Below are 69,499 nucleotides of genomic sequence, written 5' to 3'. Positions count from 1 at the left end.
CAGAAACCCACAAGATCTAACATTAAGAAGGAAAAGGACGAAAGTTATATGGGATCACCAATGTCCAAACCATATTGTCCGGGTGCATCACAGCCTGGTATGACATCTGCTCTGCCCAGGTCTGTAAGAAAATACAGAAGGTTATGAGCACAGCCCAGAACATCACGAAAACCAATCTTCCAACCATGGACTCCATTTATATCTATTGTTGCCATGGAAAGGCTGCCACCGTCATCAAAGACCCACCCCACACCGGCAATGATCTTCTATAACCTGTTCCATCAGGCATAAGATACAGAAGCTTGAACACACTGACCAGCAGGTTCAAGAACAGCCTCTTCCTAGCTGCTATTGCCGTTCCTTCATCATCACTGGATCAAAATCTTTTAATTCTTTACTTTCACCACATGGATTGCAGTCTTGCCAACAACACTCACATCCAGTGAATATTCTTGAGAAAACTGCTTGGATATGCATTTGAAATACCATAGTATACAAGACTACACATTAACAGTTGGAAAGCAGGATTAGATTTGATTGCTCTTTTCGGATTAACATCAACAATATTACAAATTGCTTCCTCTTTTATCCATTTCAAACAGCATTAATAAATTAAACAACACTGAAGCAACTCATCTCAAGAAAATAATATCACCTTTACCTGTTCCTCTCAAACCTAGAAATGAAGAAGAAAACAAAACAGATATTTGTGCATTTTGAGTTGCATTGTTCTATAATTATCACTATTTATGCAATTTACCAGATTGTCCGTCTCGTCCCACAATCAGTGGCATCACAAAGTTATTGGAGTAGGTGGGGTGTGATTCCTGCTGAATCATTCATAAAAATAAACCAGAATTACAGTACTATTTATTTTGGTCATCAATGTTTGATTCAATCTTAGACCAGAATTGGAAATGATCACCATGTAAAGAATGCAAGGTAGCAATGAAAACATCATCGATATATCGGGTTTACTTTTCACCTGCAAGGCAGTTAGTGGGAATCAAGATTTCCCAGCAAGGTATATTTGTCTTGTGAGAAAGTGTCTGCAAAGGTGAGATTTTTGTTCTCAAGACGCAGAATCTAACTACATTTGGGCCCAATGACCCATAAAGAGTTTGGAGACAGTAACAGGGCCTTCTAGATGCCAAAGCAGGCTGTTTGAATCACCCACACCCAGAGACAATAAAATCTATCAAATATAAATCTACCAAATAAATTTTACCCTTGCCTGCATATTTTTTAAGCAGATCTGGCACTTTCTCCTTAATCAACCTCTGATCATCTTGTACACTCTGAGGCGATTTTCTAACTTCCCTTGTGCTTTTTGTTACTAGTGCAACAAAACTTCCAGGCTTGTCTAGTTTTCCTATATCTGGCTTTCTCCTAGCCCACCAACACCATGATTTGGTGTGGCCCACTTATTACAATAAAAACATTGGAGCTTTTTAACTTCTTTGTACTGCCCTTTTCTTTTTTACCCTGTGGTAAGTTTATCCTTACGATTTTCATAGAGCCATAGAGACGTACAGCCTAGAAACAGACCTTTCGGTTCAACTTGTCCATGTTGTCCAGATATCCCAACCCAATCTAGTCCCACCTGCCAGCACCCACCCCATATCCCTCCAAACCCTTCCTATTCATATACACATCTAGATGCCTTTTAAATGTTGCAATTGTACCTGCCTCCACCACTTCCTCTGGCAGTTCATTCCATACACATACCACTCTCTGAGGTCCCTTAGGTCTCTCTTATATCTTTCCCCTCTCACTCTAAACCTATACTTTCTAGTTGTGGACTCCCCACCCCAGGGAAAAGACTTTGTACTGCGATCTACCTTTCCCTTTCCACTTGAGGATTTCTCTTTGTCCCAGTTTCTATCCCTGATGGACTGAAACTGATTCTGGAAGCCAAACTGAGTTTTATGGATCAGCTCATAATCTTCAGCCACTTCAGCTGCTAACCCTGCTGTTTAACTCTCTGCTCTTCCACATGAGTTGGCACTACTTCAGGCAGTGAATTTTTTAATTCCTCCAAAATAATTACCTCTCTAAGGGCACCATAGGTTTACTTGATTTTTAAAGCTCTTTTTCATCTATTGAAATTACTCTTATCCTTTCAAACTCAATGTAGGTTTGACCAGAGTCCCTCCTTAGATTCCTGAAACATTGTCTATAGGCTTCTGGTACAAGCTTATATGCACTTAAAATGGCTTTTTTCACCACCTCATACTTACCAGATGCCTCCTCTGATAGTGATGCAAATACATCACGAGCCCTACCTACAAACCCATATTGCCACTGGCCACTGCATTTGTTTAGCCACCTTTTCAAATGAGATGAGAAAGGCTTCCACATCCTTCTCATTAAACTTAGGCAATGTTTGAACATACTTAAACAGATTCTCACCAGGCTTCTGACTATCAGGGGCTTGCTCATCCTCACTCTCTTAGAGTCACAGAGTCATAGAAATGAACAGTACAAAGACAGACCCTTTGATCCCACCCGTCCATGCCAACAAGATATCCCAACTCAACCTAGTCCCATCTGCCAGCACCTGGCTCATATCCTTCCAAACCTTTCCTATTCATATACCCATCCAGATGCCTTTTGAGTCAGTATGAAGGCACAGATTCACTCCCTTCCCAAATTGGAGCATTTCCAAGAGATGGAAATTGCTCAAACTCAATCGGAACCCAGAATGCACTCTGCCCCAGAAGGGCAGCCCATTGGCAGATCCTCCAGACTGAATCCAATGGCGCTACCCCACCTGGAAATCTCAAAGTCGGGATGAACACTCAGATTTGCTCCTTCCCAAATTGGAGCATTCCTACTGATGGAAATCGCTCAAACTCTGTCAAAACCTGGAGGACAATCCACTCCAGAAGGTCAGACCATTAGCAGATCCTCCAGACCAAATCCGGTGGTGCTACCCGGCCTGGAAGTCTCAAAGTTGGTATGAGCACAAGCATTTGCTCCCTTCCCAAATTGGAGAGCTTCCCACGGATGGAAATTGCTCAAACTCAGTCGGAACCCAGAATGCACTCTTCCCCAGAAGGGCAGCCCATTAGCAGATCCTCCGGACTGAAACTGACGGCGCTACTTGGCCTGGAAATCTCAAAGTCGGGATGAATACTCAGATTTGCAAGTCCACCCTCAGCTTTTATCTCCAGACTTTTAAGTTGACTTTCCTTTTTGAGTGTCAGTTTTTGAAGCTCAAAATCACTCTCGTTTTCTTTCTCTGCTCTCCTTTTCTGCTTTTAATCGTAACTGAAACTGTATCATTTCTACTGCCCTTCCCTTATCTCTTGCCTCTAATTCAAGTTGTTTCATTTACAATTGAATTCTTGTCATCTCTATAGATTCTAATGGTTTCTCCGGCAAATTTAAATGATGAGCTACTGCTGTAATTATCTCTCCTTTCCTCACAGAAGTAGGTAGTTATAATTCCAGCTTCTCTGCTAATTCCTCCAGCTTGGTCGTATTCACTTTTTGTGAAACTCCCAAAGACACTGCATCCACTTTCAGAAAATATTTGGTGACTGAAAGAGCCATTACTATCCCAAGCTTTGTCTACCCAACCAAACCAACACCCAAAAGAAAGACACAAACTCCTACCACTCGCTGTTTAAAATCCTGGACGAACCCCCAATCTGTTATGGACTAAGTCAGACCACTCAAAACATTCTGAAGCAGGCAGCCCAGACCATAACTTTTCAATTTGTTTTGGAAAGTGTATAGTGAAAATTACCCGGATTAAGATAGCTAGGTTGACTACTAGATTTTAAAATTTATTCACGAAATTGCACAATGAAACAAAAAGAACCCCTACAGAACTCTGTCTATCCAAACTAAACTTAATTTTGCTGTTCTGAATATGCGCAACAGTCCCAATAAGCAAACCCCCTTTAAAACACAGTGCAAAAAAAGGGTCAGATGTTTACAGGTTGCTGTTAGAAAGGCAGAAGAGAGCGTTTTCATACAGCTCACTTTTGAACTGCCAACCAGTGCTGGGTTGAACTAAACTGCTCAGCTAGAGAGCTGACCACTCCCCTTCCATTCCACAGGTCACTTCTAAAGCAGGACCACTTTGGCCTGAAGTCTCATCTGTTTATATAGAAACAAAAGGCCTCTCAAAATCCTTTTCATCTCTGTACCAAACCAGACTGATCAGAGCCTGGCCTGGCTTATTACCCCTCTGAAAAAAATTAAAGACAGAGTATCCTTGAACCAAGGAACAGCTTTCTGCAAAAGAAAAGGACTAGCTTTCTGACATAAATTACCACCATCCAGCAGACTTCACCTGATGAAGGAGCAGCGCTCTGAAAGCTTATGATTTCAAATAAACCTGTTGGACTATAACCTGGCGTCATGTGACTTCGGACCTTGTGCACCTCAGTCCAACACTGACAGGACCACATCACAGCATAGGAATGTCACCCTTAGAAACATTGGTCATGAATATTGTAATGTTTCCTCACTTTGCACGTGGTGGAATGGGACTATTTGGCGCTGCCATTTTGGCTCTAGACTGTTTTGGTGCTCATTACTTTTGCACTGATCTGTTTTGGTGTCAATTCAGAATATAAAAAAGCTGTAATACAATTTTCTTTCTATTTCAGAAATGGCTGGAAGAGAGACAAACCAAAATTTTCACACGATGGTTATCTGTATGTGTTTGAGAAATGTAGCAAAAGCGACCCATCTTTAAAGTTTTGGAGATGTGAATTAAAGAACGGGTGCAAAAGTCGCATTCACAATAAAAACCATGAAGTAGTAAAAGAAGTGAACGGGCATTCTCATGGTGCTTCAGCAGTAAGTGCAGAAGTTGCTACCATCAAAACAAGTGTAAAACGTAAAGCTGAGGAAACTTTTGAAATGCTGTCATCAGTTGTAAATGTTTGCATTGAAAATAGTTCTCTAGCTGCTCAGGCAGCACTTCCAACTTCAGACGCTATGAAAAAAATCGTAAGAAAAAAGAAAACGAAATCAAATTAATTCTGCTCCTCCAAATCCTGTTAGTTCAAAAGAGTTAGTGGTCTGTGACGAGTAATGGTCAATGTGAAGACTTTTTGATTGGTGATAGTGGTCAAGAATTTTAATTTTTGGTAAAAAGAGTTGGGTAGTTTTTTACATGATTCGGAAGTCTGGTATGCGGATGGGACATTTAAGATGTCTCCTCTGTTATTTTCTTAGGTTTACGTTATTATGGCAAGAAAGCATGGAGGAGTTTTTCCTGTATTATGTGCTTTATTACCTAATAAGCATCGAGTAGCATACGTTAGAATATTCCAGATGATAACTGATTTGCTACCAGTCTTACAGCCAAAAGGCATATATTGTGATTATGAACACGCAGCTTTTTTCTGCAATGGAAGAATGTTTTCCGGGAGTGGAGCTGAAAGGCTGTTTCTTCCATTTAACACATAATATTCATAAGCATATGAAACACCTTGGGCTCCAACATTTATATAATAATGATCCTGACTTCACATTAAAAGCTAAAATGATCGTCACGCTATGGTTTGTACCAGTTTCCCACATGGATGTCTACATCAATGCTTTGTCAGAAGACTTAACTGATGAACTTCAGGCCTGAATAAATTGGTTCGAAGATAATTATGTTGGGAGGCCAATGAGACAAGTCAATGAGCGACATTCGCCACCTTTTCCTACAGAAATGTGGAATCTGTACAGTTGAACCATAACTGGTGTGGACCGAACAAACAATCATGCTGAAGCTGCACATAGAAAAATATATGCAGAACTAAGAATTAACCATGAAATTCATCGATGGTATGAGGAGAATTCAAAAAGGGTGTGATGCGTATTATGAACAGTTAATTGCCGGGAATACTCCAAATCAAAAATGCCTGAAAATACATTAGGGCCAATGAACGCATTTTGAATATCATACAACAGTTTCATTCACAGAAACCACTGGAATATTTACATGGTTTGGCCTACAACTATGAAATGCATTAAATTATTTATAATCATTTTATTTGTTGAATTATTTTAGAAGCATTGTAAGAAATTCGTTTTTATTGCACTGTAAGAAATAAATCTAACTTTTTTATTCATTATTTTTAACGTATTCATTACAATCTTAGCAATTTATTCAAGATATGACAAAGATGCCAAAACAATTCGGCGCCAAAGTAATGAGTGCCAAAACAACTTAGAATCGAAATGATCGGGGCCAAAACGTACCCGACCCATACGTGGTCTTCCTCTCTTTCAAATCTATTATCATCATCCACTTGATGTCTCTGACCTTCCAAAAACCATACCTCCAACTTCCCTTTCTCTCTCCAAAGTCCTTTAATGTGTTGACATTTCTAGTCCAATATGACGCTTGAAGAGTATTATTGATCTTGAAGTATTGACTTTGATTCTGTCTCCACAAATGCTGCCAGCAAAGCACAATAGGGGCGCATGAGAGACCTGAAATAAAAACAGAAACCACGAGAGAAACTCCTCGGTGGAGAAAGAAACATCTTAAAGTTAAAGCACAGAGATGAGGAGACATCTTTCCATTCATGGGATTGTGCAACTTTGGAACTCTGCCTCAGAAGGTGACAGAAGTGCAGTAATTGAATGTTTTTAAGGTGGAGGTGGTTAGATTCACTTTGGGCAAGCCAATCAGAAATTATCAGGGCTATTTGGAAATGTGAAATTTGAAACACTAACAGATCAGCTATGATCTTATTGAATAGTGGAACAGGTTTAAATGTTGAATGACATACTCCTAATTTTTATATTTGCATGTTCGCCTTTCCATACTAATGCCTCTCAAGTCCTTTAGAGAACTCTAGAGTCTTATGTAACATTTACTTTGCCATTGGCAGCCATTTCTTCAGCCATCTAGTTCCCTCTTTCCTCTGTTTTCACCAATCCTCCTCAAAACCTGTCCCTTTCACCAAGTTTTTAATCAGCCATCCTAACATATTGTTCTCATTCTGGTGTCAACTTTAACATGATTACATTCTGAGTAAATTGCTTGGATATTTTCCAGTACTAAAGATGCTGTATGAATGCAAGCTGTTACCAGACTTCTTTGGAGTTACATTCAGTGCAAATGGTATACCTTTAATGAACTATTCAACTAACAGGGAAGTGAGTGAAACTATTAAAAAGAAAAAAATGAATTGGCAACCTATTGATAGCTCAGTCCTTCACATTGTAATTTGTTAAGTCAGATGCTTGCTCATGAGCAATCATCTCTTAATTGATTTGTTTGTAATATTTGAGACCAAGTTATTAAAACACACTAAATCATCATTTGTGTACTCCCTTTGAAATTACAAACCTAATTCCACATTATATTATGAATAATGCCTTTCTGTTTCAAAATAATTGATGTAAATAATATTGTAGCAGATGTTTGATGGGGTAACATATGCGAAAGAAATAGTTGTTCAAGGTGCAAAATCTAAATTTAATAACCTAATTTAAGGTCTGTACGTTATTGAAGAAAAATATGTTTGCATTTCTATAGCATCTCTCACAATCACTGTATGCCTCAAATCATTTTATTGCTAATGGAGTACTTTTTCAAGTGCAATGAGCGCAGCAGCTAATTTCTACTCAGTAAATTTTCACAAACAGCTACATGATCATGATCAAATGATACATTTCCTGTGACGTTGGTAACACTTCTGCACAGGAACACATCCTTTGGCCCACCAAGCCTTCACCGATTCCCATTCCTTATTCTGCTACTTATTGCCCGTGCCTGGTTTCTTTCCCTTTGTTCACCTCCTGTTCATGTCTCAATCAAGATACTCCTTATATATTGCTAATGTGCCTGCTTCCACTGGCAGTGTGTTCCAGGCGCCCACCACACTCTGCATGAAAATCTTTCTCCATACTTCTCCCATAAACATTTGCCCTCTGACCTTGAAGATGTGCCCTCTTGTAGTTGATCTTCTTCAAAATAGTGCCATGGAATCTTTTACATCCACCCAAGCAGACAGATGGGACCTTGGTCTCATATCTCATCTAAAAGATGGCAACCCAACGGGGCAATTCTCCTTCAGTATTGCACTGGAGCAGCAACTTTGATCTTTGTACTCATTCTGGAGAGTACCCTGAATCTTGAAACTGGTGACTTAGAAGTGAGTGTGCTATCAACAGAGCCTCAAAGTAGACCTAAAATTTAATCCCAATATTTGTATGGATGCCAAATGTGAGACTTCAATGAAGCATATAATGTGAGGAATTGTTCTGTTATTCGCTTTGATTGGAAAAACAGAAATGCAGGCTATTTTTAAAATCATGAATGTGTGAGAAATGTTGTAATTTAGTGAGATTTGGATGCTCTTGCAAATGAAACAGAGAAAAGAAAATTGAGTCACAACACGCAATTAGAAGTGCTTTGACGAGTCCAATCCAGAATTAAATTTGGCTTGTTAACTCACACTTTGTTTTTCTTTAATTTGATGATTTTTCACTAGAGTATAAATATACAGATTTAGTTTTAACAGTAAAACAGAAGTTAATTACACAAAATAAATAAAATAGACCAAACCAAGCTATCTAACTGTGACAAAGTTTGAAACGTTTCAAAACACACAGCAAAGCAAATGGCACCTATTATTCAATATCATCACTTTACAATTTATCAAAATCCAAAGGTTTTCCTTCCCGCTTAAATCTATACTTTGCTTCTTCTGAGTACTAGCTTTATACTTGACCACTTGCACAACTGAGAGCAAAGACTTGCCATATCTTTCGATGATCTGCAGAGGACTAACAAAACTCTCCTGGTCTGGAAGTTTTGCTTCTAGTTTTGAAAGAGTACTCTTTCACGGAGATAATTTATTGCCTCACTACTCTGAAAAATCTGCTTTTCTATGAAAGATTATACTTGCATTTAACTTCAGTCAGGTCTCCTTCAAACTGACTAAAAAGCTGAGAATTGATTTTTAAAATAAAACCTGCTGATGCTTTCTGTCTCTCTCATGATAATCCTCCATGGAATAAACTAACTTTCATCAACACTCCAAGAGGATTTTAGTCATTTGCTTTCTGACAGACAGCAAAATCCTGGTTCTGAAAAGACTAACTTTTAATTTTTAAACCTTTCATAAAAATAGACCAACATCCATAGAATTTGAAATCCAAATTCTAAACAAAATGTAAAAAAATCATACTTTTCATTACAGAATTCAAATTATGTGTTATATTTTATTACCCTCTAGAAATTAGTGCTTAAGTGATTTTTTTTAAATCATTTATCACATTCCTGACTTTTGTCTTATGGATGGTGTCTTGGATAGAGTGCATGTATTAACTTGGTAAAAACTTCTTAAAATCTTCAATTTTTCAAACTAATTTAGATTGCAATTTATAGTTGACCTTAAAGTGAAATCTGAAGTTTAAAATTTTCTAGTTGTAAGCTTTGAGCAAGCTCATATCCAAGGGGTGCATGGTCAAAGCTGCCTAATTAAGAGCCAGCTGAAACTAGATCCTCATTGACTGAGTGAGGTCGGTGTTTGATTTAGCAATGTAAATGAGTGTTTCAAGGAGTTCAGTGGAGGAAGGAGAGAGGTGTTTGTTTGATTTTGCCTAAGCGAAGAAGCTGATTTGTGAGTATTTTTAGTCTTCAAAATGAAAATAAGTTCTTCAGTATGCATTCAGGTATTGAGGTTTTTTTTTCTTCTTTAAAAAATATGTTGTTTTTATAAGATGGATACTTGTGTGTTTCTAAAATGAAAGAAAAATACAATAAAGTGTTAAGATTGTGGACTTTTCAAGTGTAATGAATAGGAATACTAGTATTATTGAATTAATAACATAATTAAAATATGATAAATCTGGCAGATTTAATAATGTTTCTGAGCCTTCCTTTGTACTTGCACAAATGGCGATCACTTTTGTGTCAACAGACACAGGCTACCATGGAAGTACTGCTTGTGACTTTCCTTGCGTGCCAATATTTTTCAACATTTTTTGTTAAATGATCTTGTTGGCCAACATTAACACAGCCCAGGGTGTGTTCCCACAGTGCTGCCTTTTGCATTGTGCCTTCTAAAGAGTGTGCAAGGGGCTTTCCATTTTTCTCTCTTCTTTGATTTAGTTCCTTGTCTCTGCATATCATGTGTGGATATCATGACATAATTCTTGATGAAGGGCTTTTGCCCAAAATGTCAATTCTCCTGCTCCTCAGATGCTGCCTGACCTGCTGTGCTTTTCCAGCACCATACTCTCAACTCTGATCTCCAACATCTGCAGTCCTCACTTGCTTATCATGTGACCACATTGTTAACATTTTTATGAAGGTTTCTTCGAGTCCATATTTCAAGCAAAAACACAAGTGACTCAAACTTTCATGAGCTCACTAAAACTTGGCTCTATTTGTTAGCAAATAAAACAAAGAATTCAGATGCTGGAAGTGTGAAATAAGAACAGAAATTGCAGGAGAAACTCAGTAGGTCTGACAGCATCTGTGGAGAGAAAGCAGAGTTAATGTTTCAGATTCAGTGACCCTTCTTCAGAATTATGCCGCTTTGGTTCCTTTACTTTACAATTTAAGATTGATGCTATTTAGTTTGAACACCTTTTTCAAGTTGCACCAACATAGGTCTTCCCTCAATTATGCCATTTTTCCTGGAAGCTGCGAGTCCAGTAAAAGCCCCACAATAAAACTTGACATTTAGCCTCCTCGTGTAATTACAGGCAATCCTGGAGTTACAAGCAGGTTCCATTCCTGAGTACATTCACAGGTCGATTTGTATGCAAGTTGGAACACAGTGGAGTCCAATATAAAATAGTCACTTGTACGTATGAGCAAACATTTGCAAGTTAGATCTTTAGAATTAGTATCAATGCATATCTGTATGGGATCTTGTTCGTAAGTTGGAGATTTGTAAATTGGGAACTGCTATACCTAAAAATTCCAAGCAATCTTCAAAATTTTACCCACTTTGCTTTCAGCCCACAAATCACAGTTCCCTGTAATCTAGAGAACTGCAGGACCTTTCAAAATTACCCAGTTGGAAATTAGTGGTATTGGCCGGGATACTCATTTAACAACCCATCCAATTGCATTTTTCATTGATTCATAAAATGCATCCACACTTTTATTCAGATATATTCCAGAATATTTTCAATAGAGTGAATTATTGCGAAATGTTTGCCATTAAAGGGCATCGCATAAATTGCTTTTGATCACTACTTCTTTCCCACATTCATCTTGGGGAAAAGAACATTCTAATCTTTGATAAGACATTCTCAACATTGCATTCAAACCTTTTTGTTCTTTGATCACAGCTGAAGTCACATAGGAGGGGCAAAAAAGGAAAGTTTGCATTTTAATTGCAACATTCCAGACTTCAGGATGTCTAAAAGCATTTGCAGCTAACCATGGTATTTTTGAATTAATGTAGAAAATAATGATTTCAATGATGAACTAGTCTGAATTATGACTAAAGAATGAATTGGAAATGAATTACATTCTCAGCGTTATGCTGACAACCTCTTCTTTTTAAGCTTGTGACTGGAGCACCTTTGGAAACTGACCCTGGGTGGCCAGGATATACCTCCCCAGAATGTAATGAAGCTATCATTTAAACCCACAGTCTCTGAAGTGACCACAACCTCATCAAGCTAAGAAAACATGTTGGTATTAATTGGAATTAGTAACTTTCCAACTTTATACCAACTCAATCCATTTCTTGTCAGGACTCCAGGGCAAAGTTTAAGTTGCTTCCTAGACACCAAAAAAAAATCTTATTTTAAGTAAACACATATTTTCAATAATCATTGTGTGTCATCATGCAAAAGCTAAGATTTTGATGAATATCTTATGACAATGCAAATCAAAGAACTCATGCCATTAGTGTGCAGCCCTCATCTTTGTATGTCTTCCCCTTCCCAATTCAATTTTACATACCAGTTTAACAAATCTGGAAGCCAAACCCTAATGACCATATCAAATAAAATTGTACAATGACTCCCAGAATCAAAACGTAATGTCCACAATACTAACCATTTTCTGTAGATTGCAGAATCCAACTTAATATCTGCACCAAGTTTCACACAGTGACTTAAAAAGAAGGCACTTATTGCTTTTGGTTAGTTCAATGTAATTTCACCCCATTGTTGTTATCCTTAATTTCACAAGCTTAAGGGTTATTATCATTATTACATTTTGGTACCAAACAACACTTATTTGTTCCCTGTCATAGGTGTCTGAAGGGAAAAGAAGAGTAGGAAAAACAGAGTAACCTTTTTCAGTGGCTCAGTAGGGTACAGAACTGATTAGTTCCTGAGAAATTTCACTCAGTTGAAACACTAAAGGCCAATTTAGTCACAATGCATATGGGAGTGCTCCAAGCTAAGCAGAATCTAAATCTGACAAGCAATACTTTCCAATCAGCCACTACTGTCATTTGTCAGATCAGGCAGTCTGCTGTTGGTTCATCAAATAATTAAGCTGTGTTTGTCACAGGAAATATTTTCAATATTTTGCCCATGCAAAGATTCAATTTTAGCTGAATGGGAAGAGCACTCTTATCAGGTTTATTGGAAGTGCATTGATCTATGGGTCAAACTTCAATGAATCTCTGTGGGGAATATAAGAAACAGGAGAGATCCTTGTAATGTGAGTAGTCAGCATTCAAATCACTCTCAAATGATGGTTTAACATAATCTTTCCAACACTGAGCCAGGGAGGACATATCAAGAAGGGACGTGGAATGTCTCTACATGGACATTTGACACAGAGACCTTCATCCAATGATGAATACTTTGTGAGCCATGTCACACAAATACAGTAGGAGATTGTATGTGCTCTCTGATTATTGGTACCCTGTTACTCCATCCCACCCTCATACTTACATCCACACCCACACTTCTCCACATCATCCAAGAAAAGTAGCATTACATGTAAGAGAATGTTGGTGAATAATTCGACTTGAGAAGAATCAGCTCCATGCCCTTGCACAGTCTATGAGCTTTGGTTGTCTTTGTGAATTGTGGTCTGCAGATGCCATTTTAAAGGTCTTGTGTGAGTCTTTACGCTTCACAGAGATGACTCTGATCAATGTATAATGACCAAGCATGTAGTCAAGATTGCTTCTGACCAAGACATGTATCTTACATTATTCGACACTGTATTCATGTCGTTAGCAGGTTACTATGATTACAGATGACTTCAACTTCTACCTTGTAAGAGCCTGATTAATACAATTTACCTTGAATGTTCTCACATTGCCAATAGCTTGGTCAGAAAAAGGGAAAATAAAGCACATACTTTTCACATTTTGGTTGTGGTCACAGCCATTTTCCATTTTCACCGCTACTTTATAATTTGCTGAGCATTGAAGACTTCATAGGTCACACACACCGAGTCTCAAGCTCAACTAAATGATCAAGGAACTCAGGCCCACCCTACACACCTTCATGTGCATTTCTTACTTGCACTCTTTGTTGATCCCTTCAGCACTGAGCGTTCACATGTCCGGTATACTTCATTGATTTAGGACTGCTTCTCCCAACATTGTTCACTGAATGTTGGCCCTGCTGCTAAGTCATGGCAATCATTGTGATATACTGTCCCTCTGTCAAAGCCAAGGTGGTTGTGCCCATCATTGCAAACTCTGACAATCCATCTCCTCGAATGCACTGTCATCTCTTCTCCCACTCCCCTCTGCATGTTGAGTTGCCCCATTCACTATTATTGACCCATCTGCATCCCAGAATGCTGCCTTCAATCTCCTGAATTGATTTTCACAGCATTCCTACCACAGCAGAGGTCCATGGTAATCCAGCTTCACTTCCATTGAACTGTCCCCTCAGAATGATCATAGCTCATCCCCTGACTAACTTGGGTAGACAGCCCGATTGGTGACTGCGTCTCTGTGCAGCTCCCTGACTGACTCACCATAAATAATCAGATTGGTTGCTCTAAACAGACACGATTTACTATGGCTGATGTTGCAGATGGTAGTGACATGGGCCCGCTGACCCTGACAACCCAAGCATTCTGTTGACCATATCCAAGTCTCTGGACTGGTACTTGATATCCCACTTGGTTTACTGTGCCTGAAACTCCTGACTGAAGATGCCATTTCAAGTCAAAGCGCAGAGCCAAAGTGGAGAACTGTAGCTAATTGGGTTGGAGATACACCATGAGTTGGGAGGAGAGGCTGGTACAAGTCATAGATGGAGGGTGCAGGCAATCACTGTTCATAGAGCAGGCCTTGAGACATTGTGAACCAAGATGGAGGAGCAAGCTATGAGCTGGAGTTGCCAGTATCCACTCTTTCATGAAGCAAGTGGTTGCAAATGGTTGCAATCTTGCTTCTCTCTGTCATGTGGGAGAATAGGAAAACATATAATAATGAAATGATATCAGGTACTAATGTCAGGCAGAAGAATGTGTAAATAAAAATAGCAAGATTTCATCTTGTCATTTTAAACCTGGTTGCAGAGTCGGATTTTATTTCTCTCAAAGTGGGGAATCTCATTTCTTCTGATCTCATCATATTTTCCTAAATGACTTGACACATTGTTCAGATGCTGAGGAGATTCCACTTGACCCTTTTGTTACTTGGAGACACTGAAACAAGGTGGAGGTTCCTGCACTGCAGGTTCAGCGCAGCTTCAAAAACCAACTCACCTTGTCACGATGTGTTTGTGATGAAACTAGAACCATAGGCTGTTCATCTCAAATGAATGATTTATCCACAACTTGAAGTTATAATGACAGCGAGATTGTTAGCATTAATCATTATGACTAAGAAACTCAGGTTTTTTTTCTTACAAAAGCATAATACTGCAGATTCTGGAGATTTGAAATAAAAGACAATACTGGAGAAATTCAGCACGTCTAGCAGCATTTGTTAAATGGAGATACTGAGGAGTGGCAGTAATTGGTTTGATTTTTGTGCTCCTGAATGGAGCTTATTATACAGGCGCTTGAACATGGAAATCTCAGAAATATGGTACAATTGTCCTGATTTTACACTATAACGCTCACTGTAAAAGTTGTTGAAAATGTTACAAGAGTAAATTACTGTGGATGCTGGAAATCTGGGGAAAAGGAATAAGAAATGCTGGAGATACTCAGCAGGTCTGGCAACAACAAAACAATACTCATCCACAGATGCTACCAGATCTTCTGAATAATTCCAGATTATTTTGTTTTTACTCCAACAATTTAGACCCCATTGAGTGAGGTGCATCTAGCATACTAAGTCATGGAGTTAAATGTTATGTGTCCAGAGGAAAACAGGTGGTGGACCCATAAACTAGGGCATCATACCATTGGTGTCTGCTTGCTGCCAGTTCACTCATACACCTACCTTCATTTTATGGTGGCATTAAGACATCAGTTGGTTGCCCTAATTGAGGCACTTAGGTGGACAATTAAGGTACAATTAAAGACTAGATCTCATCACCATTCTGATGTAATAGGTGACAGGGATTCCCATGGTGTAGTATAAATGTCCTTTCCACCGAGCCAGTTCTAGACCCACCCACCGCAGAGATATGTCATACACTGTCCGAGCAGGTTGATTAAAATAACTGTAGGTCATTGGTGAGGCCTGTGTCCAATGTGTACCCAGGAGATAGTGAGGATTACAGATGCTGGAGAGTCAGAGTAGATAGAGTGTGGTACTGGAAAAAGCACAACAGGTCTGGCAGCATCTGAGGAGCAGGAGAGCCGACGTTTTGGGCATAAGCCCTTCATGATGAAGGATCCTGCTTGAAACACTGACTCTCCTGTTCCTCAGATGCTGCCTGACCTGCTGTGCTTTTTCCAGCACCACACTCTATCTACCCCAATGTGCACCCAACAGGTTTAACCCTGTGGAATGCTGCTTAGTGAAAAGCCTCCATCCTGGCCACCTAGAATTAATTGGAGGAACCCCCCTGCCTCAGCTGTGACCCACACATCCACCCTCACCATCCACACCAACCAACATGCCACCACCCTCAATCCCCAACCCTGCTTCACAACAGACTGGGGTCTGATCGCCTGGCAACAAAAAGATCTTGGACTTACCTTAATGTCCAGCTTCATCACTGTATCCTTGATGTACCTGCAACAAACCATGGCCATCAGTCTCATCTAATCTCCCAGATACAAACTGATCAGCAGCTCTGATTGGGAAGTCCTCCTGGAGGTGCAAATGTTTTTTTTTAAAATAATATCAGGCAGGTTGTCCTGAACATTTTAGCTCGCCTAGCAAAGGCTTAACATAGAATCCAGCTCATAGCGATTCTTATAACTTCTCTGGCCCTGAAAAGCTATGAAATGTTCATGTTTTCCTTGATAAAATATTTTGTAGACAACATTTCATATTCTTCTCTCATGTGTAACGTCAGATCTTACACTCTGAGTAAAATCATTAAAAATTGAACAATAATCATTGCTCTTTACCTCCTAGTTTGCTGTCTGTGAGAATTCCTCAGTGTGATTTGCTTCTTAGCCTACTCGTTCCATGAGTTTCCTACAACACGGGTCAGAATGTAACTAACATGGGGAAAAAAGATAAAATTTGTGATATACAACTTCCTGGGTATTTCTGCGCAGATTGCTTTGAAGTCTGCAATGTACAATGTCATTTTAACTCTGAGCACAAAATCTGGGTCATCAATGAATATGTCTACAGTACAAAAACGATTTGCTGATGAATTATTAAAATTCCTAGAAAATCACAACATAATTAAAGAAATGTTAAGTATTTGCCTTTTATTTGTCGAGAAAAAAGCAACTAAATACGGTCAAAATTAAAATCTCCAAGGAAACGAACAGATACATAGTCCAATCCCATACTAACAATAAAAGAAATTTCAGTAAAAAAAGGCCTGAAAATCAATAAATAATGCAATGCTGTGAAAGATTAATTAGTTGTTTCTCTGCATTATTCAACTGAAATGTTAATAGTGTACCAAAGGCAACCCTTTCTGCATTGGAATTTATTCCCAATTTACATACAAATGTATAAATTAGGAGTACAAGTAGGACAACTGCTCCACAATTCAATAAGATCATGTCTGATCTAATGTTTCAAGTTCTCCACTGTGGATAAATGTTGATTCCCTTGCACAACAGTAATCCATCTATCTCCACCTTAAAAATAATGAATGACACCATCTCTCTCACCTTCTAAAGCAACAACTTTTAAAGCTGCACCTGTTTCACCTAAAATCTCTATTCATTTATAATGGATTATCCTTGATTGATTCTTAACCACTGTCTATATTAGCGATGATGTGCAGGTGCTGGTGTTGGACTGGGATGGACAACGTCAGAAGTCACATGACACCAAGTTTATTTGAAATCACAAGCTTTCGGAGAGATGCTCCTTCATCAGGTGAAGGGCAAAGAGGCAGTGATATGAAGGCTTGCAATTTCAAATTATCCTGTTGGACTATAACCTGGTGTCATGTGACTTCTGACTGCTGTGAGCAATATAACAAATTATTTTCTCAGACAGCATGTAACCTTTCAAAAAGTCAAGATGAAAGGGTGAAATTTCAGTACCAACGTGGATACAACAACTGATAATTTCTATCTAATGCCAAAGTTGACCAAGTCAGCCAAACAAGTACGATAACTTTTTGACTCTGTTGCCTTAATGTCACTTACCTTCTATGTTCAGTTTTAATTGCCCCTCTCAGGAATTTATCGAACTCATGAAAAATACACATGCCAATACCTTTCCAGAGGTTTCCCATGTTGTAACAAATGGCCTTCAATATCAAAACTTGTTTTTTGCTTTCATAACTGATTTCTCAACTGAACCTTGTTTCTATCCCAAGCCAGCTAGCTTGTATAGCCTATCCCCTAGTTCCATCATTTCATTATTTTAGAGAATTGAGTACAAGTCTCCTTGAATTTTAAGCTTTGCCAAAATAAAAATCTTAACTCCACCAGCCATGCTGTTAACTAAGGGCCCTTAAATTACTTATCACTTCAGTGGTGCTCCTCTGAACTTTATACAGAGTTTCTATATGCTCTCCCATGTGAAGAGACTAAAATTGGATTCATTGTTCTGGATGGAGCTAGACCAAAGCCTTATAGTCTCTGTTGCAAAACTGATGCAGCCTTCTGATAACCCCATCTCATACATGAGCCATTAAGCCATCCCCATCTCTGTTCCCAGAGTATTTTTTAGTTGTGTTCTATTCCATCTTCAGATCTCATCACACTGAACTCCTCTGGTGAGCAAAAGCTTGCTCACATAGTGTTTTAAGAAAATTGCTTTAAGCGAGGTAGAGATGGTTAGAAAAGAAACCTCTGAACTTCGACATTATACAGCTGAAGGCATAGCTAATAATGATAGGTTGAAGGTAGTAATGGATACCCATGAGACCAGAGTTGGAGGTACGTAGCGTTCTTAAAGGATTGTGGGGCCAGAGGCAGTTACAATGAAGTCAGTAATTGTTTAATTGCAGCACATGATGCAAGAGTTATTAAATAAGGAGCATAGTATTTTTAAAAATATCTTTAAAGATAAAGACGGGTGGAACAATAAATGTATATTTGTGCAACATTAAGGAGAAAACAGAGAGAAAAAAGATCTCAGTTTGCTTCAATCTTGGAAGCTTTCATTTCTTGGTGCACCAGGCTGTGAATTCAAGAGACAAACAGCAACAGATGTGAATTTCAAAATTTTATTTAATCAAAACAAAACTCAATTTATTCATAACTGGCCTCATCATGAATTCAATGCCCAATCTATTCTTTTAGGATTTAATAGCTCTCACCAAGACACAAATACTGTAATTTTGAACAAAATTCTCAGCAACAAATATTAAGATGTTAGTATAATCTTTGGACCCAGACTTTTTTTGACATGTAAATTGTGCAGGAGTTAAATAACAACCTTAACAATCCATTTAATCAGCTGAAAGTGTCATTGGAATGGTATATTGCATTGAATCCCTACTTGATCAGCTAGAAAAAGTTATCTCCAATAGTTGTCTTAAGTTTTAAATTATTAATACATTTGTTCCAATAAAAAGCCATGCTCAAGGCATGATACGTATCGTACAGCTGATTTTATGTCCTTTCAGCTTATCAAATGGTACATACTTTCAATAATGGGCATATTTTGGACTGAGGGTTGACAGGAGTTCCTAAGCCAGAAAGCTGTTTGTGTGTTACCATAAATGATAACATGCATTTTTGCTAAGCAATTTATTTAGGTTTATTCAAGCATTTTTTGTTTAACCAGCGCACATAATCAGCGATAAGAATAGCATTCGAAAGAGTCCAAAGAATAGCAGCTTAATAGAAAAAAATGAAAGAAACCTAGCACCCTTAGTTTCTGAAGTATCTTATGAGCAAAAACCATCACAATCAAAGTAGAAAAGAAACTGCACTGCTGTGAGCTATTATTTTTATCTCAGTGGCCAGGATCTAAATCCAACCAATCTGATCAGGTGGAAGTCTTGTATTTCAACATTTTGTAATGGCCCAAATTGAATTTTAGCAATTTCAAACTGATCCAAGATGCTAGGTGGCACAAAATATCACAAGGCTAGCTGGTGTGCAGCTATATCCTCAGTCAAGGATGAGACCCATTCAGGTTCTCAACTGGAGTGAGGGTAAGTGGCTCAGCACGGATGGTGTCAGGTTGGGGGTGGGGAGAGACTTCACTTGCAGAATCATGTGGGCACCCACCACCTGCAAACCCAGTGGTGTGAGTACTTAAAGTTGCAAATAGTGGGTATATGAATAGGAGGGGTTTGGAGGGGTGTGGGCTGGGTGCTGGCAAGTGGGACTAAATTGGATTGGAATATCTGGTCAAGCATGGACGAGTTGGACCAAGTTGTTTCCATGCTGCACATCTCTATGACTCTAAAAGTCTTTGACGTTTCAAAAATGTCAGTCATGTTGTACTGTTAACGGCTTTTTGAAAGCCTAACCACATCTGGTGCACTATCTTTACCAACCCTCTCTATTAATTAATCAGAGCTTTATAAGGTTGGTCAAAGAAGATTTTCCTTTAAGGAATGATTATTAACTAATATTTCTTTAAGTGTGAATTTAAGTTATCACTAAACTGTCACTGATCCTTGTCGCCTCTTGTGGCATTGTGGTAGTATTCCTAACTCTGGCCCAGAAGGCTTGGGTTCACATTCAACTCCAGAGGTGTGCCTGAGCAGGTTGATTGAAAAATATCTCACTCGTAATTTCTTTTGATCAAGAAACTTGACACTCTAATAAATAGTGAGCAAGATGGTAGCAGCCTTTAAGGTGGCGCAAACTGGTATAACAGGTGGATATGATTTATTCTAAATGATGAGCAAACTACTTTTGGCAATCAATATACAGTGGCAGCATATTCCAAGTGGCACTATTTTTGGGATGGGTGGGGGGTTGTTGGTGTAAGAATTGAGGGATCTGAGGTGCAAATTCCCAAATCTTTGAAGATAGCAAAGCAAGTTGAGGTTTTTAAGAAAACATCTTAGATACTTAAATTTCCCAATAGGGCTGTTGATTACAAAAACAAGGAAGCAATACGAAACCTTTGCAAATCTCTAGTTAGGCGTCACCTAAAATAGTTTGTATAATTCTGAGTATCACACAGGAGGATGCCAAAGCCCTGAAAATGGCATGGGGGGAATAGCAGAACCATGTCAAGGATGACAGTCTTCAATTATTTGGAGAGGTTGGAGTAACTGGGGTTGTTCTTCTTGAGTGATAGAAATGAAGCAGAAACCAATGGAGTCATAAGGAGTTTGAAGGAGAAAGTAGGGAGCAGCAGTTTTCTTTGGCAAATGCATCAGGAACCAGAGGTCATAGCTTTGCTGTAATTGTTAAAGAGGGGAAGTGAGTAGAAATCTCTTCATCCAGTGACATTCAAATCTGGAATGTACTATCTGAAAAGGTCAGGGAATCAAATTCCATTCTTACTTTCAAAAGACAAATAGGACATATAAATGAAAAGGACTAATTTGTGGTGTCAGAAGAAAACTAGGTAATGAATTGACTAAATGCGAGAGTCCTACTTGCAGGTGTTTGTGACCACCTGACTTTCACTGCTGTTGTTCTCTAGCATTTTTTTTATGTATGACGCATTTCACTCCCAACACTAACTGGGTCTCAAATGCAGCAGTACCCTCTCAAAAAAATAGCACATTTATCTAAATAGGTTCACTGCCTTCAAATGTCTGTTTGTCATTGAACAGAAAGTCAGATGCAGTTGTCCTGTAGTCCGATTGTTAATATATTTGATTCTGGGAATCATTGCTGTCTCCTTCTGTGATCCCTATCAGTTCTCTCCTATGACTCCTGCAATAAAGAATAGTTAATGGCTGTTGTATTCTTATGATCTGGCTGAAAAAAAATCTCTGTATTGTTCAAGCCAGTGATCTGATGCGGCTAAAAATTCTTTCCTTTTGTATAGCTAACCGACAACAATTGTAAACTTGAATGTAGGACTCAGTTCCATTCATATTTCCCATGTGAAATACTGTCTGTGTTTATCATGATGTTGGAAAAATTCTGCCTTTCTTAGACAGAAATATGATTCAGAGTAACCAATAGATGAAAGATCCGTAGCAGCCTGCCTCCCCTGTCTTTCCACATCTATATTTTCTGTAAGATTAGTCTATTGTGGAGAATACACACAGAACCATTGCTTAGGTCAAAAGTTAGGGGCGGCACGGTGGCACAGTGGTTAGCACTGCTGCCTCACAGCGCCAGGGACCTGAGTTCAATTCCCGCCTCAGGCGACTGAGTGTGTGGAGTTTGCATGTTCTCCCCGTGTCTGCGTGGGTTTCCTCCGGGTGCTCCGGTTTCCTCCCACAGTCCAAAGATGTGCGGGTCAGGTGAATTGGCCATGCTAAATTGCCCGTAGTGTTAGGTAAGGGGTAAATGTAGGGGTATGGGTGGGTTGCGCTTCGGCGGGTCGGTGTGGACTTGTTGGGCCGAAGGGCCTGTTTCCACACTGTAAGTAATCTAATCTAATCTTGTATTTGATATGTGCAGCTACAGAGGTAATTATAAACCACAGGCTGTTACCTGGAAGGCACAACCTCAGCAGTTCCATTCGATCTCACCTTGATGAATAAAGTCAGATCCTGACAAAGCTTGTTGGTTCAGAGGGTAGATTTAGAAGGAACCTTGACATGTTAGCAGTAAATCTGCAACAGAGTGACCAGACATACTGATCAAAGCCGAGTTGGGGAGGGTCCATGCTTCTGGTTTCCTCCAACTTTTAATGCTTTTTGTCTTGTCCAAAGTGTGAATAAGTACAAAGCAGAGGTCTGGTAGTGTAAACATAAGATGTATTTGCTATTCAAGATTTCAGAATTGTAGTGTTTTTGATACTTCACACCATAGTATAAACAACGCATCCAATATCACATCAAGGTTGTCCTCTTCCAATGTCAATCAAATTTGAGATAGCACTGGGGAACTGACATTATGCCTCAATGACACAAAGGAGCTTGGCTAGCTACTACAGTGTTATGTAACTTTTACTTGTCCAACTATGTCAGCTGCTATTCTCTTTCTCAGGAAGTAAAAGCACTGAAAATTTCTGTTTGATAACAATTGCTATTCTTTTGGAATCTTTAACATGTTTAGACATTGTACAACCTTGTTTTTTAGCATAGTGTTGTGTAGCTTATTGTGTTATTTTATTTTCCCAAAATATTAAAAATGTAATTATTTCTTGTTTCCCATAGGAACAAAGGTACAGATGTTTGCGTTGATCAGTGTGTGAAACATTGAGCTTTAGCACTGCACTGTTGAGTCAAGAGCACTAATTACTGTTTATTAACCAACAGATGGGAATTAGTGACACAAATCAACTCTTAATTTAATAAAGAATATCTACAAACTGTTCCTTAGAGGTACCTCAACTAGACAAGATTGTGTAAATTACAAATTATCACCTAGTTTGACGAAGGACTAAATGTAATTTCAGAGACAATCACTGTGCTGCATGCAAATTGACATGGAACTAATTGATTATCGTTAGGAGGAAACAGCACAGTTTTAAATTTGAAACAATTCCTTTGATGTTGCAGCCATTTCATTTTGTTTAGTGTATTTAATCGTCTTTTCATTTGTTTGCAAGAAGGGTAATGAGCTAACAAAAAAACAAAGGATCGAAAGGAAGAATGGACTTGTGAATCAGCGATCCCACCAGATAGGAAAGAAAAAGGAAAATGGCACCCCCATCCAAGAACTTGATTGTAACGAGAACTATTTGTTCATCCTTTTATTTTGAACAGTTACAAATGTCAGCAATATAACAATGGAGTGCTTCAGGGTGCAATCATATTGATTAACAAATTAGTTTACACTGGAACTCCAAATAAATTCTTAATTTATGTTTTTATGGTTCACAGTTCCACCTTTATTCAGTGTAAAAACATTACAGTGCTGCAGATATTTTAAATCAATCTGTTCAAATGTGTTATGAAACACTTTTGGAGCAGGTAGGACATAAACCCAGACCTCGAAGGTGGAGAGACTACCACAAAAGCCTTTGAAAGGGGTCATTTGAAATCTCATTTCCAAAAAGACTGGAGTTCAAAGCCAACACCTCAGACCACTTGACCACGTTATTACTTTGATGGTACAGTACAGTCCTTCATTCTGTCTGAGCTATTGCAGGTGAGCCATACTTAAGAGAATTTCATCTCACTCAATTCAAACCCTGCTTTGTGCTCTGAATTTCAAAGTTGTGGCATAACCACACCTTTTCCCATACAGAGTCATAGAGTCATAGAGATGTACAGCATGGAAACAGACCCTTTCATCCAACCCGTCCATGCTGACCAGATACTCCAACCCAATCTAGTCCCACCTGCTAGCACCCGGCCCATATCCCTCCAAACCGTTCATATTCATATACCCATCCAAATGCCTCTTAAATGTTGCAATTGTACCAGCCTCCACCACATCCTCCAGCAGCTCATTCCATACACATACCACCCTCTGCATGAAAAGGTTGTCCCTTAGGTCCCTTTTATATCTTTCCATCTGACTCTAAACCTATGCCCTCTACTTCTGGACTTCCCCAACCCAGGGAAAAGACTCTGTCTATTTATCCTATCTATGCCCCTCATAATTTTGTAAACCTCTATAAGGTCACCCCTCAGCCTCTGACGCCCCAGAGAAAACAGCCCCAGCCTGTTCAGCCTCTCCCTATAGCTTAAATCCTCCAACCCTGGCAACATCCTTGTAAATCTTTTCTGAACTCTTTCAAGTTTCACAACATCTTTCCGATAAAGAGAGCAGGATTGCATGCAATATTCCAACAGTGGCCTAACCAATGTCCTGTACAGCCACAACATGACCCCCAACCCCTGTACTCAATACTCTGACCAATAAAAGAAAGCATACCAAATGCCTTCTACACTATCCTATCTATCTGTGACTCCACTTTCAAGGAGCTATAAACTTGCAATCCAAGGTCTCTTGGTTCAGCAACACTCTCTCGGACCTTATCATTAAGTGTTAAGTCCTGCTAAGATTTGCTTTCCCAAAATGCAGCACCTTGCATTTATCTGAATTAAACTCCAACTGCCACTTCTCAGCCCATGGGCCCATCTGATCAAGATCCTGTTGTAATCTGAGATAACCATCTTCGCTGTCCGCTACACCTTCAATTTTGGTGTCATCTGTAAACTTACTAACTGTACCTCTTATGCTCGCATCCAAATCATTTATGTAAATGACAAAAGGTAGAGGACCCAGCACTGATTCTTGTGGCACTCTACTGGTCACAGGCCTCCAGTCTGAAAAACAACCCTCCACCTCTGTCTTCTACCTTTGAGATAGCTCTGTATCCAAATGGCTAGTTCTCCCTTTATTATGTGAGATCTAACCTTGCTAATCAGTCTCCCATGGGAAACCTCATCAAACACCTTACTGAAGTCCATATAGATCACATCTACTGCTCTGCCCTCATCAATCCTCTTTGTTACTTCTTCAAAAAACTCAATCAAGTTTGTGAGACATGATTGCCCATGCACAAAGCCGTGTTGACTATCCCGAATCAGTCCTTGCTTTTCCAAACACATGTACATCCTGTCCTTCAGGATTCCCTCCAACAACTTGCCCACCACCGACGTCAGCTTCACTGGTCTATAGTTCCATGGCTTGTCCTTACTACCCTTCTTAAACAGTGGCACCACATTTGCGAATCTCCAATCTTCCGGCACCTCACCAATGACTATTGATGATACGAATATCTCAGCAAGAGGCCCAGCAATCACTTCTCTAGCTTCTCACAGAGTTCTAAGGTACACCTGATCAGGTCCTGGGGAGTTATCCATCTCTACTTGTTTCAAGACATCCAGCACTTCCTCCTCTGTAATCTGGACATTTTGCAAGATGTCACCATCTATTTCCCTACCGTCTATATCTTCCATATCCTTTTCCACAGTAAATATTGATGCAAAATACTCATTTAGCATCTCACCCATTTTCTGCGGCTCCACACAAAGGCCGCCTTGCTGATCTTTGAGGGGCCTTATTCTCTCCCTGGTTACCCTTTTGTCCTTAATGTATTTGTAAAAACCCTTTGGATTCTCCTTAATTCTATTTGCCAAAGCTATTTCATGTCTCCAATTTTCCCTCCTGATTTCCTTCTTTAATATACTCCTACTGCCCTTATACTCTTCTAAGGATTCACTCGATCTATCCTGTCTATATCTTCCATATGCTTCCTTCTTTTTCTAAACCAAACCCTCAATTTCTTTGGTCATCCAGCATTCCCTATACCTACTAGCCTTATCTTTCACCCTAATAGGAGTATACTTTTTCTGGATTCTCGTTATCTCACTACTGAAGGCTTCCCATTTTCAAGCCGCACCTTTACCTGTGAACCTCTGCCGCCAATCAGCTTTTGAAATTTCCTGCCTAATACCATCAAAATTGGCCTTTCTCCAATTTAGAACTTCAACTTTTAAATCTGGTCTATCCTTTTCCATCATTATTCAAATCTAATAGAATTATGGTTGCTGGCCCCAAAGTGCTCCCCCACTGACACCTCAGTCGCCTGCCCTGCCTTATTTCCCAAGAGTAGGTCAAGTTTTGCACCTTCTCTAGTGGGTACATCCACATACTGAATCAGAAAATTGTCTTGTACACACATAATAAATTCCTCTCCATCTAAACCTTTAACACTATGGCAGTCCCAGTCGATGTTTGGAAAGTTAAAATCCCTCACCATAACTACCCTATTATTCTTACAGATAGCTGAGATCTCCTTCCAAGTTTGTTTCTCAATTATACGATAGTTACTAATTGGTTCATGAATAAACACTTTCTTTTTGATTTCATTCAATCCATTTTGGATAACTGAAACCAAATAGATGAACTACTTTCCATTTTGATATAATCTCAGCTGAATTTAGAATAAATATCAAGAATGAGGACTTTTTTAAACATAGTTAATCTGCAGATAATGAATTGGGCAGATGTTCAGTTATGGTGAGGAATAACTAAAACATGGCTACATAGAGAACATGACTGTCAATTAAATATTGCCAGATATAGCATTTTCAGGAAGGCAAAGTAGCCATAACAGCTAGCAATGACATAATGAAGGCAGGTACAAAGATGTAACTAGCAATAAAACAGATTTGAAAATGCAAATGAATTAAAAGATAGTGAATCCATTATCCAAATAGAAACATAAAATCATAAGATGTAGAAACAGATGCAAGCCATCTAGTCCATAAAATAAGCAGCCATTCAATAAGACCATGGCTGATTGAATAGTCCTCAATTCCATTTTCTGCCTTAAATCCATAACCCTCAATCTCCTTAAAAAAAACTGTCTCAGCCTCAAAGATGCTCACAAGCCCTCTATAGTAAAGAATTCCGCAGAGGTACAACTCTATGACAGAAAAAGGAGCTCCTCCTCTTCACTGTCTTAAATGGGTGACCCCATATTCTGAGGTCCTAGCCCCTCCCATGTGGGCAAAAAAACCTTTTCTCATCAATTCTGCCTAAGAATCCTCTATGTTTCATTAAAGTCTCCCCTCATTCTTCTGAACTCCAATGAGTCCAAGCCCAACCTATGCAACTTCTCCTGATATGAAAATCTCTCCATACTCAGAGTTAACCTTCTCTGGACTGCTTCTAAAGTTAATTTGCCTTTCCTTAGATAAGAAGCACAAAACTGTTGACAGTATTCCAGGTATGGTCCAGGTTATGTCTTGTAAAAGTTCATTCCCCTTTGAAATAATGACCAATATCCCATTTGCTTTCACCAATAAAATTCAATCTGTGTGCTAGTATTCTGTGAGTCATGCCAAGGATCCCCTAATCTCTGTGCTGTCGCTTACTGCAGTCTTTCCCCATTTAACAACTTTCCTCTCTTCTGCTTTTCCCGTCAAAGTTACATCTTTGTATGTTATCTTCCATCTGCCAAGTTTTTGTCTATTCAATTAACCTGTCGATATCCCACTCTAGACCCTTTATATCATCACTATTTTTTTTTAGATTACTTACAGTGTGGAAACAGGCCCTTCGGTCAAACAAGTCCACACCGACCCGCCGAAGTGCAACCCACCCATACCCCTTACCTAACACTACGGGCAATTTAGCATGGCCAATTCACCTGGCCCGCACATCTTTGGACTGTGGGAGGAAACCAGAGCACCCGGAGGAAACCCACGCAGACAGGGGGAGAACGTGCAAACTCCACACAGTCAGTCACCTGAGGTGGGAATTGAACCCAGGTCCCTGGCGCTGTGAGGCAGCAGTGCTAACCACTGTACCACCGTGCCGCCCTACTTCCTCACTACTTGCCTTCCCTCCCATTCTTGAGTCATCTGCAAACCTGGCAATAGTATGTGCATTCCAAATTGTTAAAGGAATTTGGAAGAAGCAATACTTGTGCCAAGATGTGCGATACAAGTACAGAGTAACAATCATGGGAAAGTTCAATTATCTCAAATAAAATGGCAGGATGGAGAAGTGAAAGGAGAAAATTGAATAAAGTTTACAGTTTAAACAAGGCTCACTTCCCACTGAACCCAGAAAAAGATCCAGCAAGGCAATAATTGCTCAGGTCTTGTAATAAGAAATGAACCAAAACAAATAGATAAATAGGAGAAAAAGAGCAGTTAGTGGTGATAATAACCTTTAATGGTTCAAGGTTAAGTTTGAGGGTAACAAACAGAAAAGATTAAAGGAATAAAGGCTATACAGGAAAAAAAAATGCATGTTCTGAAGAAATAAGGGTGGAAGTAAAATCGACTGGGACAAAATTTCAAAAACTTGGAATTTTTTTTTTTTACAAAGGGTAACCCATGGAGTTCAAGAAAGATTCAATACATGAAAGACAGAACAAGCAAATTGTGATGCACTTAGGGGAATAAAGCAGTGGAGGAACATTGAAGCTAAAATAAACATACAGTATGTAAGAAGGCCAGAAAGAAAACAAAAATGAGGATAGCTACTTAGCTTCAGTTTTTTTTAAACTGCGAACAACAATGAAAGAGTCAATGAGCTTAAATATTGGAGATTGATGGGTGAAAATAATTGACAAATGACAAATTATAAACAAAGGATAAGTCACTATTTGAAGGCAAAGTCCAACCAGGAATATTCAAGGAAACTCTGAAGTAGATAGCAAAGACAGTAGTTATTATATCTAAACTTTTAAAGAAAGTTCTCAAAGGCTAGCAACACCTAAATGCAGATAGAATAAGATTGGGAAACTACAAACCAGTCAGTTTAAAGCAGGTAAGAAAGACCGTAGAAGTTTTACAAAAAATGTGATATATGATCATCTAGAGAAAATACAATAAAAATATTCAACAAGGATTCTAAAAGGCAAAACATATGTCACTAAACTGATAGAATTCTTTGAAGCAATAGTGGAAAGAGGTGACAGGACAAAGCTATAGATGAAAGAGGCTTAGATTTTGACAAAGCTTTGGTAAAGGCCTCTTTGTTGGGCTTGTGGCAAAGTTTAGGACATTTTGGAGTCTGAAGGCAAATAGCTGATTTATTAGAAAAGTGGTTACAATTTAGAAAGAAAAGAATAAAGGTATAAAGTGTGTTTTTTTAATTGGCATGATTTGGAGGTGCCGATTTTGGACTGGTGTGGACCAAGTTAAAAATCACCCAACACCAGGTTATCTGTGTTTATTTGGTTTATTTGGAAGTACTAGCTTTAGAGGTGCTGCATCTTCATTAGGTGGTTGTGGAGCTGGACCAGATGACATAGAATTTAAAGCAAAAAGGCTACAATATCATGGAGTTATAATGATATATTAAACAATTTTGCTTAAAAAAAATCACACAACACCAGATTATAGTTCTTAAACAAATTTGGATTAAGTCTTTCATCTTTTAGAATGGGATATGATGATTTAGGTTCTTTAATATGTAAATCCCAGAATTACATTCTCAAGGTATTTAATAATTGGTGCCTGCTTATCTAATATGGGAGAACTTTTTGGATGGGTGCAGTTGATGGCCAGAGGAGACACTATGGCTGGGTGTGGAATAGATGATCAATGGGTGATCATGTTAGGACCGGAAATGATGGCCAGACAGACCGATTGTGGAGGGTGAGAAATGACAATCTTTGTAGAGGATGGGGTCTAATCAGAGTGGTGAGACAGATCACAGGGGCTTCACAGTGTAAGCTTGCTGAACTGGAAAGAAATATTCCTGGCCCTATTGATCCAAAGCAGTACTGTATAGGCACTTAACTGTCAAATTTAGGACTTTCACTTGCTTGCTTTCTAGAGACCATGGAAATCTAGTCGACATAAGTTAGAGTTATTAAAATGGAGGCACTCCTTAAAAGGGTTTTAGAGACGGCCCCATTCCCAATAAGAAATGTTTAGTTAAAACCAGAAGTCACAGTTTTGAGGTAGGTTGGATTTTTCATTCAGATGTTTTATGATTTAAATTCCTGCACCACCCTAATCCATAGTTTTCCACTTGTGAGAGAATCCAAAACAATGGGGACAAAGATTTAAGATAGTTATTAATCAATCCAATACAGACATGAGAAATGTCTTTATGTATGTAGCAAGTTGAATGTTTACTTGCTCTCACAGGAAGTGGTTGAAGCCATTAGCTTAGCTGTTATCGAAATTAATTGGATAATTGAGACAATAATTGAATAGAAAGATATACAGAAAGGCTGAGTTGAGGTAGATGAAATGGAGGGAGACTTGTAGCACATACTCAATGGGCTGAATTGTCTGTTTCTGAGATATATATTCTATGCAGTACAGCACAAGTGAAAACTATGAATGAATAAATTGATAAAATTACAAATTATTAAAATACTGTTTTTCTCCACATCATTAAATGCATTAACAATCTGGGTCTGCAGAAGCATTGTTTGTGTCACTTAATTCTTCATTTTCTGCCTGCTTTGCTGCCTTTTGGATGTACTTCAGACGGGCTTGTGCTCTATCTTGTTCTTGTTTAAGCTCCAAATATGCACGGGAAAATGCATGAAAAATGGATGTGGCAGGAAATGCCATAATTAAGATCCCACTAAGGATGCTACTCAGAGCTATCACTTGACCAGGAATTGTTCGAGGTACCATGTCACCATATCCAACTGTGGTCATGGAAATGATAGCCCACCAGTAAGATGCAGGAATACTGCTGAAGTCTTGTCCTTTGCCCATCTCATTCTCTGCAAGGAATACCAATGGTGCAAATAGTGTGACCGACACACAAAGAAAAAGGAGCAGTAGTCCAAATTCACGAATGCTGCGATGGACTGTAAGACCCAAAGTCTGAAGTCCTAGGGAGTGCCTGGCAAGACGCATGACATACAGAATTCTCAAGGCGCGCAATATTCGGAGGACCAGGCCTAACTTTTCCAAATAGATGTTACTTCCCGAAGTTTTGTTGCTATCAGCAGGTCCTTTGTCAATCACAAGTGCAACATAATACGGAAGGATCGCCAAAATGTCAATAATGTTCAAAGGGCCTCTCAGAAACTGCCATTTGCTTCGTGCCTGGATAAACCGAAGGACAAATTCCAAGGAGAACCAGGCCACACAGATGGTTTCTATTATAAACATGTTATAGCATCTCTGGGAACATTTGTCCTGTAGACAAAAAGATAGAAACAAGAATTGGAAAACATTAATAAAAAAGAAAATTCAGTGAGCAGTTCATCAAACATGAATCCAATGCAGATTCTCATCCAGATTTTGTAATTAGAATGACACGAAAACTATTTTGGAACATACAGCATCATAGTACAGGAACAGGTCTTTTGACCCACGATGTTGTGCTGAACATGATGTCAAATTAAACTAATCCCTTCTTAGTCTATATCGCTCCATTCCTCGCAAATTCATGTGCTTATCTAAAAGCCTCTTAAACACCCCTATCATATCTGCTTCCACCATGAAACCTGGCAGCATATTTCAGATACCCACCACTTGCCCCTCACATCTCCATTGAACTTTAAATCTCGCCTGAAATGCATACCCCCTAGTATTAGACATTTCAATTCTCAGAAAAAGATTCTGACCATCAACCCTATCAATGCATTTCGTAATTTTATAGACTTCTATCAAGTCTCTCTCAGCCTCCACCATTCATGAGAAAATAACACTAATTTTTCTAGTGTCTCATTATAGCTCATAGTCTTTAATCCATGCAGCACCCTGATAAACCTCTTCTGCACTTTCTCCAAAGCCTCCACATCCTTCCTAAAATGTGCCAACCAGAATGGAATACAATATTCCAAGTGTGGCCTAACCAAACTCTTATAAAGTTGCAACATGACATTCTGACATTTGCACTCAAATACCCTAACCAATAAAGGCAAGCATAACATACACATTCTTTACCACCCTATCTACCTGCGTGATCACTTCCAGGGAGCTATAGACTTGAACCCCAAGGTCCTCCTGCACATCCATCTGTTCAGGGTTCTGCCATTAATTATATACTTGCCCTTAACATTTGCTCTCCCAAAGTGTAGCACCTCACACTTGCCTGGATTAAACACCATCTGCCATTTCTCCATCCATATCTGCAACTGATCTATATCCTGCATCCTGTATAAGCTGTATCATTTGACAACCTTTTATTGTTATTTGTGTTGTCTGTGTACTTATTAACCCACCCATCCACATTTTCATCCAAGTCATTTATGATATCACGATGAGCAGTGGTCCCAGCATGGATCCCAGTGGAGCACCTCCAGTCATGGACCTCCAGCCTGAAAAACACCCTTCCACCACTACTGTCTTCTATGGGCAATCCAATTCTGAATCCAAACGGCAAGTCACCATGGATCCCATGCATTTAATCTTCTGGATGGGCCTACCATGAGGGACCTTGCTGAAAGCCTGACTAAAATCCATATAAACAACATATACCGCTTTACCCTCATCGATCGCCTTAGTCACCTTCTCAAAAACATTCAATCAAGTTAGTAAGACATGACAGCCAGCATAAAGCCATGCTGACTGTCCCTAATTAGGCCATGCTTTTCCAAACATAAATCCTATCCCTAAGAATTCTCTGTAATAGCTTTCCAATATCTTTTCTGCCAATATCTTGTGAAACTGCCAGAAAATTCTGGTATAGATTAGAATAGAAATTTATTGTCACGTTTAGTTTAACATGAAAAATATAGTGATAAGTTTTGTAAGTCATCCTACTATGGCACCTATATTAATTACAGAATCATATATAAGAATAAAAAAAAGCAAAGTTAGGACAAAGGTCATCACAGTTCAGCTAACAGTTCCTGAGCTCGGGGAAAGCCAATTAAGGAATTAGGGAATACCTAGAAGACCCAGCTGGGGGAAGACTGCCATTCTGGGACAAGCAGAAATTCAGAATTACTGTCTGTGATATCCTGTTCTACCACTGTTTAATTTGCATCGTTTAAATCACTGCAAACTAAAATCCTCAGAATTGAGTGAAGTGTAGGGACATAGCCCATGTCTGCCATGATGTCATTGTTAAAACAAACAAAATGTAATGCATTTTTTTTTAAGAAGCGTATTATACCCATAGGTCTTCTGAACGACCTGTCTGGCCCTAGCTTGCTCATTGTCAATTTTTTCCAACATGACAAAAAGAAAACTCCAGGTTTCTAACATATTTGCTTTGCTTTAGGTTATTCTGTCAGTGAGAATTCTTCAATGGAATGGCTGCTTACTCTGCTGGATAACTTGGTTGTTGCTGGATTCCTGGAGATCCCTTTGACTTTATGCCAGATTCAAATTAGCCAACTAGTTTGAAAATTGCTGAGTGCAGCTTTCTTTGAGGATAGTGGAGGGAACTGTCATTTTATCACTCACCAGAAAATTGAGACCAAAAATTTAAAATCTTACTCCTTGCTCAATTACTGAATGATAAAGCTAACCATCATTTATTTATCTTCCAAAATGCTGCTTCAGACATTCATTACAATCATTTAAAGATCTATCCTAAATTCTTGCTTATTGCAAACCATAATCAAAAGCATCATACTGAACTCACTGCTTAAGCTCACTGATAGTACATTTGTGTGACAATGCTGTGGCTTTAAGAGGTGTATTTTGTCCTGGTTTCTTTTGGAAAGAGAGATTGAGGCAAAGGTGATGAGCAGTCTGTGAGAAAATAGACAGCTTGTGAAGCCTTGGGTGAAGCTGGGATTTCTCTTCCTGGATTGCAGGTGAGACAAAATCTGTTTTCTGAATTTACCTTTTGCCAAGCACATGTTTATGGGATGTTACTATGTTGAAACAGTTAATTAGTAATATTTACTGTATCTATTCTGTTCAGTTTTCCAATTGAATTACTTTATTCCAAGTTCTTCTTCTTTTGTTGTATGTTGTAAGTGATTGAATAAATTGTGTTTTGCTTAATGTCAAATAGTTTGACCAATCAAATTGCGTCTGATACACACAGCATCTGACATTTACCTTTAAAATAAGAAAATGTTAGGGTCTAGGCTACGTTCTTAACATGTTTTGTGGGGTGTTGTCTGGTCTGGTCCATAACATTTTCATATGAATTAGAAATCTATGTGTTCAAGTACTGTTTGGAAACCTGGGGACATTGACTAGCCTGGCATTTAAGTGCACTGGTTGAGATCATAAGACCATATGATGTAGGAGTAGAAGTAGATCATTCAGTCTTTTGTCCACTTCACCATCCAATGAGATCATGGCTGATCTGATAAACCTCAACTCCACTTTTCTACATTTTACACAATCACATATTACACTTTCTAATTAAAGATTTGTCTCTCTCATCCTTGAATTAAAAAAAACACCCTCTACAGCCCCCTGTGATTAAGAACTCAACAGATTCAGTGCACACTGAGAAAATGAATTTCTCCTCTTGTCTGTTATAAATGGGTAGTCCTTTATTCTGAGATTATGCCCTCTGGTCCGAGACTCTCTCCCACAAGGGGAAAGAAACTTCCCAGCGTCCATCTAGTGTCCAAAGAATCTTATATAGTTCAATAAGGTCTTATTCTTCTAAACTCCACTGAGTACAGGTTCAACTTACTCAACCTTTCCTCACAAGAAAATCCTTCCATACCATTGACCAACCAAGTAAACCTTTTCTGGACTGCCTCCCCAAGTACATTCTTCCTTGGAAAGGAAACCAAGCTGTTCACAGTATTCCAGGTGTGATCTGACTAGTGCCTTGTATAGTTATAATAAGTTCTTGCTCTTTTTATACTCCAAACTCTTTGAAGTAAAGGCCAATATTCCAGTTAATTACCTGATGATCTTGGATATTAGCTTTTATTTCGGTCAAAAGAGATTCTCCCTATTAGAGGTGCTACATTTTGGATGAAATGCAAAAACAGGATCACAGCTGTTTTATCAAGTGGATATAACATTTCTAATGACAGGATCTGAAGAAAAGCAAAGGGAGTTCTCCTGAAATACTGATGAGAATCTATGCCTCAACCAGTACAACCAATCTAAATTGTCCAGTCATTTATGTCAGTAGTGCATGTGCTTATTGCCCTGTGTGAACCAGTTATTGTGTTTCCTTACATAATCAGTGAATATATATGGCAATGAATTAGCTTGTGAATCCAGAAGCTCTGGAAAGCATCATACAAATACACACTCATTTTAAATATTCCAGTCTATCAAAACACATATAATACATTTAACTACAAGGAGAATTTGAAGATTACAGTCTAGGCATTACAGATTGATGTGTTAATAGAGGGCAAGCTCTCATAATTTTCAGATCACATTTCTCTATCAGAGATCTCAATGATAGGGACAGTGGTTAGCACTGCTGCCTCACAGCACGATGGACCTGGGTTCAATTCCACTCTGTCTGTGTGGAGTTTACACATTCCCCCAGTGTCTGCATGAGTTTCCTCCCACAGTCCCTAAATGTGCAGATTAGGTGGATTGCCCATGCTAAGTGGCCCATAGTGTCCAGGGATGTGAAGGCTAGATGGATTAGCCATGGGAATTACAGGGTCACAGGGATAGGGTGGTTCTGGACTCTTCAGACAGACGGTGTGGACTCAATTAGCCAAATGGCTGCTTCCACACTGTAGGGGTTCTATGACTTTAATTGAGACATAGAACACCTTAATGAAAATAACAAATGGAAAAGCATCTGCAATAACACACCAGACAGAACAAGTGTTGTATAAATGTGTATCCCGAAATATGTCTCATGTTTTGAGTTTTCTACGGATCAGCATGACTTGATTTCACACTGATGGCAAATTTCCAATGGGATAAAAATCAATTAAAATCATCTCTCGTTTCACCACCTGGCAGCTAATATGGATTTCCTTGCTGTCCATGTTGTGACAATTACACTTTCACATAACAAATTCGTGAAAGCATAGTGTGTGTCATGTTCTCATTGTATAGAGTTAATTACTGTGTTTAGAACTTACTTGGAAAGAGAAACACTCAATAGGCACTCAAAGATACTGCAACTTGCAAATGAAAACATTTTAGTGGTACTTTGCATTTAATGAGAAGACTGTCTGAAAAGATACATGTGGAAGTTAAATTACTTCATTTTCTCAGTTCAAATGACTCCAGGATGAAAATGTTATTTTACTTAGACTATGCAGGCAGTACAGACTATTTAATAATTAAACTTGTCAGTTCTTTTATGTATTATGTGATGGTTCTACCAGGAATGTGCAATGGCGCACTGTCAACATGACATATTATTTGCTTGTTAAAAGGCTAGAGTATTGCTATGAATGACAAACCTCAAGAGATTAATCCTATTTTCTGAAGTACTTAAAGTCCAACTAAAAGTAGATTATACTGACAGAGCTATAAAAGAATTATGGAATAGACCTGATGTCTATGAACTTGGAGCATCTTGAAAGAGACTACATCTCAGTGTGTTTTTTCTTCTGTAACTTCAAAAGATTTGTCTCACACTGCTCACCATTTTTTTTCAGAAATAAAGGTAGAGAACTTCTCGCTATAAATCCAAACACAGATGCTTCATCATTTCAGAGTAGTGAAACATCTACCCCAACAGGATATTTCATTGAAATTTGTTTAGTGTTGCATAAAAAAGGATCTTCAATGCATTTCACAAAACAGCCTCAGGTATATATCATGAAATTTGAAATGAGCAGATTTAAACTGAATCCAAAAAAGATTCTTCAAACGAACTGATTCTAGAAACATGATGCCCCAAAAGGATACAGATGGAAAATCAATTGATGTGTTTAAAAATGAGATAGATAGTTTACTTGTGAAGCAAGGTCATTAAAGGATAAGAAGATAAATGAAAAATTTGGATTTTAAAAAGTGCCTGCACGTCTAACAATATGGCAAAACAGCCTCATAGACCAAGTCTCTTCTTCAGCTGTCCAATTTTTGTGAACAATAAGATGAGCAAATTCAGTTTTTCTGCAGTGACCTTCTCTTTGCTCTGTTTTCTTATGTGTTTAATCTTAGCATCGAGTTTCACATGCTATATCCCACTTGATTTGTTTGTCAACTCAAAGGAAAACAAATTTTCAAGAATGCGCTCTGACAAAAAATAAACAATTTCATCTCATTTTAGTTCAGTCAACTATCATAAGGATTGCTTTGTCTGAGATAGTCCAGATACAGTGAAATCTTCGGTCCAAATGTAACTCACTATTCTTTTTAGGCAGTTAGAATATTCTCCATGTAATAATTGGGGGAAAATGCGAGATTTTTGTTAATTAAAGCATTTATGACTGTCACTGTGCAGAAAATATGAAACAATAAAGTAATCTAAAAATTGAAATGTAATGCTTTTTCTCAGCAACATTCTGTTTTAATATTACACTGTGTTGGGCAGTTACTTATAAGCCTATAAAATTTATATGTATAGGACCATTGATGCCATGACTCATATTGAGCAACTTTCACTGTAGAAGCATTTCAATTCAGCTTTGCTCACTGACATTTTATTGCACAAAATCAATGGATGATTGGAGGTATCAGGAATATGAGATTTCAGGAAAGATGAACGAGTTTGGATCTGTTTACTTTGGCAGAGATATTATAAGCAACCTAACAGAACTTTTTTTAAGACAGTGCAGGTTGACAAATTACATCCACACAAATGTCAGGAGATATGAGATAACATTGAGATATCTAGGAAAAAGAAGGCAAATCAGCCGTAATGTTTTCACCTGAACAGTTTAAGAGTTATGGACTAACATATTGAAGCAGATGTGAAGGTATAATCACAACATCAGCTTGCATTTATATAGTGCATTTATCATAGGAAAGTGTCCTAAGCTACTTCATAGAAAGAATTATCAAAACAAATTTAATGCTTGTATTCATTCATTCACAAGATGTGGGCATCACTGGCTAGGTTAGCATTTTCTGCCCATCCTAAATTACCTTGAAAAGGAAAAAGTATGCAGTGTTGTTTGACCACTGCAGTCCAGGTAGTGTAGGTACACCCAAAGTGCACCCAGGAAGGGAGTTTCAAGATTTTGGACCAGTGACAGTAAAGGAAAGGTGATATATTCCCAAGTCAGGATGGTAAGTAGCTTAAAGGGGAACTTGCAAGTGCCGGTCGTAAGACACTATCTCGATGTCAAGAGCAGTCACTCTCACTTCACCTCTGATGTTCAGCTCTTTTGTCCATATTTAACCAAAGACTGTAATGAGGTCAGGAGTGCAGTGGCTCTGGCAAATCTGAGCTGGCTTTCAGTGAGCAGGTTATTGATTGTAATGAGATACTGTATACTTCTATTTCTTTTTTGATGATCAAGAATAGACTGCCAAGACAGTAAATGAACAGTTTGAATTTATCTTTTTGGGACTTGAACCATACTTGAGCTAAATCAGGACAAATAGGGCAAATAACAAAAGATTAGTCAAAGAATTAGGTTTTAAGAAGCATCTTAAAAGGTAGAGAGGTTGAAAAACAAAACCATTTAGTAAAGAATTACACAGCTTAAAAATGCGCCAGTTGAAGATGTGGTTGCAAAATAGGGGAGCAATGAAAATCAGGGGTGCATCAGATCCCTGAACTGGAGCAGTGCAGACATGCCAGAAGATGCTAGGGCAGGAGTACATTACAAAGACAGGAAAATACACGGCCTTGGAAATGAACATCAGGATTGCTGGACTAAGAGCTTATGCAGATCGCTAATCAATTAAAAGCATCTTTGTAAAGCAAAAGAAACTGAAGAATGTTGAATTAAAAGGCATCGTTAGGGTTGCCTCATATAAATGTACAGATGTCTATGCCTAATATACTCTACATTGTCCTAAATACTCTTAGGTGAAACCAATGTGCCTGTAAATATTTTGATGTCCTGGTGTTCTCATAAATGATTAGTTTAGCTTCCCTACAGTATGGAAACAGGCTCTCTGGCCAACAAGCCCATACTGACCCTCTGAACAGTAACCCAACCCCCTACCTTATATTTTACCCCTGATTAACACACCTAACACTTTGGGCAATTTAGCACAGCCAGTTCACCTAACCTGCGCAGCTATGGATTGTGGGAGGAAACCCACTCAGACATGGGGAGAATGTGCAAACGCCACACAGAGTGTCGCCTGAGGTGGGACTCGAACCTGGATCCCTGGCACTGTGAGGCAGCAGTGCTAACCACTGAGCCACCATACTGCCCAATATTTCAGAAATTAAACATTTTCTTTAGTTCATCTCAAATAGCACAATGATAGTCATTTAGACCATCTATGCGAAATAATATTCATGATTCATGTTTAGAAGCTTTTACTCCATATTTTTTGGTATCTGGTCAGCTTGAAGTCTGCTTATTTATATTAAACCTCAAAACTTTCAGAGATTGTTTAAATGAAATTTACTGGTGTAAATATAAGATGTGACCAATCAAAATAGTCAAAAATCCCTATATTACTTGCTTTGCAATTTGAAAGTTGTTCATCAGTTAATGGAAACAAGCCAAGTATTTCATTACTGAAACAGAAGAAGTAATTAAGGTACATGGGTCTGCAGGTTTTTGTTAATTCTCCTAGAAGCTCTCAGAATAGTAACACTATGTGAAACCTATAAAAACGCTATCTACCATTCCTCCTAGTCGGAGGCAATGCATGATCCAGGATCCAAAGAAATACTTCCCTATTAAATGAAGGAAGAGACATTATTTTGAGGTCACATGTGCTGATGGTTCTTACTGATATTTCTTTGCATGATAAATTTCCATTATCTATTTTCGAACAAGGATGTGTAACAGAGACCACCATCTTCCTTTACAAAGGAGGCAAATTTAACAAGCAAGTGACCACAACACCAGTCTCTTTACATCAAAATCAATTGATTTGAATTTAACATCGAGCAGTATATCAATTATAATTACCTCTATATACAATGTTTTTCCGTTTTTAATGACTAAGGTCAATCAGTTCCACTTCAAAATATGAAGAAAGAAGAAAGAAAACAGTTTTTTTGTTCTTTACAAAGCACCTTTTTATGACCCTTTCAGGGGTTTCATTGCCAATGAAATGGTTCTGTTGTAAAGCAGTGACAAATGGGACTCAAGACCTTATACACAGTAATGTAAATGGATGGCCAGTTAAGAGCAGCACTGAACTGACATATTCACCTGGATTGTGTGTTCAACTATCTGGAGAGTTACAACTATCTGATTTAGTAGAGAAAGTTTGCAATTGTGGGAATTGATAATCAGATTAGAAATCATCATTTCATTGACAATATTGATATATAATAGTAGTTTTAACCACAGATGCCAATCTTATTTTCAATAATTAATACATTTACTGAAAAGTGCATTTCAAGAAAATAAATATCCTTGTGTTGGCCATGGTTAATATCATGACTCGAAACTCCAGCATGTGCAGTACCCACTTCTGCGTGGTTAATATCTGTTGATATCATCCTTAACAGAATACATGGAATTTAAAATAAATGAATGCATTGTTTATAATTATATTGGAAACAACTTAGAAGCAAAGAAGGAAATAAATTGCATAGATTTCTAAGAATCTTCACTTGTTCAGGTCGCCCACTTACAGGAAAGATATTATTAAGCTGGAGAGGGTTTAGAACAGGTTTACCAGGTTGTTGCTGGGTATGTTAGGTTTAAGTTAGAAAGAAAGGCTGGATAGGCTGGGACTTTTTTCACTGGACCATTGAAGGTTAAGAGGCGACCATATAGGAGTTTATAAAATAAGGAGGGGTATAGATAGGGTTAATGGTAGTTGATTCTTTTCCCCTTAGGATGGGGATTTCAAGATTAGGGGGCACATTTGTAAGATGAGAGGAGAGAATTTTAAAAAAGACATGAGGGGCAATATTTTACACAAAGGGGATTCATGTGTGGAAGGAACTTGCTGAGGAAGTGGTGGATGTAGTTGCAATTTCAACATTTAAAATTTGTGGGTGGCACGGTGGTTAGCACTGGTGCTTCACAGCACCAGAGACCTGGGTTTAATTCCCGACTCAGGCAACTGTCTGTGTGGAGTTTGCACATTCTCCCCGTGTCTGCGTGGGTTTCCTCCGGGTGCTCCGGTTTCCTCCCACAATCCAAAAATGTGCAGGTTAGTGAATTGGCCATGCTAAATTACCCGTAATGTTAGGTGAAGGTATAAATGTAGGGGAATTAGTCTGAGTGGGTTTCTCTTCTGAGGGTTGGTATGGACTTGTTGGGCCGAAGGGCTTGTATCCACACTGTAAATAATCTAAAGGACATTTGGATCGATAAATGAATAGGAAAGGCTTCAAGGGATATGGGCTAGGAGCAGGCAGGTGGGAAAAGTTTAGTTTGGGGTTATGTTCAGCTAAATCTGGTTGGATTAAAGAGTCTGTTTCCATGCAGTATGACTCTGTAACTCTCGGACAAATGTAACCTGTACATGAAGTGAAACTCAAGAGGCAGGAGGAGTGACCATGTCAGTTGGGGTATTGAGTCCGTCTCAATAATTCTTGACATGGAGATGCCAGTGTTGGACTGGGGTGTACAAAGTTAAAAATCACGCAAAACCAGGTTATAGTCCAACAGGTTTAATTGGAAGCACTAGCTTTCGGAGCGACGCTCCTTCATCAAGTGCTTCCAATTAAACCTGTTGGACTATAACCAGGTGTTGTGTGGTTTTTTAACTGAATAACTCTTGACTATAACACACGCCGGTGGGGCTCTGAAATGTCAGTGCACATTCGGAAATGAAATAAGTGTACTTACTCTTTCTTCTCCTGTCCTCAGCTCTGGCATTGTACTGATGCAGATGCTAATGACAGTTATAGTGACAAATATAATGGACAGGCAGGCAAACACTTTCCCAGGAAGTCCTGACTGGGGGTTTTCCACCATGTCTCTCAGTTTGTCCATGCAGTGTCCCAGTTTGGTGTTCTCGCCCAGGGCACTGGCGCTCTCCTCGTCCGCCTCCAGTTCCCCGGCCCTTCGGATTTCAGCCAGCTCCCGCACCTTGAGCAGCAGCTTCCTGCGGCAGCACCACTCCAGCTGACCCTCCTCCAGCCCCCAGTACAGCAGCTCCTCCTGGAAGGACAGGGCGCACATCTCCCTGAGGAGGCGCAGCTTGCCGGCGGACAGGAAGGTCAGGATCATGCGGAAGGCGCACGGGCTCCGGTCGAAGAAGAACTCGCGGGAGCGCTCGTCGTAATCGTCGCAGACCTGCGCGATTTCCTCCCGGCTGCGGCAAGACCTCAGCCGGCCCAGGCGTGTGAGAGGGAACGCGTCCAGGGTACTCCAGGGCAACAGGTACCTGCTGCCCCCCACGTTGACGATGAGGTGCTGCTGGGGAGTGTCGCCGAGCCCTGCCCGCGGCTGGATCCGCCTGCATCGCTGGTAGAAGGCTCCCTTGGCCGGGGGCGCCTCCGACTGACTTGCCGGGGCAACGTGGCTCAGGGAACTGCAGGACGTGTCGCTCAGGTTGCTGTAGTCGTTGTCGCTGCTCCGGGAAATGATGGGCATGGTGCATCAGTCCGCTGCAGAGAGTGGCAGAGTCATCACCTGTGTGCACACACAAAGAGGGGAAGGGAGTTGCACAGAGTACAGACTCAAAAGTCAACAGGCAAGGCCAAAAGGGAAGGGCACTCACTGATGTTGAGGGAACACAATGGCCCCCCAACATCGATTGAAGTATTCTCTCTGAAAGGGCACTGCTGTGTAACTGGGAGCTCAGTTATCTCTTCAGTCCACAGGTCCTGAGCCGCAGAGTATTCCCAACATTGCAGAATTCCCAACCCCAGGTCTTGTTCATATAAGCAGATTCAACTTTTTTTTGGTGGGGGGAAGCCCACACCTGTTCTCATTCTCGCCAAAAGGGCGAACAACCACCCAGGGGGTTGGTGCGTTCTATCACTAACTTCTTTAGAAGTATCTGGCCCCATCGTGCTCACTCCCTCCCACGGACCAGCTTCACATGATCGTTATGAATCCTGCCACTGCGGATTCAAATGGGATTTGGGGGGGGGGGGGGGTGGAGCTTTTTTGTGCACTTTTAAAAATCCTATGTTTAAAAAAACATTTTATTTTAGCTCACCGGGACAAAGATCTTCAAGCACTGAGAATGAGCTGTCAAGCTGTCCCTCCCGCTCTCTGACACATACACACACACACTCAGTGCTCCCCAGTCTCGGGAGCAGGAACAAGGCTGGAGAAAGGGATTTGCAGATGCAAATACTCCCAATGATAGCCCGCGCAATTATAGTCAACAGCAAAAAGAAAATTGAAGCCCGCGTTAGGGTTTAAACAAAAGCGCAGCGTTTTCTATCGGCCGGCACACGTAACACCCACCAGCGCTAAACTTACTTTCAAAGTCGTGCGCTAAGCGTGAAAATCCACCAGGTCGTTCCTGAGATGCGAGGAGGCATTTTGTCATTCCATAGTCGGGGTTAACGGGGAGAAATCCTTTCTCTGAAACGGTTTCTCAAATTTGTCACCCTTAACACACACAGCCCAGCCAAATCATTCTCAAAGTGACGCAGAGATGGTTTCCCCACAGTTTTCCAAGCGCCTGTGTCACGGCTCCCCTTTCCCGGGCACTGGGCTCCCCAGAGGCTCCGCTCCTGCCGGGGGAGTGGGAACACGCTCAGCAGTGAGCTCCAGCCAGGCTGTCCTCCCACAGCCAGGAACCCGCTGCCTCTGCGATACCGTTACACTGGAAGCAGAAACTTCGTGGAGAGACGCACTGGTGGATTTGCAAGAGCAAGAGAAGTGAGCCAAAAATGGGTAGCGGCTGCAGAAAAGACGGGCCGAACGGTCAGCTTCTGTGCAGCAGATTCCAATGGGACTCTCAAACACAGGACACCTCTTATTTTAATCTCACTAGGAGATTAAAACCTTCCTATTGGTTATGTTCGTGAGTTGACTTATCCAGAAAGTTCGGTGTAACTGTGAAATTCCAACTTTTCTTGGATGTGTTGATGCCTGCTTGGTTTTAGACTTGCACTTGGATCCTGGTCCGACACGGCTGCAGGCAGCCCTGAGAAACCGGTGGAGAGCTGGGGATGTATCAGGCAGAGACTGACAGACTGCCTAGATTTCCATCACAAGGAACCCCCGTGGTGTGATCCAATACTGCACTCATCCGCAAACAGACTAGCCTGTAAAAAAAACATGCTTCTGCAGTCCCACTGAATGCAGAAGAGAAATTACCAAAAATAATTGAGCTATTAAGGACTGCAAATTGAAGCCAGGCCATTGTCACGATAATGTTTTAGCAAGCTTTGAGACCAGGCAGGAGCCACAAAAATGCATTTGGTGGAAATACTGTATACGTGAAGCAACTGTGTCACCAGTTTGCACCGGGCAGCTGCAGTGTTGTTTGCAGAGCACCTTGCTGTCAACCTTGAAACACTCGTCAGGAGAAAGGGCCCCACTCGATCACTGTGTGAACATCACCCACACTCTTCAACCTTGACACTAACTCCAGGAAAATTTGTAAGTGTTCAGACAGACAGCCCCCTGACGTCTTGCCCAGTCTGGGCTGGAGTTACATGCACTGCTCTCACAAGCCCTGTAGAGATTGGCAGCAATGCAGTCCCATGTTAGTGTCTGAAATGTCCAACGTGGGTCGGTAATGCAGTTGTTGTTGTAATGCAGGCAAATCCAACATGATTCCACCCTTCCCTCCCCAGACTCACCCTGCCTGAACCGCGTATATTGGAACCACTGCGGTAAATTGTAAAAACTCACCACTTTACAGGGGTAAAGTTGCAATATAATTACAGCTTCATCATTCCACATCTGTCTTGAGAGAGAAAAAAAACATCTGGCCACATTCCATGGTGAATTTCTTAGACCGAACTGTTTATTCTGACCGAACGAGAAGGGAGATTGATGATATTCAAGGTATGTTGTGCAAATTGAATAGATGCATTAAGGACTGGCTTTGACGAAGATAAATGCAACCTTTCATTTATTGAAACAACAAATGTGGGAACTTACACAGCTCAATGTTATTCATCAGCATAGACTAGAGAGTTGGGAATGATTATTGACCATTTACTGAAAGTATATCCGTCAATGTGAGTTTATTAGAGAATTTAGTCGTGTTGCAATGTACTTGGATTATAAATTCAAATAAATAATACTACCATTGTAGCAATTCTTACAGAAATCAGGAACATTTTCAAATTAGATAAGATAACTTTTCGTTTATTTTGAGTTTGTTGCTATTTTCTGAAAAAGCAGCTTCTCTTTTGCTAGAGTGCCTCTGGAGGAAACATCAATTTCAAAAATGCATCAATGCTTTCACATCCCAAACTACACTTGACACGTTAAAATAAAATGTTGCCAACAAAATGGAAACATAGTTGTTGAGAAAATAAATGGGCGCGCTCTTCAGACTTTTTAAAATCTCTGGTGCATGCTTCAGCCATAGATATATTTTCAAATAGGAATTATTCTAATTCTCAATTCCTTAGCGTTTCTATTTTTCATTTATTGCTAGCCTTGTTTTATATTTTTGCAGCCAATCACATCCTCAAATCCAAAGGTTCACCATGCTGACCCAATGCGGGCATGTATTTCCTCGATATAAAATGATTTTTAGGTTGACAGGAAGTGCAGCTTTTATTGAACATGATAAATAGGAACCTAAATGTCAGTCAAGCTCAGACAAAGTGCACTGCAGATTTCAAAATGCAAGGCAGATCCTTACTCCAATCTCTTGAGTATTTTTTTGTGTCCTTAACAATGAAAAATGCCACTCATTCCCTTTGCCTTTTTTATTATCTGAGGAACTTTTATGAAGTGGTCTTCAACCATGGCTAAAGAGCCCCATCTACCTTTTACATTACACCTGTAGGCTCAAATCTAACAGAGTTTAGATCAGAGTGGTGCTGGAAAAGCACAGCAGGTCAGGCAGCATGGAGAAGCAGGAAAATCAACATTTTGGGCAAAAGCCCTCATTCCTGATGAAAGGCTTTTGCCCGAAACGTCAATTTTCCTGCTCCTCGGATGCTGCCTGACCTGCAGTGCTTTTCCAGCACCACTCTAATCTAAACTCTGGTTTCCAGCATCTGTAGTCCTCACTTTTGCCTCAAATCTAATAGAACTCAGTACTCCCAGTCAATGTCACTCAGCATTCATAGCCAACTACCTCCTCTTCAGTTACTGGGGCTGAGTAGAATCAAACTTGCACACAACCCTTCCAATCAGTCACTTTGAAATAAGTGTAGAAAGAAGTTATGTTTGAGATCAGATTATATTCTAATGATTCAGGGAAATACCACTGTAATGCTTAAATGTCCACAATGTTGTGCAGTACAGAATATAAGCTGTAACCGCTGACTGGGCCTTGGAGATCAAAAGGTATAAAGATCAAAGGCTGAACTTGCAGTAAGTATTCTGAAGTTGCAGTAAGCATTCTAAAGCCAGATGGTAGAGATAGGACAATTGCCTGAATGTAAGGATTCATGCAGGTCTTGAGCAAGGGGTCAGTGGTGCTTGCAAGAAGATGGTGCACCAGGAGAGAGTACTTTCATAAATGTTTGCTTTCTCTTCCAAAGATTCCAACTACCATTATTTAGTCTCATGTTATTTAAATTTTGAATTTTCAATTAAAAACCAAAGCCTCTGAAATCTCAGAAAAAAGACATTTGTTTTAAGTTAAATAAACATCTGTATTTGAATTTGCAAAAGTCTAATGCAAGCTATCATTCTGTTATTATCTGCTGTTAGAGTTTACTAATATGTCTAACCAAGGCTGTGTGTAATATTTGGCTTTTCATACATATATTTTTTGCTACTGACTAAGGAGGAATAAAGGGAAAAATAATTCTCTTCTGTAATTCTGATTTCATTCACCCTGAAAAGTACAGGAATTCATCAAAATCTAACAAATGAAAACTGTCAAAAGAAGTTCGATAGTAATGTACTAGAATGTCCTGGACAGATTCTACACAGCCTTTGATTAATAATTAAATTATGACAGGCAAGAATGACATCTTAGTCTTAATCTTCCAAAGTTATCAAGTTATGAATGTTTTAATCTGAAAGACAATTAAACATTTATTACTCCAGATACCCTTCAGCAACCCATGAAATTAAAGAGCACAGAGCACATTGTCAGAAGACAAAATTTTTTGATGCTGTACTGGCATTCATTCTCACATTTCAGAAATAAAACTCTATTGTGTTTATTGGTATATTGATATTAGCATAGAAAGTGGATCAGCTGACTAAGAAACTGTAGTGAAATATTATTGTGTGCCAAACTATGATTGAAATAACATATCAGGTATAATTCAATTATTACTTTTCATGAAGGCAAAGTATAAACATTAATATTCCATTGGTCAGCTCACTGGACTATGATTTCCAGTTCAGTGAAGATCCAGCGTTCCTAATCAGAAATTGTTTAATCTCTTTCTATGCAATAACTGATTCACTTAATTCTGTTCCCAAAACGCAGGACAGATCAGCTACATCACAAAGTCAACCTTCAGATCTCACTATTGCAAGACACACATCCATTCAGACTAAGTTCAAACACACAGCCTGAGAAGGTCAGGAATTGTCCAGTTTGTTTTATTTGGATTAATGCTACCTTTGTATCAAGATTTAAGTTGAATTTAAGAAGATGAATCTATTTTATAAAACTGCCCATAATGCTGAATAAAATGTCTGCTGTTGTTGTAAAGCTCTTCATAGATTGAACTGTAGTTGTAACAAATCTGAGATGGGGAAAATATTTTTTGGTTATACTTGGTAGTAGAACTATATTACAGACCTACACTATGGAAGTGGTGTTTTAACTTAGGAGAAGCTCTTGAGAACTAGCATTCAGTCAGAGAAACAATGTTTTGCAGAACTGTGTGTACCCAGCAAGAGAAACATGATTTAATAAAAAGTAAGGAAGATGCTGGGAATATGAAAGAAACAAAACATTGAAAGTACTCAACAGATCTGGCAGCATCAGTGAAATGGAGGGAGATGATGAGTATAATGTTGATTTGAATAAGACTTCTTCAGAAGAAACAAGCTGTTGATTTCCATACAGACACACTAATGCAAAATGATGTAATAATTATGGTAATGTGAGATGTTTACACTAATTAGCCACAAAACAAAAGTGCAAGACAATTTCTATCACACTAAGCAGCATAGTGTATTTGGTTAAGTTACTTTGCTGAGCTTTATGAAAACTATAGTTCTTCCACATAACGACATATGTTTTTCCAAAAAAAAACAGAAGTAAGGTGGAACATAATGCTTCAATATTTTTTGTACTGATTTTTTAATATGAATCTGTTGTTTTTTACTTGCAATTTTTAGAAATTCCGTAACTAGATTCATATATACTGAAATAGATTTATTCATTTCAATTCCATTTGAATAAGGTCAGCTGAAATTAAAACAATAGCTTCACATATAAGCTTATTTACAGAATTGTGTTAATTTTTAGCAGTAGAGAAATGGATTACTTTGTTGAAGTTATCACACATAAAACTTGTCCATTGTAGTAATTCAGTGTACTGTCATTAATGTGGGCTGAGTTTTTTCTTTATTATGTCAAAGTTCTTGAGATTGAATTAGATTAATGGACTTCAAGCTGCAGAGGTCATGGGGGATTGTGAGTAGAGAGCAGCTGATAGCAAGGGGAATATTGGTGTGGTCAGGGAGGGGCAAAGTTAGAGTAGTTTTTTTCAGATCCATTCAGCATGAACTAACAGCAAATAGCTAATGTTACTCATGAGTTCTTTCTGAATTACATTGAATTAATAATTCCCATCATAAAAATAATATTAAAGCAATGGGAAGAATGACCAAATCTTGCCCCAGGAGTAGACCATAAATCACCACAAGTAGGAACTTAGCAGTTTCAGTCTGCACAGCACATAGATGCCTCAGTGTGTCTGAATTTGAAAAGCATATTGGAAGAGAAAAAAAAGCACAAAATGTCTGCTTAATCTGAGGCCATGATTCCATCCAGGAACCATAAAAAGCAAAGAAAAATTTTGAGTGTACTTTGTACATAAAGGCATGTCATGAGTGCCCAGTGTTGGCATGCAAGTGAGCATGTTAAAATCATTACTTGCATCCAGGTAAGTAGGTAGGATTTTCTGAAAGAGAATGTATTACTAGTGTAGAACATGCTATTCAATGCATAGAATTGATCATTTGAGTAACATTGGCACCAATTGGGTTTGTTAATGTAGAGGAATACTCTGTAATCACTTCCCACGAATTATGAACACAATGTCTTCATACTGCCCATATTTTAAGGGAATTTTTGACAGTTTTTCTTACAGATATTGTTTTTTACTTTTTTAACCCTGTATGGAGCAACACTCATCTTTGGTGATTTCAAATTTGATTGCATAATCCTCTCTGGTTTCACTTTTCCCATTTTCTCCCTTAACCTGTCCCAACATCATATCCATCACAGCAACAGCTTTGCAATCAAGCAATCCCATGTGGCCTCCATCACCATTTCAATCAAAAGACAAAGTCATTTCCAACCAATTCCTTGTATCACTCATCACCACTTTCCCACAAAGCCCTTTTACCCTCGAAACTCTACTTCCTTCCACAGTATAATAGCTCAACAAGTCTGACTGAAAAGGAATGTCATTTATTGTTGAACACCAAAATAGAGCCACTATTCATGGCGTACAAAGGCTAATCTCAGCCTAGGACAGACAGTTCTGCAGTCACATGCCTAGGTCTGCTTTATCTTTCTTTTTTTCTACCCTGAAGCATTCTCACACTTTTCTTTATAAACTACTAACCATCACCAGTAATTTACATGCAAATCCCATTAAGGGCAAGGCAAACCAACAAAAATGAGGGTGCGAGTAGGGAGTGAGGGCAGGAGCTAAATCAAAACAGCATTGGAAGGGGATATAGAACATTGTAACCCCCATGATGCCCACCTTTGGGTCAATTACAAAGGACTCAGGTGATGAGTTCCAGCTGGGCAGGCCATTGCCTGTTTCCAAGATAACTCATACACAGTGAGCTCACAATGAGATTCATGAGTGATTCCCCATAGGCCTGGTAGGTGTTATCACATCCCTTCCCCTCTGAAACAGAAGGCTCCCCCTCACTACTGTGATGATGGGGCCTCCTGCATCATTTTGCCCACAGCCCCATTCCTGTTGCTTCCCAGGTCTTGTTGATGGTCGTAAAATAAATACGTAAACATCTGTTCCGTAAAGACTGTTGAAGAGTCATTACAGACAGCTCATCCTCAGTGACATGTCCATTAAAACAATCGCCTCTGTGGAGGGTTCCTGCCGGAGGTGGTCAATGTGAATTCTTTTTCTTTTGTGATTTTCTCTCCATATGCAGTACCGGTTCCTTTCTTCTCAGCATAATTCCCAGGATTGCCCCCGGAGAGCTGTCACTGAAGTTCCATATATGGACCATATCTAATTTTAAAACATCTAGGAAGAACGTTAACTTCATTGTATTCCTTGGAGTCGAGTTCCTTTCTTATGGCATTCACCATCTTTTTGACAGGGTATAATCCATTCTTGTTGATTCTGTACCCGAGCTACATTACTTCATCCTCCTGGGAAACATTTTTCCTTTTTTTAGACAGCCTCAGAAAAATGCCATGAGACCTCGCCCAAATACTCTACATAATTCTTTGCAGTAGTTCCTGAGATTAAAATGTCATCTAAATAGGCTGCCACTCTATTCTCCATTTCTCTTTGGAAGATTAAGTAAGCTGAAAATACCCCAAAGAGTAAGCGAGTGTATTCTTACAGTCCTTTTTGAATATTTATAGTCATAAATACTTCTTCGATGACATCTCAAACTCCAGTTGGAGTTAAGTATGGCTTATATTAAATGTGAAAAATATGTGATGCCCATGCAGCTTTTCATAGTCTTCCATGTGTGGCATAGGATATCTCTCATCTTCCGTCTTGGAACACTTCAACCCCAGGGCATCAATGTGGACTTCAACATTTCCCCTTCCCCTACCTCACCCCAGTTCCAAACTTCCAGCTCAGCACTGTCTCCATGACTTGTCCGGACTTGTCCTACCTGCCTATCTCCTTTTCCACCTATCCACTCCACCCTCCTCTCTGACCTATCACCTTCACCCCACCCCCATTCATCCATTGTACTCTTTGCTACCTTCCCCCACCCTCCTCCCTGACCAATCATCTTCATCCCACCCCCATTCATCCATTGTACTCTTTGCTACCTTCCCCCACCCTCCTCCCTGACTTATCACCTTCATCCCCACCCCCATTCATCTATTGTACTCCATGCTACTTTCTCCCCACCCCGACCCTCCTCTCATTTACCTCTCCACCCTTCAGGCACTCTGCCTGTATTCCTGATGAAGGGCTTTTGCCCGAAACATCAATTTTCCTGCTCCTCGGATGCTGCCTGAACTGCTGTGCTTTTCCAGCACCACTGATCCAGAATCTGGTTCCAGCATCTGCAGTCATTGTTTTTACCTATCTGTCTAAGCAGGATGCTCTATTGACTGTCAACTCATAATTCCCACAAAGATGGACCAAGTAGTCAGGTTTTACAATTGGGACAACTGGTGTGGCCCTTTCAGCAAATTGTATTGGCTGTATGATGCCAGGTTCCTTTCGATGTTCTAACTTGGCCTCTTCTCTGGGGCTTAGGGGACTGACTGTGCCTTAAAGTATTTAGATTGGGCCTCTGGATCTACATTAATCTAGGCCCTGGCACTTCTTATCTTCCTGAGGATTTCTTGGAACATTTTGGGATACTTCCTAATGACTTCATACAGATCACCGGTACCTGGTTTAAAGATCCATTGCAAATCCAAGTGGATTTTCTGTTGTCAGTCCATTCCCAAAGTTTGGAATCTGACTCTTGCACCACCACCAAGGGGAGTCAGACTGTATGTTGCCCCTGCATAACTGGGGTTACAGTAGTCCCAATAAAATATAAGGGCTCCTTCAGTGCATGAGGCCAATTTAGCCTCGCAGGTTTAAAGGCAAGATGCCCCTTTGGAGTTTTCTAAAGGTTTTCTTCCCCAGCAATTGAGACAGTCATACCCATCTCGACCTCCACGTCCAGAGGGGTGGCTATTTACCTCAATTTTGTCTTAATTGGGAACACTTTGGGAACAGTGTTACAGAGATGTACAACATGAAAACAGATCTATCAGTCCAACCCATCCATGTCAACCACATAGTTTGCATTAATCAAATCTCATTTGCCAGCATTTGACCCAAGGGCCTCATAGCCCTTCCTATTCATATGTCCATCCTTTTAAATGTTGTAATTGTACCAGCCTTCACACCTTCTCTGTCAGCTCATTCTATACATGCACCACCCTCTGAGTGAAAACGTTGCCCTTTAAGTACCTTTTAAATCTTTCCCCTTTCACACTAACCCTATGCCCTTCAGCTTTGGACCTCGTTGGGGAAAAGACCTTGACTATTCAGACTATCCATGTCCCTAATGATTTTATTACCTTCCATAAGCTCCATTCCTCCTCCGACACTCCAGGGAAAATAACCCCAGCCTATTCAGCCTCTCCCTGTAGCTCAAACCCGCCAACCCTATCTACATCCTTGTAAATGTTTCTGAACCATTTCAAGTTTCACAAAATCTTTCCTTTCGCAGAGAGACCAGAATTGAATGCAGTATTCGAAAAGTGGCCTAACCTGTTTGTACAGCCACAACATAACCTCCCAACTCCTATACCAATGCACTAATCAACATAGGCAAACGCATTCTCACTACCCTGTCGACCTGTGACTCCGCTTTCAAAGAACTATTAACCTGCACCCCAAGGTCTCTTTGTTCAGCAACACACCCGAGGACCTTACCATCAAGTGTATAAGTCCTGCCCTGATGTGCCTTACCAAAATGCAGCACCTCACATTTATCTAAATTAAACTCCGTTTACCACTCCTCGGTCATGAAATTCAGCTGTATCAATTCTTCATCCTTGGGTTGATTTATATGTGAAGTCCTGTCTTGAGGTGACTTCTTCACCCTATACACTTTACCTGTATCAGTAGTCTTGTCTGGTGCAGATCCTATGACTACAAATGTGGCATGGACATCCTTGCTCGTCTCTGTAATTTGGAGAAAATTTCTGTCAAGTTCTGGAACTTTGCAGCCTCCAACTCCAGACACCCTTCATTGAATCCCTACAGAATGGAAAGAGGCACTTCAGCCCATCAAGTATGCAGAAACCCTCCAAGGACTATCCCACCCTGACCTAACCCACCAGCCTATTTCCATAACCTCCAATATGCCATGGCTAATCCACCAAGCCTACCACAGGGTAATTTAGCATAACCAATCCATCTAACCAGTACAGTTGGACAGATTTTGGACGGTAGGATGAAACTGGAGCACTCAGCGGAAACCCTGCGGACACGTGGAGAACATACTGATTCCACACAGTCACACAAGACTGGAATTGAACCCAGGTTCCTGGCATTATGAGGCAGGCTAACCACTGAGCCATCTGTCTTCTTTGGCAATGAATGGAAGTTGTGAGTATTGTCCACTGGGAACTTGACTCTGCAGTAGGGGGATAAATCAACCCTGAAGTTGGTACCATTTATAGACCATGAAGCTTCTGTGCCTATTTGTCATAATTGCTATAGGGAAGAGCCAACTTTCTTGAGGTCCAGATCTGTGTTAGTCAGTAACTTCCTTTGGATCGCAATATTAATAATTCCACAAACTAAGCAATTCCTTCGCAATTCTTCAAGTGCTGGCCTGTACTCACAGTGTTCTGCCAATTTCCACAGAGTCGTGAAGAAGCTAGTAACTGTTTCCCCAGGAACTCTGTTTGCAGTGCAAACCTATTACACGGTAATATGAGAGATGGTTTGGGGACATATTGTACCTCCATTGTCCATTAAAAGCTTTTACATCCAGGGCTGCCCAGGGAGGTTAAACTCCATACAATGCTGAAAGGCATGGTCATGTAGTCATGAGATGACATTTTGTTGGTGATCCCCTTCTAACCTGTTTGCCTAAAAAAACAGTATCTCATTCTTTCGATGTATTGGCGCCAATCCTCCACATTCACATCATAAGATTACAGTTGCCCATTGAGCAGCAGTTGCAATATTTCACCATCATGGTCTTATCAGGTTCATTTGAAAGGCAAGGCTGTCCGAACATTTTCTGTACTGTCATCGCCAGTGTAATAACTCAGGAAGCCAGACTGGAAAGGAACATAATTTATCATTGAACACCAGAATGGAACCACTATTTTGTAGCATACAAAGGTTAATCCCATCTCGGAGAGACAGCTCTGTAAAATTGGAAGTGCCGTCACGCACAACTGAATGTTTCATTTCCAACCACCAAATATACTGTGACCTTTTTTTGGTTTTTAGTTATTAACCATCACCAGTGAATCCCCCAAGCAGCCAATTAGGTATTTACATACAAAGCTTGTTGCAGGCAGTGCAAACCATTGTAAGTGAGTGAGGGGTAGGGAGTGAGAGAAGGGATTAAATCAAAATGGAGTTAGAGGGGGAAATGAAGCACTGTATCCCCCATGGTGCCCACCTCTATCTAAAGGCATTGAGAGCATTGGTGGACCATCACAAGCTCCCTCTCCAATGACACCCAGGCACCAACATAACCATGGAAAAGGGGCAGAGAGTCAGCAGAAATGACCCCCACCACAACCCGCTGCCTCAACCTGTTTAGAGCCAGCCTGGCCAGAAGCTGACCTACAAGGAGATTCTCCAACTTTCCCACATCCCTCCACACTGGATGCCCAAAGATCAGGAGAGTAGGGCCAGAGTGCAACCAAAAGGACAACAAAAGACTTTTCAAATAACTAAAAAGGGAGTGCAAAAGCCTGAGTCTGCTATTTTTCCCCCTTTTATATCCAGAAGAGATCTTACACACAACTGAATGTATTTTTTCCCCATCATCAAATCACTGTGACTTCTTATTTTACTATTAGCTGTCACCAGTAAATCATCTGTGCAACCTGGGCCTGCTTTGTTTTCTTTTTAGTCTGTCCAAAAAGGTCATTACATTCCTCTTGAGCAGGTGGGTCTTGAACCCAGGCTTCCTGGCTTCGAGCTAGGTCTGCTTTATTTTTATTATCCGGGATTATTGTTACACACAACCAAATAGCTTTCCCACTACCAATGAACTGAGACCTTTTTTTCTTTGTTTTTAACAATTAAAGACCAACACCAGTAAAACATTCATGCAGCCAATTGGATATTTACAAGCAAGTCCATTAAGGGCAATACAAACCATCAAAAGTGAATGCTTTGCATGGAGAGAGAGAAGGGATAAAATCAAAACTGAGTCACAGAGCGAAATAAAGCATTGTATCCCCTGCAATTCCCAAATAGGTCTACTTTATGTTATTGAAGAGAATGATGAATGCTATAGTATTTATTTTAATCAACCTGTTCAACCACTTTGTGAACAAATCTGAGATTGGTAAGACTTGATCCCAGGCTTCCTGACTCAGAGGTAGGGAGCTGAAAATGTGTTGCTGGAAAAACGCAGCAGGTCAGGCAGCATCCAAGGAGTAGGAGAATTGACGTTTTGGGCATGAGCCCTTCTTCAGGAATGAGGAAAGTGTGCCAAGCAGGCTAAGATAAAAGGTAGGGAGGAGGGACTTGGGGGAGGGGCATTGGAAATGCGATAGGTGGAAGGAGGTTAAGGTGAGGGTGATAGGCCGGAGTGTGGGTGGGGGTGGAAAGGTCAGGAAGAAGATTGCAGGTTAGGAAGGTGGTGCTGAGTTCGAGGGTTGAGACTGAGACTAGGTGGGCGGAGGGGAAATGAGGAAACTGGAGAAATCTAAGTTCATCCCTTGTGGTCGGAGGATTCCTAGGCGGAAGACAGGCTTTTCCTGCAGCCGTCATGTTGCTATGGTATGGCGATGGAGGAGTCCAAGGACCTGCATGTCCTTGATGGAGTGGGAGGGGGAGTTGAAGTGTTGAGCCACGAGGTGGTTGGGTTGGTTGGTCCGGGTGTCCCAGAGGTGTTCTCTGAAACGCTCCGCAAGTAGGCGGCCTGTCTCCCCAATATAGAGGAGGCCACATCGGGTGCAGCAGATGCAGTAAATGATGTGTGTGAAGGTGCAGGTGAATTTGTGGCAGATATGGAAGAATCCCTTGGGGCCTTGGAGGGAAGTAAGGGGGGAGGTGTGGGCGCAAGTTTTGTATTTCTTGCAGTTACAGGGGAAGTTGCCGGGAGTGGAGGTTGGGTTGGTGGGGGGGTGTGGACCTGACAAGGGAGTCACGGGGGGAGTGGTCTTTTCGGAATGCTGATAGGGGAGGGGAGGGAAATATATCCCTGGTGGTGGGGTCCGTTTGGAGGTGGCGGAAATGATGACGGATGATACAATGTATCTGGAGGTTGGTGGGGTGGTAGGTGAGGACCAGTGGGGTTCTGTCCTGGTGGCGATTGGAGGGGCGGAGCTCAAGGGCGGAGGAGCAGGAAGTGGAGAAGATGTGGTGGAGAAACTCAGATTTCTCCAGTTTCCTCATTTGCCCTCCCCCACCTTGTCTCAGTCCCAACCCTCGAACTCAGCACCACCTTCCTAACCTGCAATCTTCTTCCTGACCTCTCCGCCCCCACCCCCACCCACTCCGGTCTATCACCCTCACCTTAATCTCCTTCCACCTATCGCATTTCCAGTGCCCCTCCCCCAAGTCCCTCCTCCCTCCTTTGTTTCTTAGCCTGCTTGGCACAATTTCCTCATTCCTGAAGAAGGGTTCATGCCCAAAACGTCGACTCTCCTGTTCCTTGGATGCTGCCTGACCTGCTGCGCTTTTCCAGCAACACATTTTCAGCTCTGATCTCCAGCATCTGCAGTCCTCACTTTCTCCCTCAGAGGTAGGGACACTACCACCATACCATAGGAGCCCTCTGTGTCAGCTTTATTTATTTATCTGTTTTCTTATATATGGAAGTTTAATTAAACACAACTAAACAGCTTTCCACCATCAAATCACCATGATTTGATTTTAACAATTAATCACCCTCAGTAAACACCTGTGTCGCTAATTCAAAGTTTACATGTGAAAGCCCATTATGGAAAATGCTGGCTGTTTTGTTTTTTTTTTGTAGCCATTGGGTTTGCTTTATACCTTTATGCATCCTTGGTCTGCTTTATATTTTATCCTTTTTGTTATACCCAGAAGTGCTATCATGCACAACTGAACGACTTTCCCACTGCCAAAATCACTGTGACTTTTACACAGAAGTGTATAGCACGGAAACAGACCCTTCGGACCAACTCGTCCATGCCGCCTAAATATCCCAACCCAATCTAGTCCCACCTGCCAGCACCTGGCCCATATCCCCCCAAACCTTTCCTATTCATATATCCATCCAGATGCCTTTTAAATGTTGCAATTGTACCAGCCTCCACTACTTCCTCTGGCAGCTCATTCCCTAAGTTGCCCCTTAGGTCTCTTTTATATCTTTCCCCTCACACCCTAAACCTATGCCTTCTAGTTCTGGACTCGCCCACCCAGGGAAAAGACTTTGCCTATTTATCCTATCCATGCCCCTCATGATTTTGTAAACCTCTATAAGGTCAACCCTCAGCCTCCGACGCTCCAGAGAAAACAGCCCCAGCCTGTTCAGCCTCTCCCTATAGCTCAAATCCTCCAATCCTGGCAACATCCTTGTAAATCTTTTCTGAACCCTTTCAAGTTTCACAACATCTTTTTGATAGGAAAGAGACCAAAATTGCATGAATATTCCAACAGTGGCCTAATCAATGTCTTGTACAGCCGCAACATGACCTCCCAACTCCTGTACTCAATACTCTGACTAATAAAGGAAAGCATACCCCTTTTTAGCTACGCACTACCACCAGTACGCCCCTGTGTAGCCACTTAAATATTTATCAATACAACCCATTATGGATGGCTTTTCTTTACTTTATTTAACCTGTTTTTCTACTCAGCGTGTTCAGAGATGTTAAACTGGTGCAGACTTGGATCTGGGCCTCCTGGTCCAGGAGTAAGGACACTACTACTTTACTACAAGAGAGAACCCTTGGGTCTTTTCTTTAAATATTAACAGATTGATTGTAACCATCGTGCAATATTTGACCACACGATGTACTTCAGGTCCCACATCACAAAAACTGCCTATTTTACTATTGTTTCCAATACCAGTTTCCACCCTGCCTAAACTGAATCACTTATCTATACATTTGTCATTGCTCGCCCAGACTACAGCAATGCTTTCTTAGGTGGTCTTTTATCCTGTATACATATTTAAGAGACAGGAAGGTTAGCAAGCCGAGATTGAGCATGCATAAAAAATGATTCTGATATTTTATAATTTGCCTCAGATGATGACATGACAATAACATACAGGCTATGAAGAAGATAGCTATTAAATAAGACATATTTTAAAAATATGAGCAGCCTTAAGCCAAGCTGCAGGGATAGGAGAAAGGGGTGGGGATTTTGTTAAAGAACAAGCAGAAGCCCGTAGCTACTATATGAAGTCGCATGAGTTCAGTACATTCTGAATGAACAATTTTTTTCCTTAGGGTTTTATTATATATTTTAATGAATGATTTTTGATAAACATGTACATAATTTATCCAGAAAACATTGATTTTGAAAATAAAAAATGACAAATGTTTAATACTATACATTGCACCTTTATCAGAGGCAAAATGAAAGTGCCTTTATTGAAACACACTGATGTAACTAAATCCTGTGACACTTGAATCAATGGGTCAGCTATTTCTACAGCACTTGATGTATCATTTGTAGAGCTTGCTTGAAAGATGTGTCATGAATTTTCTTGGGTAAACTGACCCTGCTGTGTGGCAGTCACATATGGTATTGCCTTTGTGATACAGCATACTCTGGGTATGAGGGTTTATTTGCTTTCAGAATATTTCTGAATACTTGCCGACTGTTGGTAATCTGCCTCTGTTCTTCTAGCCACATGTCCACTTAAATGTTTTCAACACACACAACTCAGTTTGTGTCATGCTATTGCAAGTCTTTGTATTTCTCATTCATGGCTCATGAAACCTTTTCCCCAAACTTTGAAGCTGACCTCTATTGCATCATATAGTTTCCAGTCAGTCTTTGCTTTGAGAAAGCACATAGCAGAAGATGGTGGTATTGTGGAAATGTCACTGGACTGATCATACACAGACCCAGGATATAGCTCCTGGAATGACAGTATAAATCCATCAGAGTAGATGCAGAACCTCCAAAACATAAGGGATCAATGGCCTAATGCATAAGGCATTAGCCTCCTGAACCAGGTAATGCTGGTTCTAGTCCCATCTACATGAAGCAAACCTCAGAGCAGAAACCAATAGCAAAACCTTTCTATAAAAACTCTGTGACAGTCTTTGTTGGATTTTAATGACAGATATCACAGGATGTGGTGGTAGATCGGGAAAGGTGTGTTCAGGGAGCCAGTGATCAATGTAACTGGTCTAATAATCCAAATTCTTGGCTAATCCTATGGGGGCATGAATTCAGATTTCATTATGAAAATAGTGAAATTTGAATTTAATATAGAGCTTCTGTAATTGTTAGAAAACCCATCTGATTCACTATTGCCCTTTCGGGAAGCTAATCTGCTGGGCTCAACTGATCTGGCCTACACATGACTCTAGACCCACAACACGTGGCTGATTCTTAATTGTTCTGGGCAATTAGTGATAGGAAATAAATATCCATGTCACATGCATGAAAAAAAAGCATGATTTAACTGATTGATAGGATGCCTTGGTGGGGTAAATGATGTATTGCTGTTCCTACAACTGGATAGTAGTAACAACATTTTTAGTAAAATGATCTGCAAAAATACAAATGACTACTGCATTGATCTTACTTTAACAGTATTTTCCTCTATTACTGAATCATAAAGTGACTTCACAAGATTCATGGATATAATGCCACCTTCATATAACAGCAATCACTAGTACGCCTTCTACACCCCTAAGTATCACTTTGCTTTTGCTGCCTTTTCTTAAATTATTAAAGTCCAGTAAGATATTAATTTTGAGTGCTGTGTGTTTAATGACAGTGAAGCCAAAAGTTTAAGTTCTTTTTTTTTCTGAAAGTAAGTGTCTTGCTTCTGGAGTGTGGCAGGAAATGCAAGAGATTGGTATATTTTACTAAACTAAATGTATTGTAGAAATGCCAGTTGTTTCTAATGTGTGATAACCCAATTTGCATAGTTAGACCTGTTGTTGTGGTACTGCAAGTCAAATTGCAAAGTGTAGCTATTGCAAATTAATTGCATATGAAGATATGTCATTATTATTGGACTACATACATACAGCTTTCCAGCTTCGGCCTGCATATTAATATTTTCAATTGGATGAAGAAGTTTGATTTTTCCAAGGCTGTGATCATTGTGCTCTGTCTTCTGTGGGCAGTGGCTTTTCTTTAAGAAGATAACAATCATTGATCAAATGAAGCAATATCTTCTGCTGTACAATTTAGACTGCATTGAAGTTTAATGGCATCAGACAAAGCTTATTTGATGATGAAGTTTCCCGCTTTTAAAATATTTGAGGTTGTTTGATAGGTGCCTTAGTGGATTTTAATTGCCCTATGAATGATTAAAGTCAGATTTCAAAGTCAAATCGCTGTATAATTCTAAGCTCATTTTCCCTTCTCCTGGGCTAGCATTCAACTATGTTCATTATATCTTTTTCTGTTATATATTCTGGAGCTTGCTCAATCTATTATGCAAAAACACAGAAGCAAGTACTTTTGACAACATCAACATTTTTTGATTGTCATTATTGCCGACATAATGGCAATCTCTACATGTTGCAGACTTCATTTATGTTTAAAATACTCACTGCCATATATCAAGACCAGCAATTTGTTCCAAGCATCTTCCCAGCATCTATTGGTGCTGTTTGATCTCCTGGGTGGCAGTTTCACATGCCTTCTGAATACGGACACATTTTCCTTTATCTGTGTGGGGAGCTGTTCAACATGACAAGAGACTACATACATACATCTCCATCCGTAGACTGTGTTTGATGTGCTTTGCATTTTCCTTCCATTTTCCATGGAGGCTGTATATTCCCCAGCTGGAATAGGCCACAGGCTTTATTTATACCAGTTAACCAGCTGTTCACCGAACTTGCCTTCATGCATGTGCTCTTCAAATGACTCTTCAAATGTGAATTTTTTACTATACCGAGGCTTTTGAAAACTTCACGGAGCAGAATTTGTCTGCAAGTGGACAAAACTTATTTAGTTCATGGCCTGCACATGAGAAGTAACGTGGACCTGATGATGAATTTGAGAACTTTTAGTGAATATTATTATCCTGATCCTCACTTCATAGTTTCGTTGCTGCTTTGTTGAGATGCTACTTAGTAAAGAAAAGTAGCTAAATCTGTTAGCCATGCTTTTGATGATATTTGTTGCACGTGATATCAGTTTTCACTTTACTAATGACTGGTGTGTCAAATGGTGGATCCACCTTGAATTATATAAAAGGCAAACACTGAAGTTATTGTATTGAATGGAGTGAGAATTTCTTTTTCCATTCAAATCATTGCAAACATAGGATAATTGCTGTTATAAATTGCTTTAACTTCAGAAAATAATATAAAGCATTTCTTAAAATACAGTCTTGTTCAATTCTATGAAAAAGTATAATCCAGCATTTTTTTTAGATTAGACTTACAGTGTGGAAACAGGCCCTTCGGCCCAACAAGTCCACACCGACCCGCCGAAGCGCAACCCACCCATACCCCTACATTTACCCCTTACCTAACACTACGGGCAATTTAGCTTGGCCGATTCACCTGACCCGCACATCTTTGTGACTGTGGGAGGAAACCGGAGCACCCGGAGGAAACCCATGCAGACACGGGGAGAACGTGCAAACTCCACACAGTCAGTCGCCTGAGTCGGGAATTGAACCCGGGTCTACAGGCGCTGTGAGGCAGCAGTGCTAACCACTGTGCCACCGTGCCGCCAGACAAGAAACTCGCAGTGAAGTTCACAACGGAAACCTATAGCCTTTTAGCTATATTATACATCAACTTGCCAAATGATTTGCACAATTCACGCAGAATAATTTAAGGGCAATTTATTGACCAAATTGACTTACCGGCAAACTAAATCATTTATGTTGAGATGTTTTCTTTCACCCAACTCAGGGTAGCGTTAGTCAAATGTCTTGTGTTGTAGCACTTGGCCTAGATGGAGAAATCTACAAGCAGAAGCAAGTGGCACTGAGCTGAAGGGTTTGTAGCTAAGAGGCAGTTCTTACACTGCTTATTAACTCTGATTTAATCACAACAATAAAAGAGTGAGCGTAAATGAATTGGCAGGCAATTCTCAGCTAATTTAGATGAGAAAAAGATATTTTATCAAAAAAACGGTGTCACTATCTTGTAGAACTTTCCTTTAATTTCTCATCACACAACTAAAAGTACAGAGTCCATTTGTGATGATAGCTACAGTCAGTGGTAGCAATAGTAAATCGGCAAGGGCAACAACTCATGAGTGTATATGTGTACAGTGCTTTTAATGTAATCAATAAAAAGGATCAAATGGAAGAATAATGAGAGTTGAGAAAAGATCTAGGAAGAGCAAAAAAAAATTTTAAAAAGAGTTGCTGGGAGAAGGACCGATGGAGAAACACCAGCTGAGATAGTGTGCAGGAGAGAATAAGCTTTATCATCTAATCAGAGAGCCATGGATTCAAACCTGTCATGGGCAAAGGCAGAATGGGGCAAATTTAAACTACGTTTTCTTTTTCATCTTTTAAGCCCAAGATAACCCAACATCACCATCTTTTCAGTCTAACCCTTATTGAAGAAGGCTAAAACATGCATCCCAAACCCTGTTTTTGTTTAGTTTTGATCTTGGAAGTAAATGCACAGTAAAATCATTAATATGAAATCAAATGTTTGTAAACAAACAAAAGCATTCAAAAAATGGGGGAATTACACACACACGCACGCAAACACACACACACAGACACACACACACAGGCATGGTTGAACAATGGAGAAAAGGAAGGAAGTTAGAAATTATGAATTTCTTAAAATTTCAAACATGTTGGTTTTAGTTTGGGTCCAGTGAGTCAGTCTTCTACAGGAAGTCTATAAATTGGTTGATCTTTTAACAGTTCTTGACTTAGGAGTTGAAATGCAGGTGACTGGCAGTCGAAATACAACAATGTTTTATATATAAACGTGTGTGTGTGTGTGTGTGTGTGTGTGTGTGTGTGTGTGTGTGTGTGTATATAAAACATTGCTGCACCTTCAACTGTCATTCATATATATAATACTGGGGAAGCAGCAATACTTCCTGTATGCAGGGGATTAATTCAGATTGGAAGATGAAGTCCAATATTCTTTTGGTGATGAGACTTTTGTGGGAGTGTGATACAGAGAGAGGGAGAATAGGCCTTCAAGTTGCTCACATCTGAAGCTAATCTTCTTGTCATGTTAAGACAGCAGGTGATTTAGAATCCCAGAGCTGTGTACTGAAGCTATTTCAATCATGTGACAAAGAACAGCCTTTCAGGTGCTAAGAACACAACTTCTGGTCAACAATGGGAAGGCCATGAAGCTAAGAGTGTATTTTTTACTTCCCCATCAGAGTTTCCATTACAGGGTGAGGAGGTAACTGTAATAACAATTTTAGTACAACAGGTCTTGATGTTTTCTTTGTCCACACCTGACTACAACCAAACAGCTCGGCTCCAGGATATTTGAATATCCATACAATGCACGGGGTTTCAGAAGCTTCTGGAAATTCGATTTTGCTATCAGCTTCAACCATTTTATGAATCCAACAAGTTTGTCCATTTGTAAAAGAAATTGAACTTAAATGTGAAAATATAAAAATTTTTACATTTTGCTTTGGGATTTCTCTTCATTCCCTCTGTCCATGACAAACTCCACTGCAGACATTAGTTTGTAATCTCGGCTGGCATTACGTTGCAGTACTGAGAGACTGCTACACTGTTGAAGGTACGTCTTTCAGTTGAAACAGTAAACTGTAATACATTGCCTCTTTCCTCAGTTAAATAGAGATGAAATATAATGCATCATTACTTGAAAGAGAATCCTTGGCATCCTAGGCCAGATTTTATTAAAAAACAGCAAAATATCAGGTCAAGTGTCTCATTTGTGGCACCGTGTTTTGTGCAAACTGGCTGCAATTTCTTGCATTTTAAAGTATGAGAGCATACATGGGAGTAACAGAAAGAAGGTTTAATGATAAAAGAAGTGGGAGTAGGCTGATGTGGTGGATAAATGGCACTATGGTTCATTTGGGCCAAATGGCCTGTTCCTATATTGAAATAATCGATGTAACTCAACACACAAGTTTTGGGTAAATCTTTAACTCTTAAGACCATAATGTTAGGCAAAAGTTGCTGAATGAAGAGTTATATCTGGTATGTGAAACGTCTAGTCACAGACCCAAGTTAAATTGTTAATTGCAAAACATGCTCAATTTTATCAACAACAGATGGGTTGAATTTGACTTTGAGCTCTGTTGACTTGGCATTTATGACATGCTCAGAGCTTTGGTCCTAGACAGGAGAGCCTTCATTGGAAGTATCCAATTGCATCTAGCATTAAAAACTGCCAAAAATGTAAAGTGCTCAGGAAGGAAAATGCATTCCTCAGGTGTTTTCAAATTGGAGCTTGTCACAGCTTCACAACACACTGTGTGACATGAGGAGGGCTTTATTGAAGATGCAGGCCTTCTCTTTTGGATTTCTGTGCACTTACAATCACATTACACAAATGCAAACATTTCATTTTTACTGAATTATTTCACGAGACAACAAGTGTTTTGTTCTAGTGTGAAGGGACAGCAGTTATTAAATGTGACAAAATGCCACACCAAGAGTAATGTTCTGCCTGAATTAATACTAGCTTTTTTAATTTACGACTAATCCAATTGCAATCAATGAATACAGGAAATCAGAACAGCTCCAATGTAAAAGAAAAATTGCGTTGTGACTAAGAAGTTACTTACTATTCAAAGTGGAAAAACACATTTAATTAAAATGTCTTTGCAAAGATAATTTCTGCATTAAAATCATGAATGTTAATACCTTAGACTAAATTAGAAGGGTTGAACTGTGATTTTTGAGAAGGAAAAGTTCTGCTCTGTAAAATCTATTGCATTTTAGCCTTTGGGGATATTTCAAATGACAGCAATTTGGTTACAAAAATGGGAATGAAGATGACATCAGGACTAATTTAACCATTGGGCTGTTGGCCAAATGCCCATTGCCAAAGGCACTAATCCTCATTAAGCACATCAAAACTCAAAATGGCAGACTTGCTGCTGCAGTCAACAGTTTGTCGTGTGCCAATTCCAGCTAGATTTACCATCTCTGGCAAAATCTCTTTCACTAGTTTTCAATCTTGGGATTATTGTGAAAACAGATAATCACTATTCAACTTTAATTATTTGACTTTATCACCTGAGACTTCCATGGACTAAAAATGAATTTTAAAAGGATTTTGCTGACCTAAAGCAGCTATTGAGGTCACCTGACAAGCCAAAGCTGCCTCAAAATTACCATTTTAAGCAAGAGGACTTGAAACTCAATGAGGCTTCAAGAAATTTGCATAGCTAGTTTTACTAAGACTTGCATGGAAGATAAAAGACTTCCTCTAACTATTCAGCTTGAAGTGAAACAATGATATATACCATAGAATCTACGAAGAAACAGTAAATCAACACTAGCCTTTGAGCAAAAAGTGAGTAAGCACCATGGGCTGATAGCAGCAAGGATACTGGAAGCTCTTCTCTCTCTCTCTCTCTGTGTGTGGCCTAATTGTAGAAACCAGCGCAGGTGAAAAAGAAACTTGGATAGATTGTCATTCACTGAGAACTCAAGATCTACAAACTGCACACTCTAATTTTAAAAAAAGGACAGCAGGTAAATAGTTGGATTCAGCTCTTTTCATTATCACAGTCCAAAAGACTCTTGACATCTGTAACTGTTTTTGCCTTTGCCTCCCTATCTGTTCTAGACACCTAGCCCCTTCCCTTTCTTAAGCTGATTACTTACACTTGTGTGTGTTTTGATGTTGTGTTTTTATTATTTTGGGATGAAGAGGTATTAAACCTCTTTCACTCAACTAAATCTTCGAATTGACTCTTTATTTGAGACCTGGTTAAACTAGGTTTCTTTGAAGTGTGATCATCTTGAGCTGGAAAGAAAATTGAGAGGAATATTTGTTGTAACTCACTGAGAGATTTAAAATTGAGGGAGGCCATAACCCTTCCACAAAACAAGCAACCAGCATACTGGAAAAACTCAGCAGGCCTGACAGCATCTTGTTTGATTAGATTAGGTTCCCTACAGCTTGGAAACAACCCTTCAGCCCAACCCAACAAAGAGTAACTCATCCAGACCCATTTCCCTCTAAATAATGCACCGAGCACAATGGGCAATTTAGCATAGCCAGTTCTATCACCTGACCTGCACATCTTTGGACCATGGGAGGAAATCCACACAGACACAGGGAAAACGTGCAAACTCCACACAGTCACCCAAGGCTGGAATCGTACCTGGGACTGTGAGGTAGCAGTGCTAACTACTGAGCCACCATGCATCAGTGAAGAGAGAACTGAGCTAATGTTTCTACTTTGGTAAGATTCTTCTTCAGAATTATATTTTCATGACTCCTCCTTGTCTCGATGTAACACCAACTTAATTGTGTCCTTTTTGTGTATTACTGGTTGGCTTGATGCTACCTTGTATTGAATTCTAATTATTTAGTTGAATTTAAATAATAAAAGATTGGAGTGCAACACATCTTGCACAATTTTCACAATGAGCAGAATTGGATGCAAGGGAGTGTAAGCTGCACAGAACTGTTGTATCAGAAACTGAGATGATTTAGTTTTGAATGCACAATGTGCTGAATTTTATTTTCTCTTGATTAATTTTAAGTATGTTGAATGTTTTTGGAAGTTTCTTTTAGTCATGAAGCCTTTCATTGTATCCTACCAAACAATGGATACATAACTACCTACATGGTCCTCACAGTGTCCTTCACTTCAAATTGTCACCCTTTGTTACCAAGCACTGTGCCTGGAACAGCTCATCACTCAACAAATATCCTTCACAAGAATGACATGACTTGCGGCCTTACCTTTTTTGAATTACCTCTGGGCACCCAGGTATGCACTGGTAATTTAGCATTTCCCTTCATCGACAATGTAAAGGCACAGCAACCACAAAGACATGCAGCTGATGCACGAAGATTTAGTGGTTACTGACTGTCCCCCACTTGTACAACCCCATTCTCTTACTCTTGTCATTGATTCACCACCAGGTCACGTTTTACCTGTCCTTATCTCCGTGCCATCTAAAGACCCTCTCTTGGTCACCACTGCTCTGTCCCCAATGGCTCCTGGACATCCCCGTCATATTATTGTCCAGTATGGGAATGTCACAGACTGGCAAGTAATCAGACAATTCCAAACAAATGTTTTTATTTACATCCACCAAAGGTGAATGCAAACAAAATGAATGGAGGCTGCAGCTCACCCTCACAATCCAAACCAATTGTGAGCATCATGACCAATGACAATTTTACAGTCAATTGTCTGTCACACCCAGCTCTCATGAACTGGTTTTCAATCATGTCCTGTCTGGCTTCTTGTGCCTGATGCAGCTAAGTTCTATCGTGCACAAGGAGAGTTTCCTCCGTTCTTCAATCAACGTATAATTGCCAAGCTACAAAACCTGCACATTAAAGACACATCTCCTGGAAGGTACTGTGACTCCTATATCTTGAAACATGCCAATTTTCAAGACGTGTACCCGACAATAGCAGAAAGGATGCGTCTTTCCTAGGAGAATTTACCTTTGTTCGCCTATGGCTGATGGTGCCAGTTGCTATAACAACCAATAGAAATAAGCAACAGAACTGTAAGGCCAATGCTTAACATTACAATGTGTTCTGAACAGCATTTCAAGTTTTGAAAGCAACAGTTCTTTTGTCTGAGTCCCAAAGAAGGAGTCCAACACATGATGTGTTCCTTAAAATTACAATGAAGAGAGGCCTCAGTCTGGAAGGCATTGATTTTATCAGCACACTTCCTGAGCAGGATGAAGGCTGATCTGGAGTAGGAGTTATGCCAAGCAACCAGCAAATCATTGCCACATGTTCAGCTGCACTCCAAATCTATCAGTATTAAGAAGGCAGCGATGCAGCTGAAATCAATTACTTCTAATGGCATCTTCTCCCAGACTTTTGGGAGGCTTAAAATGGAACCCTTGTCTACTCTGAGCAGACATGCTAATAATTGGATGTAGGATGTATAACCTGGGTGGGACTGTCAAAATTACCACTGGCATCCGGAGGAATAGGAAATGGAAGCTGGAACTACATTGTCAATTCGATATTTTTAGTGAAGGGCATCTGAGGTAGGAATCCAGAATGCTTTCAAATTCCAGCTCCATAGCAGCAGAGAAAACCCCCTCCAATTCAGAAAGTCCAGGTTCATTCAATCTAAATTGCATTGAGAATAAATAAATGCAAATGAATAGCATTTTTGATTGATAACATACCCATATTTATAAACATTGCTCAGAATTATAAAGATTAAGTATTGATATTTAATATTTATGTGGGCAGAGAACAGAGTTAATGATAAATAGTTCTTTTGCTCTTCAGTTAAATCTGTTCAACATACATTAATAAATTATTACCGCTCTCATCAAACTTGCACATAAAGCTGGACTGACTTTACCAATATATTCAGTGTCAGAAAAGAATTATGACTTTGTCACAGTTAGCTTTTTTTTAGGATTGTTCCTGTGAATTTGCCTGATTTTGAAAACGGCCTTTACAGAGCTATTATGTAAGTGTTATGAATGCCAGTGGTTTATATCAGTACAAAATATTATATTGCAAGGATAGTATTAGGTAATGTATAAATGTTTACATGATTAAACATGAAGGTCAGTGCTTCTAGCTTTCCTTCTCTCAGTATTGGGCTGATGTTCCATTTAAATTAAAGATTTCCTGATAGGAAATTTAACTCACAAAATAACAACTATATCATGCAGAAGAAATATCTGAAAATGTTATTTAATAACGTACAATCTAAGCATTTAGGTAAACTGATTGGCTATCAGTTTACCTCATCCAGGAATGTATAATTGTTGTGCATTACAGAACTTGTCCATTTTTCAGAAGTGCCATAATTTATTAAAAATGTAAAATACAAATACTGTCCAGTCAGCCTCTTCTGTCATGTTTTGTACTGTGATTTAAATTAGCTGGCAGTTCTTTCTGTTAAAAGAAATCTTACTTTACACAGTTGGAACAAAAGTCCTGCACTACTGCCTTCCATTATTTGAAGGCATTCTGCTTTCAAATGGAAGTTTGACACTATTCTGTTCTGTCACTTCACACTGTAACCAGAAGCTTTTCTTATGTCACCTGGAGCTTTTAGGGATACTTGGTTGGGTTTCAGAAGCTTATAATCCTTTCACCTGAGCAGGTAATCTCTTGGTCCAATATTATTGGAAAAACTATGCAGGTCTAGCACATCAGTAGAGAGAACAACAGAGTTAAAATTTCTAATCTGGTGTGATATCTTCACAACTTTGGAAACGTGGAAGTTGATTGATCTACATCTGTCTTTATTTTTTGTGACACAGTTAAGAAAACCAGTCCTGACCATTTTAACCAGTTT

General features: G+C 39.7%; 1 protein-coding gene across 1 annotated transcript; it reads right to left on the bottom strand.

Annotated features, from left to right (window-relative positions):
* Positions 1-30,271: 30,271 nt before the first annotated feature.
* Positions 30,272-43,845, bottom strand: kcng4a (potassium voltage-gated channel, subfamily G, member 4a). Its single transcript, XM_060837610.1, has 3 exons — positions 43,182-43,845; positions 41,592-42,380; positions 30,272-31,038 (listed from the first exon to the last, which is right to left on the bottom strand). The coding sequence occupies exons 2-3, from the start codon at positions 42,339-42,341 to the stop codon at positions 30,286-30,288; spliced, it is 1,503 nt and encodes a 500-aa protein (XP_060693593.1). The 5' UTR covers positions 42,342-42,380; positions 43,182-43,845; the 3' UTR covers positions 30,272-30,285.
* Positions 43,846-69,499: the final 25,654 nt, after the last annotated feature.

This window comes from Hemiscyllium ocellatum, chromosome 17 (assembly GCF_020745735.1).
Source record: "Hemiscyllium ocellatum isolate sHemOce1 chromosome 17, sHemOce1.pat.X.cur, whole genome shotgun sequence".
Classification (NCBI taxonomy): Eukaryota; Metazoa; Chordata; class Chondrichthyes; order Orectolobiformes; family Hemiscylliidae; genus Hemiscyllium; species Hemiscyllium ocellatum.
The sequence above is the reverse complement of the archived record's forward strand: the minus strand, read 5'-3'. Positions and strand labels throughout refer to the sequence as shown.

Bases quoted from the DNA above. Each gene is read 5' to 3' on its own strand.
- kcng4a (XM_060837610.1), bottom strand. From the start codon at position 42,341: ATGCCCATCATTTCCCGGAGCAGCGACAACGACTACAGCAACCTGAGC. The intron at 31,039-41,591 runs GTAAGTACACTT...TTTTGTCTACAG, and splicing joins TGAGGACAGGAGAAGAAAGA to GACAAATGTTCCCAGAGATG.